The sequence below is a fragment of the Ornithodoros turicata genome, chromosome 3 (genome assembly GCF_037126465.1).
Source record: "Ornithodoros turicata isolate Travis chromosome 3, ASM3712646v1, whole genome shotgun sequence".
Classification (NCBI taxonomy): domain Eukaryota; kingdom Metazoa; phylum Arthropoda; class Arachnida; order Ixodida; family Argasidae; genus Ornithodoros; species Ornithodoros turicata.
In genome coordinates this window covers 106297669-106367963 of record NC_088203.1, presented here as the reverse complement: position 1 = coordinate 106367963, position 70295 = coordinate 106297669, and the positions used below count along the sequence as shown (strand labels likewise).

The 70295-nt window shown below is 44.5% G+C and overlaps 4 protein-coding genes across 7 annotated transcripts in view; 2 read left to right on the top strand and 2 right to left on the bottom strand.

Moving 5' to 3' along the window:
* The first annotated feature begins 1860 nt into the window (after positions 1–1860).
* Positions 1861–19766, top strand: LOC135389122 (guanine nucleotide-binding protein subunit beta-5-like). Its single transcript, XM_064619130.1, has 10 exons — positions 1861–2083; positions 5346–5482; positions 7131–7172; positions 7263–7339; positions 11091–11217; positions 11454–11597; positions 13760–13900; positions 14391–14487; positions 14547–14713; positions 16474–19766. The coding sequence occupies exons 1-10, from the start codon at positions 1960–1962 to the stop codon at positions 16483–16485; spliced, it is 1068 nt and encodes a 355-aa protein (XP_064475200.1). The 5' UTR covers positions 1861–1959; the 3' UTR covers positions 16486–19766.
* Positions 19767–22827: 3061 nt separating this feature from the next.
* Positions 22828–26572, bottom strand: LOC135389118 (uncharacterized protein C1orf131 homolog). Of its 2 annotated transcripts, none has more exons than XM_064619125.1 (6): positions 26241–26572; positions 25699–25973; positions 24352–24525; positions 24180–24266; positions 23856–23923; positions 22828–22939 (listed from the first exon to the last, which is right to left on the bottom strand). In XM_064619125.1, exons 2-6 carry the CDS (start codon positions 25873–25875, stop codon positions 22849–22851), a joined length of 597 nt encoding a protein of 198 aa, XP_064475195.1. In that variant the 5' UTR covers positions 25876–25973; positions 26241–26572; the 3' UTR covers positions 22828–22848. The 2 variants fall into 2 exon arrangements, with proteins under 2 accessions (XP_064475195.1, XP_064475194.1); XM_064619124.1 differs by lacking the exon at positions 26241–26572 and adding an exon at positions 26070–26176.
* LOC135389116 (tetratricopeptide repeat protein 37-like) lies at positions 26387–63140 on the top strand. 2 transcript variants are annotated; one of them, XM_064619121.1, is made up of 39 exons: positions 26387–26516; positions 30001–30107; positions 30452–30595; positions 30727–30821; positions 33022–33094; positions 34018–34146; positions 36241–36336; positions 36472–36583; positions 37353–37505; positions 38902–39003; positions 39641–39762; positions 39889–39972; positions 40038–40141; positions 40670–40781; positions 40841–40920; positions 41307–41406; positions 41478–41530; positions 41643–41750; positions 42761–42877; positions 42950–43050; positions 45303–45582; positions 46053–46252; positions 46310–46371; positions 46717–46773; positions 46823–46966; positions 47743–47878; positions 49401–49494; positions 49712–49789; positions 49872–49993; positions 50787–50907; positions 52792–52966; positions 53757–54015; positions 55886–56088; positions 56913–57068; positions 57216–57295; positions 59517–59580; positions 61743–61876; positions 62805–62915; positions 63006–63140. In XM_064619121.1, exons 2-38 carry the CDS (start codon positions 30018–30020, stop codon positions 62905–62907), a joined length of 4443 nt encoding a protein of 1480 aa, XP_064475191.1. In that variant the 5' UTR covers positions 26387–26516; positions 30001–30017; the 3' UTR covers positions 62908–62915; positions 63006–63140. The 2 variants fall into 2 exon arrangements, with proteins under 2 accessions (XP_064475191.1, XP_064475190.1); XM_064619120.1 differs by lacking the exon at positions 26387–26516 and adding an exon at positions 26625–26758.
* Positions 63141–63887: 747 nt separating this feature from the next.
* LOC135389117 (FERM domain-containing protein 5-like) overlaps positions 63888–70295 on the bottom strand; it is a 15145-nt gene continuing 8737 nt past the window's right edge. Inside the window, exons 9-15 of one of the 2 annotated variants that reach the window (XM_064619122.1) lie at positions 70194–70257; positions 70100–70114; positions 69518–69606; positions 69375–69452; positions 69122–69282; positions 68274–68556; positions 63888–66880 (exon numbers count right to left, since the gene is read on the bottom strand). In XM_064619122.1, the coding sequence (XP_064475192.1) occupies positions 66571–66880; positions 68274–68556; positions 69122–69282; positions 69375–69452; positions 69518–69606; positions 70100–70114; positions 70194–70257 (1000 nt within the window). In that variant the 3' untranslated portion in view covers positions 63888–66570. The remainder of the gene's footprint in view (positions 66881–68273; positions 68557–69121; positions 69283–69374; positions 69453–69517; positions 69607–70099; positions 70115–70193; positions 70258–70295) is intronic. The other variant, XM_064619123.1, reaches the window with a different exon arrangement.

The following is a 70295-nucleotide window of genomic DNA, read 5'->3' as shown; positions in this document are numbered from 1 at the left end:
TAAGAGCTTGCAGAGGACCTCTCATCCGATCACGTGACGTTGCATGACGTTTGCTCTGGGGTGCATGGTCACCGAAGATGACAGTCAACGGGAGGAGCAGTAGGGCATTGACAAGCTGGTGCGGAACTACAGAAGGACAGAAAAACGCATTTTGTGCAAAGAAAGGTCTATTTGCGGGGACTTCTGAACATGGGCGCCATTGAGGGGAGGGGGGGGGGCAAGTGGAGGCACTAATTGCCCCCCTTTCTTTTCGCGACTTTGCCAGAGCCCTGCGAACTGAGGCAAATCGATCCGCATCTTTAAAAGTGATAACTAAAAGTCTCGGTTCCTGGGCCGTGCAACTTGTGGTAATTCAACGAATAGCAACATCTCAGGCATCAACAGGTTGCGGGAGACGGACGCACTGATGGAACTCGGAGTTGTTGCGCAAGAGTGAGCTGTAGAACGACACCCTCCGCCAGGGGGACTGTGCAGTGGCGTTCGGGTCCGAGATCTTGCCCCTACCCGAAAAATTGCCTAGCAGCGCCCCTGCTTCTGAAGGAATCGGAAGGGGATAGCTACACGTGGCAATTGCGTAATCAGACCCTCTTTCCGCGCTTCGGACGTTTTTGAATTGTGCCTCGTTGTCTATGAAACTTGTGCTGTGCAATGAGAAAATTTCTGTATGTTGTCTTTGTCTCGAGTACCGTCTTTTCGTAGCCAGTAGGAGGCCGCTGCATGACCTGACCAGGCGATTGGTGGGAACGCCCTCATGATGTCTCGCATACGTCTCTATGCGCGCGAATTTCAAACCACGTGGATTCCAGTGTCCTGCGACGCCGATACTAAATTATACCGTACAACTTCGTGCAAAGTAATGCACAACCTGAACCTTTTATAAATTAGGAAATCCATTACCCTTTCCCACGAACCTGAACCGAATCCATTACCCTTTCCCTGTTTATAGCCGCTTCCTTATCAATTCTGTTGTAACTTAGTTAATTGTTCTTTGTTGTTTAAGAAATATTATAAGTGACCTTGACTGTAGATGCTCCACACGACCAATGTTACTGTGCTGGAACAAGTGTTTGTAAAAGGTGTGCGTGTAAACGGCGTGTAGCTGTTACCTTATCTATTCTGTTGTGACGCAAAAGTTAATTGTCTTTTTTTTTGTTTTTTTGTTTAAGAAATATTATCCATGTGTCCTTGACTGTACATGCTCCACATGACCATTGCTACTGTGCTAGAACAAGTGTTTGTAAACGGGACTGCATTACAGGGTCAACCTCGCAGTCCCCATTGCATCATATGTGTATTGTGCATTGCTAAAAATAAATAAACTGAAATAAACTGAACCTATACGATCTGATCCGTCAAGAGCGAAACTTTGGCATTCTAATTTCTCTCGTTGCGTTCATTTATTTATTTCCATCACACGATGGGAGGTTCAGCGAAAAGGCTACGGGCAGAAACCCCCGATACAAAGCAGTAGTGGCGCAGTTATCGTATGAAAAATATATAGTCAAACACTAATGAAATATTCTACGTTATACATTTGCACAATTGTGAACATGTATGTTACATTCGTAGACATGAATTACACGTACACGCACAAAGAACAGTTACAGACAGCGTGTATTACAGATTAATGAAGCTTGTTTAAGCAGAGTGTTGATTAATAATAGAAGCGTAAATGTCAGATTGATTTCTATATGATGTGCGTAAAGAGGACATTCTGCTACGTCTGCCTCATAAATCAGTTTTGTAGCCGCTTTTTTTCACCCTGTTTCTCTTATTTTTGCGCATCATCCCTTTCCGAATACCCATGCGTTTTGCGCACCTCAAATACGTTACTAACTCCAGTCGGCACATATCGATCAGCTCGAGCTCCGCGTCGTATGCTGCGCAAGCGCGCGCTAGGTGGCAAGACGGCGCAGACTCCGCGCCGTTCGTCGTCTGCGACTGCGAGCGACAACTAATATGGCGTCCGAGGCAGGCATGAAAGTGGATAACCCAGGAGAGTCCTTAGAATCGCTATCTAAGGAAATCGAACAGCTCAAAGCACGCCTCGAAGAAGAACGAAAAAAACTCAACGATGTAGCGCGTAAGTTGTTCCACGTACCTGTCGTCTGCTAGATCTGAAAGACGTTTCCCATTTGTGCTTTTAACGAGAGAGAATGAAAGAGAAAAAAAAGGTGCGTTGTGTCTGCAGCGAAAATGCTGCATCTCTTTCGTAGTCTGTTTATTTTATTTTATTTACAGCAAGAGGAAGCGCATGTTACAGCCGCTTTTACATGGACCCGACAGAAACGGGTCGAGTTGACTTATCTCACCTCCTCACATCAATCCTCCCTCGAAGATTGGTTGACACGGCCTGGTGGGAGAGGATCTGCTGCGATAAACCAACTCAACCCGTTTCTGTCGCGTTCATGTAACCGCATTTCTCAAAAAGAGCGCGAAGAAGTAGATACTCCTACGAACTGCGAGTACACAGTGCTGAATTAGCGAGCGGACAGAAAGTAGGAAAATAATGCTTTAAAAAATGTTGCTCTCTTCCTGTCTACCATTTCCTCGAGGAGACGGAAACAGCTTGGAAATTTATCTCCTCTTTCTCTATATTTCCACATTCTCGGAACGGTTTTTATCTGCTCTGATATTACACGCAATATGCGGACATCTCATAAGGAGCATTCTCTGAACATGCAACAAAAACCAAAGCCGGAGTTTTTCCAAGAGCAGTCTGCCTTGGCTGCTGTGCAGAAATGATGACCTTTAGGCGCCGAAAAAAGAAAATCGTCGCGGCATTTCACTATTTATTGATCTATCGCGCGCACGTGTTTGTGGTGAAATGGAATGCGTCGCCTCACGGTGAGGACTGAGGTCCTATACGGTGCCCAAAAAGTTTACAAGTGTTTTTAGGGCAGAGCGTTTATGGGCTGGATTTGGCCATATGGACTGAGCATTTTTTTTTACATAGTGAGAGGGCGAGAGTCCAGCTGAGACTGAAAATGTTGGTAGTGCGGGCAATGGAGAAGGTCTTTCAGATCACCGCAGTGAGTTTGGAAGTTTTACTAATGCGAACGAAGCGTACAAAGTTAAAAAGAAACAGTAGGTTCAAATGCTCCGACAATTACAACAGATATAACAAGAACCAGCAACACCAATTAAGAAATGCGCAATTTACGTAGAAATGGCGCAGTTTTAACAGCGTGACAAATAGTTTCAAAGCCCTAGCTGTTTTGCACATAAGGTCAGAATGTACGTTGTTATCAAATGGTGCTGTGATGAGTTGCGGCGGTGGTACGCTGCCACACGCTACTGACGTTTCTTGGTCTCGTGGTTCACTGTTTCTGTACTTGAGGATTTTTTTTTCTTCGAAATGAGCCAAATCGAGAAACCGAAACTAAGCTAAATTTGGCTGCAGCTCAAGGTACATTGAGGCAAGCTTTGTTTTCAAATGCTCTCCACCCGAAATGAGTAAATTTCTGTGTGAGACGCCAATCCAAAGAGCAAACGCGAGAGCTGTTTCTATCAAAACGAGCCGTATCCATTCATCCAATGCCAGAGTGCCTTGCACACCTCACGATCTCAACAGCATTGCAGCTTCCAACCGGGTGAACTCGTAGAATTTCTGTGGGTGAACTAGCTAGCCGCTATGGTTTCACATCAAATTGGTTGTCACATCTAACCTCCACGGTGTCTGTGCCTTATTGGCTGAATTGTACTTCGCTTATGAAAGTCATAAATGTGAGGATGTATTAACTGCTCCCTGAGGTATCCTCTGAGGACCTCCTCGCACACGGTCCTGGGACTGGTCACTACCGAATCAGTCGACAGGTCTTCACAAAATTAATGTGTTTCTTTCGGTAGCTCCGAACGCAAAATCTTTTTTCAGTAGCTGTAGTAATTCTGGTTCGGAGTGCTCCGTCGAGGATCTAACGAGGTCAAGCTGGAGAGCTGGGCTAGTTGGTTAGACACGGCGAAAAACGGTGACCGAGATATGCACGAACACCAGACAGGGTCTGGGCCTGTCTGGTGTTGTCTTTGTGTATCTCGCTCGCCGCGTTCTTCGCCAGATCTAACTGCCTCGCTCTCATTGGTCCGCTCTTACTTAGCACTCCGATAGGCCCTGCACACATGCCCTGCTGACGGTATTTGCCTGAGTCAGTTGGAACATCTATATATATACTTCTTTCCTGTTGATAGACCCTCGGCTGCACTTTGCCGCCTCATTGGTATAATTTTTCTTCTGGCGTTCTTCTTCTTGGAGCAGTGCACCTTCCCCGATGTCGACCATCGCGCATATAACAATCCCTTTGGCAGCCCTTGAGTAACAATGGCAGCTATCTCGGCGTCTTGCAAGGTATCACCCAAATTTCAGGGCTTCCACTCGATGCCTTGTGCTGAGCAGAAGTTTTTTTTAACATTGGATACGTCTGCGCTCCCGCTTATATTTTCTTCTCCAGGATTCTGTCCTTATTGGCGTCTTCCAGCTTTTTCCATGTGCCCCGTGCCGACGTTTGATTGATAACATGACTGATGGTCTGTGCGCTGGATAGAGGGTGTACCATATGGCGTCCACCGGTTCCCTTTCATGCTTCCGTTAACCGAAAACCGCCCGAAACCGATTTTTTGGGGGGAACCGGTGCATAACCGGAAATTGTGATCACCCACGAACCAAAACTGCAATCGGAATGGAAAACTGAAATTCCGGTTACCGGTCCCTAACAAACGGTTCATATGTAGAAGCATACTGACAAGCGCAAAGTAATAAGCCTGTAACTTCAATGTTAGGGGCACGCACGCTGATATCGACAGATTATCCTGTAGGCGATACGGGAATATTGTAGAAAAACCCGTGGAGGGAAATAACTAGACAGTGGTTACCGACAGACGTTATGATGCGCAAAACAGTGCTATCTGTGAAAGGGGGAAACACGTGCTAAATCTTGCGGGGCCGCTATACAATACAAGAGCGCTTAAAAGCACGCGCGCTACTGTGCAGGGGGTTCTGTGATTTCGAGTGGCGGTGAACGGCTCTATGCTAGCTTTGTAAGGTATGCAATAAACATTTGTCGTGTCTTCCCTTGCTGCTGGACGGACGGGTCGACACCGTGAGAACTTGGGTTCCCACAATTGGCGCCCAACGTGGGGCCCGAAACCCACGACGCCGAGGGGGCGGTTTCTTTGTCGGAGCGCATAGTGGGGGAGGGGGAGAGGGAAATCCAATATATAAACTGACGTTTGTTCCCCCCCCCCCCTTGGATCCGACACTGATCGAGAAGGGAAAAGTTGTGTATCATATGCTCATCATCCTATTTTTACCCAATGGCCATTTTTATACATCGTTGGCATCGTTCTTGCAGTATCAACGGTTGCGCAACGGCTAGAAGCGATAGCAAACCTCAACATCAAGCCTCGACGAGTGTTAAAAGGACACCAAGGAAAAGTGCTCTGTTCTGACTGGTCCTTAGACAAGAGGCATATTGTCAGCTCATCGCAGGTATTTATTCAATGGGCCTCGTTATTTCATCTCACAAATAGCGCTGCACGACATATTTCGTTACCGAATCTAGTGAAAGAAAGTCTTTTCTTAAAAGACTAGACTTTCTAAATGTGTCGTGCACAGCACAGTTGTACGTACTCATTTAAGGGTTAAAAAGAATATTTCTAGCAGCCAGGTAATCTAAAAAATACTTCCATATGAGCGAAGCTACGTATATATATGGCAAAACTGGCGAAATTTTTGACGACTCCAATGGTCCAACCTTTGCTCCGTCTTTAGTTCCAGCTATATCTTGTGAAGGTATATTACATATAATAACTAAGCAAGATAGAGTGCCACACGGACACGAAAAATGACATCAAGTGCTTAATCCCTTTTAATGTCATTCGTACGGAGAGATTTAATGACATTTGGCATAAAACCACTTTGTACCGTGCAGCGCAAGGTTATTTCGTAATTTGAGGTTACACGAGTATTCTTTGACGAGTACGCTGACGATATAGGTTCGATACAACAGATGCCATATTGTTTGTGTCGAATTTGGTGCCAGTTGGCAAATAGCATTTTACGTGACCACGTTATTTAGATAGCCGCATTACAGCTTAACCGCATGTAAATAAAGTTACTCGCGTTAAATTCTTTTAGTTGACTATATAGTGTGAGGGCGCGGCATCGTCATCATGGGGATTAATGTGATTACAAAGACTGACGTGTGGCACGACCTTTATGGACAATGCCGTTTGTTCTGCCCGTGTTGCACATACAGGTATAACTTGGTTGTTACCTGTTAAGAAACAAAATACGTGCGAAACTCTAAAAAACTTTAGTTTATCGCTTGTACTGTCTCAACAGCATCGTAACATTCGAAATTGATGGGTGACTACCTGAGTAACTTAATTACAGTTAGATACCTTGACAAAGGAAAGTAACTAGTAGCACCCGAGGCAAGTTGAACGGCTACATGCATTTACGATGCCAACTTACGACTAGGTTTTCAAACCACTCCTCACGTCAGCACCTATTTTCCATGAGTCGTTTCAATTCGTGAATTTTCTGACCGTTGACGCTTACGTGTCTGTGTGTCGTCCCTAATTGTGGACTGCCTCGGCCTATTCTCGTTGTTTACGTCGCTTGCGACTAGGTACTAGCAAGTCTTAGGAAGTTTCACGATAACGTTTCCGAAAGCATGCTAAGCAAATCGCATGATTCCTTTGCAGTGACTTATATCTGATTGACTGACAGCGATATGGATTACGATTTCCTGAAACTCCCTAATCACGCGACCATACACTGATAAGCTCATCCGAATGTTCCTTCCCAAGCAGCAAAATGTGCTGAAAGTCGAGTGCAATAGGGGTGGGCGGTATGTGTCTTATCAATGTTCTTCAGTGTCACGAGTGTGTTCAAGGCCTTCCACCTATACCCGTCCACCCCTATTGCACTCGACTTTCAGTACATTGTGCTGCTTGGGTTGATTCCCTCATTGATTCCACGGTATTGAAAAAAAAAACAAAAAAACTTTTCTACAGTGGCAAAAACTTTCATCTCTGACGCCACTCCCGTTGGAGGGCACGTGACTCACTAGCGGTGATGACATCAGAGTGTATGATCACGGTCTTCTCACTCATAATTTACTCTTTCCTAGGATGGGAAGATGATCATATGGGATGCCTTCACAACTAACAAGGCGAGTTGATAGCATCAAAGTATCAGTGAGTGGAATAAATCATAACGTGGCACGGCAGTTTTTCTCTAAGCAAGTATACCGCACATGCAGGAACATGCGGTAACCATGCCGACAACGTGGGTCATGGCATGTGCTTATGCGCCTTCCGGGAACATGGTGGCTTGCGGGTGAGATGTCTTTCTGCTAGGCTGCGTTCCAATACCCCGGTTAGTCGACTGCCTAGCGGTCTAACCGGAAGTGCCGCCATGTTAAGTCTCGTTCCAAATCTTGCCAAGTCCGCTATTCAGTCGGCTACCGCCTAGTGCGCATCGATGCAGTCTAGTTATACGCCTGACCATCTCACAGCCGGGATGGAGACGCGCGTTGACGGTACCAGCGTGCCCGCTGTTTCTGCTGGCTTTAAATGTAAAGTTGCACATAGTTGTATGTTTTTTTAAAACTGCGTAGAGAGTTGCAACACATGTTTAGTTGTGAAGGTGACAGTTTATGCACGGTGTCCTAGAATCTTGGCGCATTAGAGTCCTGTTGCGCTTGCGCCGTACGCATTTCTTGCGTGAGCAACGAGATGGCGCCACAGGCGCCTCGGCTAGGCAAGCCTGTTCCAATAGTGACAAGCAAAGGGGTCTACTCAGCTGCCTAGTGAGGCGGCTTCGCGAACGCGAGGTATTGGAACGCAGCCCTAATCTGCTCTGGATTGGATCGGATCGGATATGGGCTTGAATATAGACCTCTACCCGAGAAACGTCATCTTTACGTTGATAGACTGAAACCGAAACAAATCGGAAAGGGAGGGCTGGGTTTCATGAATGGGCACTTGGCTGCCTCCTATTGAAAGAAAAGTAGGACCGTAGGACGTGTCCCTTTCAGGGACCATCCCTCAAGGGGAATCCCCTCAAGACCGTGGGTTTCGGGCGCGACCTTGTTCGCCTCTAGCTTCGAGCGTAGTTCAGCTCTACCAAATTGGTGGCGCTGTCGAACATTATGACGTAATTTGTTTACAAACAGGGAGAGGTCTATTGCGGCTCTTCCCTTTGCAACGGGCGACATTCGCCACCTAGCCTAAAAAATAAAATAAGAGTCATCTACCCCGTCCCGACACACACACACAGCTCATGAGCCCGATTGCTCCTATTTCACCACTCGTGTAAACGGCCCTTAGTTTTCTGTACCGTTTCCACGTTGATAAAACCATGAAACCAAGTGCTTCCCATAGTGTTATACCTTCCCTTGCGGCTACTGAATGCTCTCACATTTTAATATTAGATGATCCGCAGTATCCTCTTCTTGTCCACATATAGCGGCTGCACGTTTTATCGACAATTTCTGCAAATTTTACACGGATTTCTACATGGATTACATCCTACACGGATTTTTGTTCGCAGCATCCCTGTCCTTGCCTCGAAAAGCAGCGCGCTTCCCCTCGAGTTGTCGGAAAATCTCTCCGGTCCTATTCCCGTAATCTGGCCAAAGAAGCGCCATCTAATCCCATTTTTTAGTCCAATAGTCTTTAGACAAAAACGGCAACTGGGCTACTGATAGGAACAGCAGATACAGCCGTCGCTTTTACAAATGATGTCGTGCTAACTGCACCATCATCAGCGGCATGGCCTAACGTCCGCTTGTTGCTGGTAGCCAAGGTCGTGCTCATGACTGACAGGTTGTGGGTTCGAACCCTACCACCGGCTGTGCTGTCTGATCTTTTCTCGTCACACTTCCCCTTGAAGTCGGCCTAGGACGCATACTGACCTACCTGTCTCCCACTCCTCCTTCTGTCCACGTCTGTACGCCACTCATAGCCACAGTTGCTTCGCGGCGCTAACGAGGAATAAAAAGAAAATTGCGCCATCAGAAGAAGACCTGCAGTATATACGGTAAATATATGCGTGGAAGAAGCCCAGAAAGTTCAACGCGTTAAAACCACTGTAGACTACATTTAACCATTCATTCGAGCAAAGGTCCAAACAAAACGCAATTTGCACTTCGAGATCACCCAATAGCCCGCGCCGAAGAATGTAAATATTTAGGAGTATCCCCTACCAACGAGCAGAATACGAACTTGAGCTAGTAAAAAAGTCAAATCACCTAAAACGACACATTTAAAATTTGGCGAGCCACTCCTACAATATATACGACGTGGAAAGACGTACTCTGGTAGTCGACTGCCGTACCTTCATGTACATGCGCACCTTAGTCTTTTCCCCAACTAAAATCAGGTGCCTGGATGACCACCAACGATTACTCTACAGATGGATCCTTGCGGGAAACTTCGCAACAGCGAACGTGGCTATCCAGGGTGAAACGAGGTGGTCAACATTTCCGGAACCCCGCGGACGCAGGATCCAAAACCCTCTACCTAGTACTACGACTGGTTCATCTCTCGGAAAAATCATTATCCCAAAGTGTGTTATATCATCTGAGATACTTGGGCTTCAAAACGGACTCGGTAAAATAAAATCAACCATTACGACAGAGTCTGAGGGAAGATGACAAGTACAAGTCGCTACCACATCTCTCCCGAATACAGAGGAGAAAGTGCGCTGCTCTTACAGGCACGAACGGGGCGTCTGCTAACAAATGTCAGAATGAGCGAACTGTTCGAAGACGTGGAGACGTCGACCCCACTTGCCAATTATGTAGTAAATATAGCAGAAACGCTGCTAGATAGATAGGCATAGGATAACCGAAAACGAAACCGATGAAACCTCAGAGTGGCTCGTTAGGGCCCAGCCCAGCCGAGAGCAGCGCCGCCTAACCGAATGGGTGCGAGACAAAATTTGGCAGAAAGATCGAGTAGTTTCGAAAGATCGTCCCCAAACCGAGGCTAAATTGTATTGCACATTGCACTTTATTTGGATGTCTGCCCTGCATCAAAAGACACTAAGGTGCACTCTACTTGAGGGCCGCCGGCGTCATCGGCGGCGGTGTGCTCACCACAGCCGCCCTTTTCGAGTGACGTCTACTCGTGGACCTCGCGATGGCGTCTGTTCCAATTACCTTCCTTGGTGAACTAATAGTGAACCAATAGAGAGCCAACAGCGGCCACGAAATCCAGCCGTGACAGAGTGGCGATGGTGGGTAAAGAGTCATTCAATAATACTGTCTGCCAACTGGGGATTGGCCAAGATGCCCAGCAAGATTAAACGAACTTGTAGAGGCTATCGGTGTAGGAGAGTTTCCGCAAGATGGAAAGCTGGCTGTCCGTATATAGAGTCGCCAATAAGGGGCTGCCTCGGTACGAGACAGGATGGCCTCTTTGAGTCGCTCGTACGGGTTTGTCCGGCAGCGGGGATCGCCTAATTGGAGTATCCATTTACACATATAAGATATCGGCAACCTCCGTCGTTGACTTGAGGAGAAGCTTGCGCTCCCGTAGCAGCAGGCGAAGGGACGTCCCGGCGGCTGGAACGTCCGGGACACCAAGTGTGGGAGCGTGCTCTGCCGTCACGTCAGGAGCGTGCTCTGCGTGGTCAGGTGCACGGCCAGTGAGCTAACCACCAGCGCCGCTTGGTTTTATTGACATGCACGTTCGATTAGCGTATGTATAGCGATGCGTCAGGCCGCTACACTATCAACCTCCAGACGTTCTCTGCCGTCAGAGCTCATGAATTGAATGTGAATAACTAATGGCTGGAGTTGTCCCGCATTCCTCTCTACCGTGAAGAACCCGGGTTACTGTGCCGAAGCGAAGTATACAAAGAGAGTTACCGAAAGCTTTTGAAGATGGCATGGAAAGCATCTCTTTCAAATCAGACGTGTATCGGGCAGGTGCTAATAAATGTATGTATTCCCAATTTCATCGAGTGCATGGTTTACCGGGTTGTAATTATAGCCAGAAACATACAGCTGAGCTCCCCCGATAAAAATAAGCGGCGGTAAAAAATACGGAAAGAAAACACGTGACACTGGGGTCTATTTCAGTGGTCTGGACAACAAAGTAACGGTATATCCGCTGAGCTTCGAAGAGGATGTATCAACGAAAAAGAAGGCGGTGGGAACGCACACCAGCTACATGTCCTGTTGCCTATTCCCAAATTCCGACCAACAGGTACCCTTTTTTACGGTGACGTCGTACTGTTGGAGACACGGTCGTCTGATATCGTCTGTCAGTAGTTCCGCACTTGAAACTGTTGTTCGACCATATGCAGCACGTGTTTACTACTCCAACGAAATAGTCTCGCATCACCTGGGGATTTGAAATGGGATAAACCACAGGGTGCTGATATGAGACAACCGTGTCCCCAACAGTAAGTTGATATATACGTGCTAACACTTCCTTCGTAGATCCTGACGGGCAGTGGAGACAGTACATGTGCCCTGTGGGACGTAGAGTGTTCGCAGTTGCTGCAAAGCTTCCACGGACACTCTGGAGACGTCATGGCCGTAGACCTGTCCCCCACCGAGATGGGAAACACTTTCGTCTCGGCTGTACGTATCGCACGACTCTCCCCAGGCCCCCTGCTCGACCCCGCGGCAGTTCGGTTCCCAAGAACTATCGAGGATGCGAGCATTTCCCCCAAGTTCTACTGAAACATCTACGCGGGGTCAGAATTTACGAACAACACGAAAACGGTACTACGGAGGGCGTTCTTTTCCTGCGGAGCGTAAGTTTATGGGACAGAATTGGCGTAGATGCAGGGGAGCTGGTGGATGAACTCCATGCTGAAGGTGCCTGAGCAGTGGGTGGAAGACAGAAGACACAACACGAAAGCACACCGCCAAGAGCTTCGTGGCACCCATTGTTCAGGCACAGTATGCAAAGGTTTATGGTACAGGATGAGGTATAATTGGTCCAAACTATGTGCCAAAAGTCATTCCTTTCTCCGCTTTTATTATCATGTTTTATCAAAGCGGCACATATTGCGCCGTTATTTCTTACATGTTTGCGATTCTTTAAAAAAATACTTTGCGGACAAAGAAGAAAGCTAGAAAAATTTCAGCATAGTTACGATAACCCATTCAGCAAAAAGGAGATTTTGATACATTAAAAATTATTTTTGGTCCATAGGTCGGACCTCATTCTGTGCCACAAACCTCGATCTGCCCAGCTGGAGCAGTCTGCCTTATTTCCCTCACTTTGGGGCCGTTTTCTTGGTCAGAGCGCGTAGTGGAGGAGGGGAGAGGAGGAAACCTAATTGGGGGCGATCCCCCCACCCCTATTTTTGCAATTTCCCAAATTATGGGACCCGAATTGCCGGGGGTCGAGAAAGACTATTTGGCGTAGAGTGGCCCAGCTCCGTTTACGAGGGAGGGCACTCCTTTTTATTAAATGGTGTCCCCCCAATGATGTACTATGTATACTGTCATGCCCTGGCCTACCAATCGGCTTGATGAGCCTCATTCGTGGCGATATCGTCCACGTCATCTGGCGCACGCCACAGCTTGTCACACCGGTGCCAAAACGGCTGCATGGAATGTGGCCACACCTGGGAAGTGATGTAGTGAGGCGACGCTTTTTGGATGGCATTTTTCTCTCGGTAAATACGCTCACCGGAGGCACACGTATTCGGATGTTGTTCTTGAATGGAGCGTGATAATTGGAAAATGTTGGGTGACCTGTTTAGTGCACCTCGAGTCTAGATGGCGCATGCCCACGCAAATGTTTTCAACGGAGGCTTCCCCCACAGTTACGTAACACTATTTTAGTCTCTGATTCTTGCACTCAAAAGCCTAACATTCCCTGAAGACAGTGCTCTTGGAGCCGTTCTTCGACGGAGAGGGGGGGCAGCTTCTGAGACTTTGCAATTTATGCCATATGTAACCAGTATGTTTTAACCATATGGTGGTTTTGCATACGTGTCGTTTTTTTTTTTTTTTTTGAATTATTATATTGTACCAAGTGGGCCTTTTAGGGTTGGGTGTGTGTGTGGACGTATGTAGTCTAGGTTTAGGTTTAGGTTTAGGTTTGCCTAATCCCTTTTGAGTCAGGGCAGGTGACGTGAGACACCACACAGTCACGCAACTCACCACATCCATACGGTGGCGCTAGTGTTGCAACCCTTCGTGTGCACCTTCGTAGTTGCACTCATCGTCGTCATCCCTCCACTTCATAAGTGCTAACTCGCTCTTGTACAAAAAAAAAACAAAAAAAAAAACATTTACTCTTATTTCACGTAATTGGCGCCGCGCCAAATTTCCAACGGCGATTCCCACTCCACTGGGTAGTAGTCTTGTGTCATCAAAGAGAACCTCGCGACATAGCGCGGTGAAAGCCAAGTATTGCGCAGAGCGTACGCCTTTTTGTGACAATTATCGTAGCTGCCTAAGTGTCCCAAAAAGGCGTACGCCTCCCGTTTGTGACCAATCAGGAGGCAGAACTATGTCATACGGGGTGCTGTTCGGTTAAGAGTTCGAGGAGATTTGTAATGTGCTATTATTTGATTTTATTTTCAAGCAGTGTAAAAAAAATCGGGATGTAAGTGATTCCTGTGAAGATTGCTAATGTGGGAGCCTCGGGGCACAACTCCCGGTCTGCCCCCATTAATCCAGCACTGTCCTGGGCATGACAGTACTTACATCATCGTGCATGACCATTGAATGAAGCTCAACTTCTCCCATTAGATTGCTTACCTGTGGTCGGTCGTTTACAGGGATGCGACCGGCAAGCATTGATCTGGGACATGCGATCTGGCCAGTGCGTTCAGTCCTTCGAAGGTCACGAGTCTGACATCAACACAGTCAAGTTCTACCCCAGCGGAGACGCCATCGCCACGGGTTCCGACGATGCGACGGTTAATAACACATTTATACCCGACCAGTTCTACAATATATGCGAGATGTCAAAACGTAGACTTTAGTGGTGTATCTTGATGACCTTGTGTGGTCAGACATAGCGAGAAGATGACAAAAGGTCAGCCCTCGGCATTTTAGAGGGGCGCCCCTCCATAAACTTTTGGCTGAAAAACAACCAGCATTCTTGCAGAAAAACAATGATCGTAGCTGTCCTTGAGAGCCCGTAACTCCAGGGGGGCGGGGTGGTGGTGCTGCAGTAGATGGAGTCACCGTCACAAAGTTTTCAGGACGTTTTGCAAAGTGATATTTTGCTCCGGATAGAATGCTTGGTGAATGGGCTTCCTAATCCAATTTCGCTGGTTCTTAAACACGTGGGTACATGTGTACGCGTAGATGGGGAAGTTGAGCCTGGCCGTTTTGGTGCTGAGAGTGTCCGTTGAATTTTGATGCTTTTTTGGGAATCTTATTGGTGCCATTGTGTATTTGCAGTGTCGTTTGTACGACCTACGCGCGGATCGTGAAGTAGCGGTATACTCCAAGCAAAGCATTATATTTGGAATCAATTCTGTAGACTTTTCCGTGAGCGGTGAGTACAAGTGGTTTATGCTGCTTGTTGTATGGCGTGATACGGTGTGCGTCTTGTAGGGCGGCTATTGTTTGCGGGTTACAACGATTACACTGTGAACGTGTGGGATGCCCTCAAGTGTGTTCGCCTGAGCATCCTCTATGGACACGAAAACCGCGTCACTTGTCTCAAGGTCTCTCCTGATGGCACTGCGTTATCCACAGGCAGCTGGGACTTCACGCTCAGGGTAATCTTTTCACCCTATTATTCCTGCCATCCACATTATTTATTCATCTTGCAGTGGTGAGTTCAAGACATGTTTCGTGTTGTGAATGTGATTGAGCAAAAAGCGGGGCATTAACTCGGAAAACTTGGTTCAAACCTACATGATGGTGGCGCCTTTTCGAAGCCCTCTACAGGGGTGATATCAGGGAATAGTGCATTTGCTAATTTACCGAGCACGGCTTGAGTTTCCACCACCTTGAGAGCTATGTTTGTTATGGGCGCAATCAGGGGCGGCGCAATGTCCTGAATTCAGGGGGCCCATACCCCTACCGCTACTATCAATTCATGCCCGGGTCCCCAACATTCGAGGCAGCTCATGGCACACATGAGACAGAGTTGTGTAAAACATCCTGGACCCCGTGAACACTTTCAGGTCATGTCGTCGTGAGTTCTACCGCATGAATCGACAATTCCTCGACTATGCTGGCAATTTGAGCGATTTACGAAAAGGGTTTATGACATTTTATTCGCGTGCGGCACCTAAGATAACACTTTCGCGCCTCACCTCCGTGGGAATTTTGCCCCCTTCGCAAATTCAGGGGGTCAACAGTAACCGACAAGATGGCGTATATGCAGGCCAGATGGTGAATAACTCCATAATGTGAAGGCCTCAGTCTGGGCACACAGAGGGACGACACGAACACAATTTCCGCTGTCGTTACCACATCCAATTTCGGTAATATGCCGTTTCTGTTTCCGTCGCCTGGTTGGCCGATCCGCATGGAGCGTTCTTCCGACGATTTCGCGGAGAGAGCGGGCCGGTGTCTGTCGACCCCAGATATTCGCGCGCGTTTTCTGAGGAGTGGAAAGAGCGATGCCCTCCGTGCGACAAAGGGTACAGCTAGCACAATATCCACTGAACACATTGAACGCGTCGCAGACACTGTAGAAAACAGCATATTTGCACACGCTTGTGGTCGACGCATATAGTAACAGCGGTGCACGTCACTCGTTTTGTACGTGTCCCATGCTTCCGGAGTGGTAGTCTCGCGGGAGTTTCCTCGCCGCGCGTGAAAGGCCACGGCGTGCACGCGACGTTTTGACCAAGCCTGGTTCCCACTTGCGGGAGACGCATGCGCCGCCGCCGTCCGCATAGGGCAAAGGGGATAGCGGCGGTTCTCGCACCTCACCCATGTTCCCCGCGTTTTCGTTATGAAACGTGAACGCGCGGGACATCGCCCAATGTCTGCAGGCTATGTGCCTGGACCACATTGCGCCGCCGCAACGCTGGGCTACCCGCCGCCCGCGATCACTCGTGCGCAGCGCGACTGGCTCCGCGGAAGAGCCCTCGGAGCGAGGCCAAGAACGGCCTTCACGCCGCCGCGGAAGCTCGCATGGGGTAACTTCGCCAATAATGCTGGCGGTTACCGTGGTACAGGGAGCATCCCAATGAAGGCTACTGAGGAATGCTCGCATGTTTTCTGTGGTGGGTAGCCCTCTTGTACTACCCAAATCCCAGAGCAAGAGGGTTAGCACGCCCCTCCCTCTCCTGTGCCACCATCATCTCTCCCCTCCCCTCTTCGCCCTCCCCCGGGTGCACCGAGCCGCCACTTCAGAGCAGGCTGACCGCACCTTCCCCCTACAATCCCCCGCAGAAGCTCGCGCGGCAAACTTCTCTCACTCTCGCTCCTGCCTCCATACCTTAGGTTACGTGATAGTGTTATGCGTAGCTATGGCGCAGTGCACAACTTACGCCCTTAGCATTTTCTTTATTATTTACAGGTTTGGGCCTGAAGAATGAATAAACAGCTGACTTAATTGGAATATTTTTAAGCTTTCAAAACTACAAAATGGAGCAGCGCCGTGGGATTACTACACACTGTGACCACGAGCAATCCAGTGTCTACCAGCTCGTAACTTTTCTGTTTTCGGGAGGGTTTACGAATCTTTCCCCTCGTTAGCCACCTTGGGCGTCCACGAGTCCCTGCGTAGCAAGGAACATCAAGACGCTCGACAAGTGGGAGCTACTCTGCCCACTAGCGGCATTCATGTTACGACATGATACTTCTTGTTTTGTTTTGTTGCCATACTTGCGACAATTCAAGTTGTGGTTTCTTAACCTCTCCTACACGGGATATCCTGGATTCAAACGGGCAAAACTTGTCGGCTGGTATTGCCGGTCCATGCATCGCACGGAGGGATGCAGAAACTTTTCTGTGGGAGGTAAACGATAAGCAGATGCATCATCTTAGTAGTGCCCTTCTGTCTGAAAAACAGAACCACCATGCTGGTGCTTGGAAGTTTTGTTCTGCATCTTTCTGTCTTTGTAGGAGAGCATCTTTTCGAATGTGGTGACCCAACAACCAACAGACAGAAATCGTGACACACTGGTCAGCTGGGCTTCCAGTTTTCACATTTTTTGTTTAGTTGTATCAAAATTGTTGAAGAACCGCTGGAAACGCACCTGAAAATTGGCAGTTTCCAACGACTTTTAGAGGAATTACAGAAGGAACTCTGTGATAGGACGTGACACGACTGCTGTTTCTAGGACTGCAAGATAGACATTTAGACAGAGGCGTAACGAGGGGTGTAACGAGGGCGTCACCAATCGGGCATCTTTTCCGAGGCTCCAAAAGCGATTCTGGTACTGTTAGTTTTATGACCACACGCAAAATTCCTTCCAGTACTCTCTAGCCATTCTTCGGGAGTTCCGGACATAATGGACCCAAACCAGGAAATTCTGCACCATTAACTGGGTATATGTGTGTGCTTACATAGCACATATGGAGGGTGCTCATTCAAGAAACTGGCCTTCCACTTCGGACAGTGTGCTGCAATGTGGCCTATTTAGACTAACATAATTTCAAACAGCCCGTACCAGTCTTCATGAGCTTACAGAATTTTCTTAATTAATAAAAATGGGTAGGAGGTTAAAATTAGAAAGGAACAGTGTTCCCTTGTCTCTTTATGAGTTATATTGGTACCTGCTGTATTAAAACTTTTATTACTGCTCAGTCTATTTGTCGTTTCCCACAAGTACAGGGATATGTTGCCGACCCATCTTCATTAGTTAATGAAATCAATTTCGGGTGAAAGATAGCGTTGGCTGTTGAAAGGCCATTAGATCCGAGTTAGCCAATTCCTGAAGAGGTTTTTGCAGCACAGTTTTGGAACAAGAAATACAACCTGGATTTATAAACAAATTTGGCCCATATCACAAAAAATACGCTGTTATAAGAAAAAGAAAGTGAAATCTCTATGACTGCATGTTAAACATGGTGCATATGCATCAAGTGGAATTGTAAAGTTACCACAAGCAAATGGAATGTACAAAGAAAAGCAAATCTTCAAACAATAAACTGTATCGTGCAAAATTTGAAAATTTTGTTTGGACTTGTCTGAAAATTGGGTACGGCAGGAAACAGCAGAACAAAACATTGGATTTGCGGACATTCTGGCACTGCCTATTAGCCTAAAGAAACGATGCCCAACACACATTCCTAATGTCCAAGTTTATCGTTCTTTAGTTGTTTTGTGCACGAAGGGCTCCCCATAACTTTCATCACCGCTATGCCGTGACTGGTCACTTATGTTATTGCACCAATCATAGCGTACCTTACTTGCAACCATAGTTCGGCACCTTTCTCGAGATTCATTCAGCATCAGCGTCATGGTGGGCCAGCCCATCACATCAGTGTGGTAGCCCATTGACTCGATTGACAATCATTTGACTTGAACTCCAAAATCTATCACTGCATGAGGCCCACCATGTGGAAGAGTAACGCATTCGATCAAATATACATATATGTACGTAAATGTATGTAAAAAAGGTGTTTGAATGCCAAATTATGCCATTTTTGGTGTCTGCTTTTCTCTGTACGCATTTTGTTCACTGGTGCTGAATGTTTTTTTTATCATTCAAAGTCCTTCTTTCAAAGTAAGCCACAATCATGTTATTCTTACTGTCAACGGAGGTGCGTGTAAACCCACGCAAGATTCTCTAAATTCTAAAAAAACATGTAAAACCCATAGAAGTTTTCAATTTGAGGTCAAATGGTAGATTATGATGTCAATGTACAAGAATGGGTTATGGCAAACAGCAGGGATTTTCATCTCCGAGGAGTGTGTTAGAATTGCATAGGTGGGGGAAGTGTGAGACCTGAAAGTCCCCAGGAAACAGCACCCCTGCTGGTCGTGGTTTGTGTGGCTTTCCTTTCAGTGGACGAGGTGGGGGTGAGCGTTGTCGTGTTAGGGGTGGGTAAAATGTAAGTGCATGCGTTAAGGGAGGGCTGCTGCTCACACGCTAGGGTCTCCAGCGTTACTTTTGTCTCAGTTGCTTAACAGCAATCTCTTCCAAGGAGCGTAGCAGCCCATGTATTGGGATGGTTGCATAGGACCACCTTTTGTCATGTGCTAGTTTTCACTGGGGAGACGTATGCCACAGGTGGCTTACCTTCCTCGTCGATTATTTGCCAAATGACTTTTCTCGGGCAAATGTTTCAAGTTGAGTGATGGGTTTCAAAGCTGAAAACCTACCATTTGACTTGAGCATCACAGAGTCACGTCATAGCTCATCATTCAACTTCAACGACACGTCACATCACAACCCATGATGCGGTGATGAATGATCCCCATGATGGCCATCACGAGTGAATTTGTTGACCCGCGGTTGCGACACAAGTTATTAGCTGTACCCATGGACAGCTCAAAACACGGAACAGTGTTTCTAAGAAAGGTCCGCGACGGGTCGTACCTGCTGTCCTCAACAGCTGATCACGATTTGCGAAAAAAAAGTTATCTTTCTATGTGTCTTGGCAAGTTGATATTGAAAATAAATGTCCCGGCTTTCAGACTTAAATGTTGCAAGAGAGAAATTTGTTCCGCCGAGGGACAGATGGCATCATCATTTTTATGTGGTTGAATGATACGAGAGTGCTATATGAAAAGAATGAATTGGGAAAGACACAAAGAAATGATAGGCACTTTCTTAGGAACTGCATTGATGCAACAAAGAAATGTGTTCTTGTACATAAATTACGGTTGATGTTTTAGAAAAATAAAAGTGTAGCACTGTACTTGCAGTAGCACATTTCTGCATCACTGTGCTGTAGGTTTTCTGAGTAACCTTTTGTTTGCCGGTTGCCAGTCTTCGACATGGCTGCACTTGCTGCACTAGTTTTGGAAAGTTCTAGTGCCAGTTTAAGTGCACCTTCAGGACTAGCACTTCCAGAACCAATGAGTACGATGCAGAGGCATCTCCATTGTTGTGCTTTTCATGCTGGCGCTACTGGTTTCTGTTTTCAAATGCTTGTCTCTCCTTTAATACGCTGCTGTAAAAGTTTTGTATATGACTGTGATATCCTTCTCTACGACACCATTACTGTAGCTCCTATCCAGCAAATGCAGGCTGGCCAATCAGGGTGTCTACCAACCTGGAAAACTTGGAAAACAGGCAATTATCGGGGAATTTTGATGCGACTGGAAAAGTCGGGGGATTGCCAGGGAAATTGCCAAAAATGCAGCTGAAGTCAGGGAAAATTGCAGACAAGTGCCATCATGATGCGCAGTGATTCGCGAGTACTGATGATTGGTTGAGTGGCCACGCCACAGCAACATTGCTACGAGTAGCAGTTCATCAATACGAGAAGCTCAGAGGCAGAAACGTAGGGCACTCTTAATAATTTCTCAATAAATGATCCGTTTTATGAGGGAACTGTATCAAAACATAGCAGGAGGCACCCAGTTCCCTTTTGTTTTGATCAGGGAATTCACTTGAAATAGTCAGTGAAAACCTGGAAAAGTCAGGGAATTTGAAGGCCACAGTTTAGTAGACACCCTGGCCATGGCTCGTCCGGAACTAGGCACGCAGCTTCACAAAATGAATATGAAAGTGCTGCACTACTTGAACTGGTACAGACACATTGGAGGGACTTCTAAAATAGCCTGTGCAGTTTATAGTAGTCAACTATCAGTGGAAACCATTTTTAGATGAGACAGCTGCTCACCCATCCACCGTCTTGACACTTGTCAATGTACCATGTGCAAAATGTGAGAGCACGAAAGGACTAGAAGAGCGTGTCGGTTATAGATTTGCATGGTAGACGACACAGGGCCCTGTATTTCCTTTCGCGTTCGTCTATCGTGCGAGAGCACGAAATTGGCTGTGACGAGGACCTGGCTTTTCTGGATTAAATTTCTTCCAGAAATTTGGGGGTGAAAACAGAGTGTTATTTCTTTTAATCTACTAGTATTTATGCTCTGCAGTGCTTTTGAGGAACAAATTAAAGGTGCGCAGCTGTCATCTCCTATTTTGTGTACCTCAGACTCGAGGAAATGTGGCCAAAATGACCTTTTAAAAGCGCTAAAATCAGAGACAGGGACCATGATTTCAGTGTGGCACCAACAGGTATAAAGGGCTGTAAAAAGAAGCTTCTAGTCAACACCTGCAACACATGTGTGGAGGAATGCATCTTGTACATGGGCTCTGTTCCGCAACTTACACAGATGTACAACAATAATACTTGGATCTGCTGTTAACCGTACAGGTGCATAGTATCTGTTGCAGAAGGTATGGCTGGCTACAGTGTTCTGCACAGTTCCGATATGTTCTAAAATCAAAATGTAATTTGAGGAATAATCGTACTCAATTCAGAACAAACTCGGTTCAGTGGGTATAAATACAGTGAGAATCAGGTTCTACGCGAAAAAGCCTGACCATACGCATAATGATGAGACACACGTATTACACAGTCTATGATGCACCCCAATTTTCACGACACGATGTTCACAGACACACAGATGGCGACCTCCCTGCAACATCCCTGCGACATATCACAGAGGACAACATGCCTAGACCTACGTTCACTTACACCTTAATAAACGTAACAAAATTTCTTCAAGTAATAAAACAGAGAATGAGAAAAAAAATCATGGTCGACTCATTGGTGGATCCGACGGAAACGCGTTAGCATTAAAACTTGAAAGCCCTTTGGTAACTCTCATTCACACGACCCTAGCACTACTTTAAAGCTAACGCATTAAAAATATTCAACAAAATGCTTTGTTGGGCTAGTTGGTAATTCATTGTAGACAGGAAACACACAGCGCGAAAACAACAACCACGGGAGGAAACATAAGACACACACGGGCGCTAACTCCAACTAAACTTTACTGCACTGAAGGGTGCGCAGCTACAGGAAAGACACAGGAAAGAGCTAAAAGGGAAAAAAAACCCAGGTAGATAAGACCAAGCAAAACAACTTAAAAATTCTACTATCTAGTTCTTCGCCTGTTCAAGTAACCGCCTCTCACCCGAGGCAAGCGAGATAGATGTATCGCTGATACAGAGAGAACCTTTCTTTCCGATAAAGAAGGCCTCCAAAAGTTCACGGGCAAACTTATCTCTGCTCCTGCCCAGAATCCTAATTGATTTAAAATCGGGGGTACATTTGCATTTGTTACAGTGGGTGGGTAGGTGCAATTTGTCCGTACTTTTTAACGATCTATCGTGCTCCCTAGCTCTATCATTGATGCATCTACCTGTCTGTCCGATGTACACTCTACCACAGGAGAGGGGAATTTCGTACACGACACTTACGCGACATTCCACGTAAGGGGTTTTTTTTTCCCTTTTAGCTCTTTCCTGTGTCTTTCCTGTAGCTGCGCACCCTTCAGTGCAGTAAAGTTTAGTTGGAGTTAGCGCCCGTGTGTGTCTTATGTTTCCTCCCGTGGTTGTTGTTTTCGCGCTGTGTGTTTCCTGTCTACAATTAAAAATATGCCTGCCTTTCACACCTCGACCGACCACATCTATAAGAGAGCCACATCGTTGGATGCTTTGTTTGGGACATTAACAGCTCTGCATGGCAAAAGGGAGCAGAGACATCCAAACAGTTTTGTGTCATAGAGAAATGCTGCGACAAGCACATTTACTTTGCATAATCTGTCCCAGGATGCCTTCCGTCGTGTCACATATTATGCGGTACAGGCCAGGGATTGGAACCGGCATTTTTTTTTGTTCATGGGCAGTAATTTTGTAATTAAGAGAAAGGTGTGAGATAACCGTCTCAGGTGAGTCAAAGAAAGGTCGGTCAGTAGTACAATTATTTCACCTCTGAACCGATTCCCGAACCAGTAACCTTATGGATTTTTAACGATTCTTTATTTTTTCCTTAAACTTGACTTCTTTACTTTTGCAATGAGTTGCTTGCTGACATACTTCATGCCGTCGTGCAGTTCCTTACCCGTAGAGCTGGTCAAGAAATGAGAAAATGCAATAAGTATGGTGCAGGGAAAACTTTTCCATGCACAGTATATCTAGGGCCTGACTTTTTCGGGTTTTATTTTTGGCCAAATTCGGGGGGTAAATATCGAGTGATATTTTTCATTTGAAAATTCGGGTGTATTCGGGTTAAATCCCGTTACAGCATATTCTGTCGTCAGGAATTTGGGTGATTTTTTTTTGTTTAATAAAAATTTGTCTTAACATGGAACTAATGTTTAGCAATGTTATCAAACTTTATTTTAATGCATGCTTATGAGTGTGCCACGCGACCCGGATGTTTTCGGGTAGATTCGGGTTAAACCCGAATTTTACAGATTTCGTTCGGGGGGGTAAATATCGGGCGGATACGAGTTTAACCCTAAAAAGTCAGGCCCTAAGTATATCTTGCTGCATGTAAGGTGATTCGCTCTTTCCCAGGTGAAAAAACAAGACACAATCCCAAGTGGATATAGTGGAACCACTTGGACAAGTTCGATTCGCGTGCACTAGATCATCCTTTGCTGCCAACGTGGCTATGCCTCAGATATCGCCGACATTAGCGATATCACCCAGCTTGCATCTCGCATAAACAACACAAATGGCTTTTTCGATGACTGCCACATTTCAAATGTTCATGTTCAAGGGAATCTTGAAGGAAGCTTCTGTTATTTTTGTCTGCTGTGTGTTTCAGCCTCAGAACTGCAGTCACTTTCCATCACTTTCTAGTGTTTTTTAAATTTTTGTTTCGTTTTTTAAGTGGACTATTTCCAAGTGGTTCGACAAAGTAGGAACTGTTTCATAAGCCACTTGCAAAAATTTATACCCGGGTTATCAAATCACAGAGATAATCTAAAAGTAGCCAGTCAGCACGGTATCTCAAAACGCAAGAAAATAAATATCTTACCCTTTCTTTGAAATAGAACCTTTCTTTTTTGCAACCTTCTTCTTTGGCTTGAGGCCCATCTTTGCTTGCTGCAGAATAGTATGGTAGAACATTATACGCATAAGGTGCCAAAATTTCTCTCACAGTGACTCAAACTCTGCGGAAAGGTTGACAGTGTGATAAGGTTTACGAGAGAGCTAAGCATGGCTCTTCCCAACACACCCTGAAACATCGGGCCAAAATAACTCCAAAATAGGCAAAAACTGTCCCCAAGACCCTCACCCTTAGGTGAAAATCCCGTGCAAACACTTGGAACTAATGTTTCCATTAAGGATCCTGACATACCAGTATCTTCTGCTCCCTAGCGAGTTCCCTCTCTTTCTTCTGTAGTGCAATAAACTCCTTGTAATTTATGTACTTCTTCTTTGGAGGCTTCAAACGGGACAGAGTGAATATTTAGTGTCATCCTTTGAGAATGTGGCAAAGTAAAAATGCGCCTTGAAATTAATTCACTTACCTTCGCACCTAAGTGCACAGCAAGTGCTATTTTTGCCTCTTCTTGTTTGGGACGCTCCAGTCCTTTTATGCCAAACTTCATCACGTCAAATTTTGCTTTTGTAAAGCCCATCTGCTGGCCCTCACTTCCCATGGCTTCTTCATTGTCTTCACCTCTTACTGCTATTTGTTTTCTCTGAAAGTGATAATTTATCTCTCTGTCAACTCTGTAGTATATCACCAAATTCTCTGTCTTTCTACTGCTATTTTACAATTTTCAATTACAACATGTGTTTTTCTTGTACCTCGGTGAGTGCCAGAACTGATCTGAACATGATAGTGATATTTAGAATGCAGGTAAATATGCACTAAAAACTGCCGAAATATGCAAGCGACTATGCGCCGAAAATACTCTAAATGTGCATTAAAAATCCTGGAGATGCACAATGTTCTTCATTGTTCTTGGTACAAAAGCAATGCACGAAATGTCTACTTTTTAAAAAGTGAGTATTTTATTAGGGACAACGCGGTAAAATAAAGCTGCCTTCGTTCCGAAAATCAGGAGCGTCCGGCAACTGCCGTGTGGCCGATGCCAAGAAGCGTGCCAAAATATGTAAATAGCGCGTCACCATCTTGTCAATATTACCTAAACGTCACCATAGTGTTGCCTCTATGTGGAATGTCACAGTTGTCATGTTGCAGCAATGTTGCAGGAACATTTTTAATAACATTGTCAGAATGTGGCCTGGAACGGACATTAGTGCACAATGAAAGGAGCAATGGGAAGAAGCCATTAGCCACATTTCTGCAACGTTTCAAGACAGCATTGCGACAACGTTCTGGCAACATGGTGTGCCCCCAGGGAGGCGTACCCTGTCAGGTGTACCCAGGGATGTGTCTCTTGTGAAATAAAAATGCAGCATAGCGTGTTAGAACTCCACCAATCCGTCGTTTTTTTTTTTTTTTTTGTCTTTTTTTAATGTCCCCCACCACCACCCATGCCTAGAGGCAGGGCCGGCGATGGGGGGAGTGAGGCGACCGCCCTAGGCCCCGCGCAGGCCTAGCGGGGCTTGTGAAACAGGCCCCGCGATGTGCCTTTGCCTCAGGCCCTGCACACCCCTAGTACCGGCCCTGCCTAGAGGCTTCCCTGGATCCGTCCACCGTATTGCCGTTGGGTCGCACGCAAATCATGTGCGGTCACAGCGGACGGACCACCCTTCGCCTGCTGCAATGCTGTCGGATTTCATACGCGGTTGGCAGTGCGCCAAAGAGTACAGTGTCCTTTTTTTTTGGGGCGAAGCTTTTGAGCTCGGCTGATTCCCCCGTCACCGGCAGAGCTTCTTAATTCAATCCCAACTCATTGCCATACCTTTGCACTCCTTTTCCTCTCTTGAAACACAACTACAACTGGTCCTTTTGTATCGGTTTGTGGTTGTCCTGAAAGTGCTTCTGCTGTCTGCTTCATCTCCGATTCTTGTATGCCCAGCTCCTCCTTTATCTTCTCCAATTCCCGCAGTTTTCTAGGGATGTTTTTAGTTTCGCCCATCTCTGTTAATGACTTGTGCCGTACATCGCTTTCGCCTTCACGACCCTTTGATTTCCGTTTGCTCACAGCATGATCGTCCACGTCCAGCCAACTGTCACCTGAAATTAGAAAGCACAGCCAAAGTCACGAACGCTGTACAACATGTCTTTGTTTTGGGTCTCTGAGGCATGATCTCCCAGTGACTGTGCAAGTACCATAAGCTTGGAGGGCTTTTAAAATCTTCGCTTTGCTCATTTTGTAAACACAAACACGTGAAGGCTGGATTTGCTTGTGACTATGGATTAGGCTAAACATGAATAGTTTCTCTTTCTCTGTGCTGTAATTTTGCAAAATTGCTTTTATCTTATTGTTGGATAAGGACGTACGCTTGTGAGTGGCAGGTTCTGGTTCAGGTACGCCTAATCCCTTTTAAATCAGGGCAGATATCTTGCACGTCTTGCACGGGGTCGGAGAGGCGCAAGAGGGCGCAAACTAGATGACCAATGTAAAATACGAAGCCGAAAAGCCGAAACCGGTCGAAACGAAGTCAACAGCGAAGAACGAACAAAGTCGAGAGTTGAGAGGTTGAGACCGAATAAGAAGATACACAATTAGTGGGGTCTGATGGTCCATGGTCTGAAATAGCGACTACGATCCAAAAGGTAAATTTTCTCTGACAAGCTAGGTGACGCGCCGCTACGCCTCTGGCCTCTCTACCACTCACTACCCTGTACCTGTACCTGCAAAGGCAAAGGTGGCAAAGCGCAAAGCCACTAGCCGACTAGCTATCCATCTACATCCATCAGCACGTTTCCAAACGAAATGGACAAAATGCTGAAGTGATATCTATTACAAGTCGTGTTCATGTCAGTAATGAAGAAGTCAAACTGCGAGCTATAAACAGGTGCTTTCCTTTTGGCTGTGCTTATGCAGGTTCATATTGACGAGCTGCTGGTGCCGCAGGCAGGGCAAGGCAGTATTGTCAAATTAACTTCGTCTAGCCTGCCCTGCGTGTCGCGCATGATGGGGATAATTTCGCCGAATATTCCTGCGGTTATCGTTGTTCTGGGAATATCCCAATGAGGGCTGATCAGGGACTACCAAAATCCCAGTGCAAGGGGATCACACACTTTTTCATTTCTGTACCAGCATCATCCTTCCCTTACCCCTTTCTCGTAACCTATCCTACCCTTCCTTGCCATTTTAAACTCCTGTCACTGCAACACTTTCACGTTGTTCTCTGTGAGGACCGCTGGCACAAACAAAAAAGCACACAGACAACTCAAAGAAGACAAATGAAGAAAATGAACACAAAAATAAACGGTGAATGTTACGGGAAGTACGGTGTGGTGCATAAATATAGGGGGGGGGGGTTGAGAATGGTGGCATAGGGCATGACGTCAAACGAACGCGTTTCGCCGCCATGGTGGTGGTCACTTTTTCTGCACAGCTGATGAGGTTATTTAATGTTTGCTCAGAAACTAAGCATAGAACGGAGTTTTGAAATTTGGTCGCATCAATTCTTTTATCCCAAAGGCACTTCGTGATTTTCGTTCTCACATTTTCTTTTACGAAAACTATAGTTGCCACATTGAAAAATCGTGCAGTTTGTCACCCTTCAATGCTGCTACCACGAAAAGTGACCAGAGGAGCTTACGCGCATGCCACGGCACAACGTGACGTAGGTGAATACACTGTAGTGTCCCAGTCCACCATTTACATTTTCAAAAGTTTTCTTTTGGATCCAGCATTGACGAATACCACAGAAAAGGTACTTTCCTTTTTTTAAAAGCTTACGTCTCATAATTTTTTGGCATGCTTTTGTACTTTGACCTGGTGCAAAAATATACGGACACTTAAAATGGTGTAAGTGCGGGCCAGCTGGTGGGAAAATTTCATAGTAAGCAAGCCTGATCGTGAGGGACACTTGAAGTTTTATATAAATGTGTTTTGTCACACACACACACACACAAAAAAAGGGAGATTGCATCACTTAATACCTCGTAGGGCCCTCATGGCAGCAGTAACATCGAGGAATTGCCGTTCAACACTTTCAATTTGGTTGTATGTGGCGCCTGTGTCGACAGACTCCTATACATCTCAAAAATCCACCCAAGTGCACTTGCGCGAAATCAATGAGCTTCTGAGCATTCTTCATGGTTTCCCACTTCCCATTTCCGCTTTGAGCTGGTTGGCAGATATGGTACTGCTGGACACGCATCATCCTAACCTCGTCTCATCACGCGTGGACAGCTAGCTTCAATGCAGTTGACAGAACAATGCAGATTCGCCAAAGCCCCGCTGCATGAAGAGCGCACTGGCTTCACCCTGCTTGTTCTCAGTCAGACAGTGTCTGGAGAATAAACGAGGTTCATTCCTTTGGCTCGGCGTCGGACTGCTCATTCTGTCCAGGGGAGTGCTCAGATTAAACACTGTCTCTGGGGCATTTTTGCGTACGAACACCGATGATCCATGTGCGAGACCACGAGCTAAATTCAGCAGGCACGTGCGCGAGACTTACGCGTAAATCTCGCACGTGCCTGCTGTCATCAGGGCCGGCGAGAGGGGGCAGCTGGGGATGGAGCCTCGGTACCCGGGCCTCTTCTGGTCTGCTCTGGTCTGGTACCGTTGGGGATGGTAGGAGGAATAGAAATTAGGACTAAAAGCCCCAGGCACCAGTTCCCGTGGCATAGTGGTTAGGGTGATCGCTTTCCACTCAGAGACTGGGAGGTGACACGGGTTCGAATCGTGTCACCGGCTGTACTGCCTGAGGTTTTCCTTGGTTTTCCAAAGACTCCAGACGAATGTTGGCACAGTTCCCCTTGAAGTCGGCCCAGGACGCATACTAACCCCCCCCTGTCCCCCACTCCTTCCTGCTGTCCTCTCTCCATGTCTGAACGCCATTCATAGCCACAGTTGCTTCGGGGCGCAAACACGAAAAAAAAAAGCCCCAAGATATATACAGTCAACCCTCGATTTATGAACACCCTCGGTTCCCGGAAAAATCGTCCATAAATCGAGGCATTTATAAATCGAAACTTCCATTAAGTCAGTACTATCGAGCTGATGAAACAGTATTTGCGAGTTGGGATTGTGTTTATAATGCAATATATTGTGTAATTTTGCCTTCTGCTGCAAACTTGGTGGTCCCTAATGCGTCCCTAGAAAACCCGTTTGTTGTTCAGATTTCGAGGTGTTCAAAACTGAGGGCGCAATACCTGGAAAAAGATTTGTCCATTCCGGCATCATTTATAAGACCACGGAATAATCCCTTTGAAGATTTCTGTTGACCTAGGAACGATTCGTTCATAAATTGAGGGCAAAAACGCTGGGCAACTCCTAGTTGCTTCCCAGAAATTCCATTCATTATTCGGATATCGAGGTTCATAAAACGAGGTAAAAATGCATGTAAAAAGTTTGGTTCCTCGTGTTCCTGTTCATAAAATGAGGGAATTCATAAATCAAAGATTCGTAAATCGAGGGTTGACTGTATATCCGTATGAGAAATATGATAGCAGTGCCCAATCCTGGGGTGCAAGAAAGCTTTAAATGTTGCGGCTCAGGAAAACTTCTTCCTTTCCGGCTGCCGGTCTGCGATTTGGTGTCGGTTACCCAATAGTGAAGAGCATGCCTTCTTTTTTTCTTTCTTTCTTTCTTTTTTCAGTTCCGTTTCACACCACCCTCACCACGTCTTGACTGGTCGTTCTCGCTAGAAGACAATTAGCGCTAGCCAGTAAAAAGTGGTGACTCACTTTATGTCGCCACACACCAGAAGTAGCATGGGCGAGATCGCCACTGCAGAGCACGTTCTTGTGAACTAATTTTCTGGGGATATTCGCACTTCCCGAAGGAAATAGTTTGCGTGATGGTTCCTGAAGGTACAATGTTCGTACCACGTGATAAAGAAATATGTTCAGAGTGCCTTCGATACCCTCTTAAATGCAATGCCTTGTATCGAGCATATACACACTTAATTGATGATGTGCCCCTATGAATATGAAACTTTAATTGCGGGGCATTAACGAATGTAAATCAGCATTATAGATTCTTGTGCTTGTTGGTATTGCATAAGGAGACTCGAGACTACAGTTTGAATGCTTCACTTTCTCTCAACATACATAAATCCTAGTTTGGAATCATTCACAGCGCAAGTGGCCTTCAGGATGGACTCGAAAGAACTTAAAAAAGCACTGAAAGATGCACGAGATGCTCTTCGTGATAAGGACTATAAGGCTGCTTTGAAGCATTGTAAGGTACGTATGGAACTTCATTACTATAGAAACGAGGGGTGTTTGACTTGTTGGTAATTATTCACGAACGTCACGAACTTCTTTGTGTGCGAACACAATGAAGACAAGGAGTGTCTATGTGTTTCTCTCCTTGTTTTTGTAGCGTTTGCACGTTTTTCTCACTCATTAATCGCTAATCTTACGCACGAAGGCACAGGGGCGGATCCAGACCCTCGGTTTGGCGGGGGGGGGGGGTTTCTTTGTCGGAGCGCGTAGTGGGGGAGGGGGGAGAGGGGGCGATTCCCCCCTTGGATCCGCCACTGCGAAGGTGCTCGCAGTAATATGCTGGACACATTTTTTATATGCAGGCTGCTTTGAAAGCGGACAAGAACTGTTACACAGCTTGGGTATTTGTTGGAGCTGCTGCTCAAGAAATCGACGAGCTGGAACAAGCTGTTGCAGCTTTTAGAAAAGCTATTGACATTCAGCCTGATCAGCTACTTGCTTGGCAAGTAAGGCCTGTACTGGCATAGTTTCGTTGCCATATTTTGAACGCTTAACATTATTTATGTCACGCTCAAATTCAGCTCGGAAATTGCGCATCTGCTGGCTCATCGTAGATTGTATGTTTCTTGACACCCAGGGACTATGTGCTCTGTACGAAAAGCGTCCAGAGGTTGGGGACTTGAAGAATGATCGTCACGAGGTTTACTTGAAGCTGGTTGAACTTACTACAAGGTGAGAGTATTATTATCGCGTGTCGTCTTATTCCCCCGTCACACGGGTGTTTCAAGGGCCATTGAGTGCACTGTCGATTGACTCAACTGTTTATTGTGTCGCTGGAGAAGCAGGGGTCTGTTGGGACCACGACCTACTAGATTATAACGACCATGTCGTGTGTACCCCTTCCCAGCGCCGCATTTTTGGAAGGTAGCGGTGGCGCTACTCATCGTCCCAGTTATTGCTTCCTCAACATCTACAATACTTTGTACTTCAGCTCACCTTCTTCTTCTTCTGTACAAGCGGTGGATATTCCACGGAAGATGTTTCATTCTGAGGTTCATCACCATCATCATTCTACGCGTTTTCATAGAAGCTATTGCTGTCGTCTGCTACGGTAGTCGTACGTACGCTCCTGCGCGTTCAGAATTCAAATTTCCATCATCCAATCGCGATGCAAGTCTTGTGTGCCGTTGAGTAACGCCCCCTAGCGGATTGTGCAGACGGACTCCTCATAGGGGTTGCCGATTATGACATCGTCGTTATAATCTAGTAGTTTGTTGTTGGGACCCCTGAAGACATTTGAGTCGCGAGACTATATAATCTCGTGTGCAGTCTACCTACGCCGTTCTTTTGTAAACAGACATCCACCATACTATACAGTGAACCCTCATTAGTATGACCCCCGATAATATGACATACTCGCTTTATGACCATTTTTCTTGGGAACCGTTTCGCTGCCACGACAATCCAGTTATCCGACAATGACCAAAATTAGCACTTTTTCGGCCGCCAAAGCGTCGAAGCGCTTAAAAAAGTAGTGACCACGAGACCAGATCACGCTGTGCTGCTGCTGTCGTGCTCGTAAGGATGGTTAGAATGAAGAACTGAAGACGCGGCTCTGCATCCGTCTTAAAGAGAGCCATTTAGAGCCATCGTCCATTTAGAAAGCTTCGTTACTGACGACTGCTCCAAGCAGGCATTGGTAATGTTTTTTTTTTTTTTTTTTTCAGATAACAAATCATCGTAATTAAGTAGGTGTTTGTTCTACGTAGCGGCCTTTCCGGTCAGCGAAGGGATGCGTTTCCGTGGGAACGGTGGTAGTCATATTAACGAGGGTTCACTCTATATTTGTTTTGTTATACGAATTAGCTGTGCAGCAAAATTTCATTCCATTTATCTTTTTCCACAGTGCAATGCCATTGTGAGATACACGTACCTTTATGTACTCTTTACTTGTACAGGGTGTTTTAGTAACCACGTAAAGACGTGCTTTTCACCCCCAATGTGCGAAGAGGTGTCAGCATTAACTCCATCATCTTCACACAGCGAGGTGCTAAGTTTTCACGGTTATGTTGCCACACATACATAAATAACTGTTCTCACACTTGCTTTCTTCAAAGAGCGACAACACACCTTTATGATCACTAAAATATGCCTGGAAGGTGAGGGAAATCGAGGCTTACCTTTGCATTCTTTTCTCCTGTGGGTCTTCTCGTCTTCTCCTATTCATGGCAGGTGCAGCCTTTCATTGTGCTTCACTTTCTGCGCGACACCACTCAAGTGCACTTTGCGTGGCTGCCACATTGTTAGGAGTATGGTGCAATGGCGACAAGAGCGCAGTCTCTGCTTTATTTCCCTCTTCCTGCTCTGCAATTGACTACTGTGCCGGCCAGTGGCGGTGCTGCAGGTGGGGTGATGTCGTGTGTGTGGTGTCATTGGTGGCACCCACTGTACCACGTGATTTTGTGACAGAATGATGCGGTGACGTCATTTGTTCGCGTCACGAATAAACAAATTTATCTTGTTAGGGAAGTTTCTGCCACATACTACGAGCATTTTTTTGCACTTTCTGCTTCTAGACAAAAGAGCAACCATATTGACTCGACAAAATTTGGAGTACAACGAAAGAAATTAAATTTCTTTCAATTAAAATTTGATAAAATACTCGTAGTATGTGGCAAAAGCTCGATACAGATAAGTGCTGTTTCTTGCGTATTTTCCCGTGCTGTACTGTTTTTTATTTGCCATTACAATTTTTTGCATTTGTTGAAACACCCTGTTTAGTCTTACAATGTTGAACCTGTAATGTTTGGCCATGTGGCAAGTTTAGCAGCAAACATCGAAGGCCATTGAATTGACTGCCACTTCAGAATGCCCGTGTGGCACACGTATTGCACTATCCAATCCAATCTGATACAATCATCCTCTATTGCAGTGATCCAGCAAAACAAGCGGAATTTGTAGATAAGCTTACGGACAACTATAAAAATGCGGGAGATGCTGAAATGGTAAGTGAAACTAGAAAGCTGTGGGGAATTGTAAGTGCTCCCTGACTCCGACTCCTTAAATGTCTCGCGAATGGGATATGGAGCGCTCTTGGAGGTGTTTTAGTGAAATGGGTGCCTCCCCATGGTACGATTCTGACTACACCCACATTGCGGCGTTTGTGAGCAATGATAGGAATTGAATGGGTCACTGTGACATTCCATCCACTTTGGTGTTTCGTTTAACTGCTGCGTCATCCCCTCCTTTCGTCTGTCGGGTACTTCACAAATGAGGAATAAATTCTCGTCCACCATTAAGCCCCTGCATGTAATTCGTGAAGTTCATGTCACAGTGGTTGAATCTCGTTGGATCGCCATATTAATTTCACGAGACGGATTTGGGTTCCCTTTCACGCTTAGTGAGTTGTTGGCCCATAAAATGTATCAGCCTTTTATCTCAGTGGACTGCGCTCTGATTGGCTGACCACGATACAGAGTCTATACTGATACAGAGTCGGAATCGGAGGGTGCTTACAATTCTCTGAAAATTCCTATAACGAAAAAGAAGAAAATCAAAGGAAAAGCTCCTTATCAACTTTTCTTTTCATGTCAAGTAATTCCTTTCTTCAAAGAATTTGTAGCAGTTTTTTGGCTACGGTAAAGGCGCTAGGGTGCAGGCGAGCTGGTACATCGTAAAACGACAAAAAGCCTCGTGAGGAGAAGCGAAGAGGAACACGCACAACACGTTCTCAAGAAGAGAACGTTTGGGATAGAGTTTGAGAACATGTTGTGTGTTCCTTTTTGCTCCTTGTCTCAGGTTTTTCGTCGTTTATTCGGCTACTTTGAGTTCGTTCTAACACCTGTTCTGATGAGAAGGGTTTGACGTGCTGTTGTCCTGTTTCTTGCCTTTTCGGTACTCTTTGTTGTATTTTTCTCTCCTTTTACAGTACGTTGCAGCTCTGAAACAGTGTTCGGAGTACTTGAAGATGTCTCCAGAAGTATTGAAAGTGTGGCACTCATTACTTGACTTTATTACGCAAAAGAAGCCCGACCTTTCAGAATCAGCGATCGACTTGGTGAGACATCCCTTGTGCAAGTTTCTGTTCAAAGTAGTGTTACCGCTCTTATAGTGCAAGCGAGTGGCATTTAGCATCACTGGAAACCCTGTATACAAGCGACCATGCAAAACGTTCTCGGCAGGCAGCCAAGCACGCCTGCTGATAGCAGGCAGACCAGCTATGCTTATTGTCCTTGCGTAAAAGTGCACCATACAGCCAACTCTCAACTTTTGAAACCTCAAGTTATGAATTCCCTCGCTTTATAGACGTTACCTCATGGTACGAGACATCACTCTCATATTTTTCCCTCATTTTATGAACCCTCAGTTTTCGAACACTGAATGCATTTTGGAGAATGAACCGACAAAGCTTTTACCTCATTCTTTACATTGATTTATGGAAGGATTACTCTTCTAGCCAGAGGTCAAAACATCATACGTCCGTGCTGGGCGTTGGCAAGGCACCTTACTACAAACGCCGTAGAATGCTGTTTTTATTACGGGGAACAGGACTGAGGGTGATAGCATGACACGGATGCGACAGATGAACAGAAGGCACTCACTACCAACTGAGGTTCATTATGAAAGCACAAAAGCTTTATCCGTGTCAACCGCCTCACCTCTCTACCCTCGCTCTTCTAAGATGCCAGGGGTCCAGCATTTGTATTCTCTTTCCGGTAGTGTTACCGACTCAGAACTAACACAAAAGTTCCCCGTACGTCTGATGAAGGTGGATTCTATTTTTTCCCTACGTATGTATTTTTTCGCTAGATCGAAAAATCACCTCGGAATCTTCAAACCAGGCGACACAGCCACATTTTTGCACATGCTCTTGGATTATGACAGGCACGCGTCCCTCTAAAGACCCCCGGTGTTCTTTTAGTCAAATGTTAAGGCTGCGGCCTGTCTGCCCTATGTACACTCTGCCGCAGGAAAACCCAAACTTGTAGATGACTCCTACGGAGCACTGACAGTGCCGTTTTGTGGTTCACACCACAACCCACCTGCGGTGACTCTCTGTTCACCTTTACGACTAATCCCTCCCAACTTCTTCAGTCTGTGAGACAGCTGGTGTACATACAGTATGACTGTCAGTCTACCAAGATTGCTTCTACTTGATTTCTTTTGTGTGGAACTGATTCTGTCACCTAAAAGGCTCCGTGCGATGCTGGTTACGAAGTCTTCCAAATACTCAGCACGATGTTGCGCTTCTTAAGGGGGAGACGGAAAGCGTAAATTGCAGTTTCTTTTGCTCATAAATTACTAACAATGCAATCGTGGAATTCCACTTCTTTTTTTTGTGTGTGTGTGTCGGTGTCAAAGTAATGGCATTTTTTATTTTGCGAAGAGAAATTTTTGCGGTTCGCTGCCCCTTTAAGTAATGAAAACGTGTCAGTTGTGGAAATTAGAAAGTTGTAGACCAAAGCCCTGAGTTCTCCAATCCACAAAAATGGTAACTGCCTTACATGATGCACTATGAGAGATGGGAAAATGCAAAATCTCTGTGAGTCCTGTCAAGCTTTGTCTTAGATATGTATGGCCGCTTTATGTCCCCCCCCTCTGCTGTGATCCCTTCCTCTCAATGCACTGGCTAGCTGTTCCACAATGCATGGCGTGCTCCCGCTCTGTACTGCTTAGAAAAGTGTCATTATTGTACTACGTCTTGTTTCTGCGTTAGCCCATCCTACTTCACAGACAGGCAGTTCTGAGAACAACAACAAAGATAAAGTTTACAAGTTTAACTTTAACAGACAAGACGAAGACAAGTTAAACTTTGATTTTGTTAAAAAGTCGGGGCACATCATGCTTTGTAGAATGACAACCAGTGTATTGATCGAGTTTGGTGTGGTCTCTATCTTTGTGGATTGGACACTTTCATGCTTTTGTCTACAGCTTGTTAGTTCAAACCGCTGTTGCCAGCTGTTAAAATTATAATAGACTTGAGTAGGCCATATCACAAAATATGCAGTGCAGTTTTTGAAGGAAAATTGCTACGTGGATTTATGAAAATTTTGGCCCACATCTCGTGGCGCATCCTGTAGTGTCAGACGTGATATGACGAGATTACGCTGCTTCACACGATATTCCTGTTGCTTGTGTACCCTGATCGCAGGTGATACATGCCTATCGTGAAGTAGTGTTTTCTGCGAGCCAAGAAGTTTCCAATCGTGAGGACCTGTGCAGGGCTTATCTCGAATTTCTATCAAAAGTAGGTTTTGTTTTATTGTTATCACACGCAACATTTAATAGTGGATTTAAAATATCACACTTCAGAATGATACTTACATAATTTAGCTGCCTGGTTATTCTAATTTTTAATTGTCAGCGGTATTCTTCTTTTCAGTGCAACCAGAAAGAGCTGGCAAAGCAAGAAGCAGACAAGTTTGGCAGTGCCTTCCCCAATTCTACGCTTCCTCTGGAAATGCTGTGCAGGACGTACATAGATGAAAACATTGGTATTCCTATCACCCCTTATGTGAATTTTGTTAACATTTTTCATTATCATCCATGTCCTTTAGATAGTATTACATAGCCTCAGAACCACGTGCAGGCCCAAACAACTTTATTTTTAGCATTTTGAATGCTTGGCAAGGTAACCTTTGTATTCCTTAGAAAAAAAAGCTCCAGCTGCTGTAGTTTCTCCTGAAGTCAGTCAAAGTTGATAATTATGTCAATTCAAAGCTACTGTAGCCTTTCTGCAAAACTTGTGCACACGATATACCTAGGAACCATAGCACATGACTGACAAAAAATGCACGTAGTCCATTTAAAGGAAATTAAAAAACGGCAATTGGATGGCTCTAGACCCTGCATAATTCGTGAAGCAGTTTATTAGGAGAACAATATAGCTTTGCTACACGCTGTTTTATTACAGCACAATGCAGTCAACAAAGTGCTCTGAATGTCCAAAGTGGTCACCAACTGTTATGACCTAATTTGACGTCATCATTTGCCATTAAAAATTTGACAGCTCTGGACAGGGCCTGCCTGTGGTGATACATGGCTTTAGCTGTGCCAGTTGATGTTGTGCCATAAAATTTACTGAATTTTTTTTTTTTTGTATTTTGTGTCATTGGTGCGATGTCGTGCTGTTTCTTTTCAAATCTATGTGCATGCAGCGTGACTACTTACCAAGATTCTAAAAAACGTTGACAGTATCCCCCCAAATTCAAATTTTAGATCTCTTGTGACAGCCATTCACATATTAAAACCAATCAACTTCAGTTTTAAGCGATCCAAATCCATCGACGGAAATCTCCAATGCCGTATCCGGCATTCTGGAGAAAGAGCCCAAGTCGGAGGTGGTCTGGCTTTGCAAGGGAATGCAACTATACGCATGCGGTAACTACACTGCAGCTGTGGAAGCACTGAGTAAAGGTAGGTCTCACATTTGTTTATGGAAGATCTGGTGGCAGCGAGGGCGCAACAAACGTGTTGTTCCCGAAAATAATGTCTTAATGATATGACCCGTTCGTTCTTGAAGATAATTGTTTACAGGTATTCTTATGGAACATATTGACTGCATACAGTATTTTTCTACTGTTACAGATGATGGGGGGGGCACTGTACATGCATAGAGCCTTGTGCGTTAAACCCATTAAAACCCATCACTTCCAGTAAAATCCAGGAATGCAACGAATCCAATTGAATGCAATGGACATTCAGCCACTTGTACAGGCGTGGATGAGCACTTCACACTTGGCACAGCCACTTGCCATCTTGTGTGTTCTCCTTTGTTTACTGTTCAACCCTGTTCTGTTCAACGAAGAAGACCCATTTTTGCCCCTCCATTTGCAACATTGTCGCTTCGTGTAAAACCCCGAAAACCGAACTCAACCAATCAAATGCAGTCTCAGCCACTCATACAGGCATGGATGAAGTGACCTCTAAGTACTTTGCGTGTAGAGCTGCTTCTCGTTGTCTTGTGTTCATCCGAAGTGCTTGTTTTTCCATACCACTCCAAAATCTTTCTTTTCACACGATGTCATCTATTTTTACCCTGATATAAAACCAGATTTTTACCTCCTACTTTGGAAAACATGAAACCCAAAAACATGAGGGTCTACATTTTTGTACGCATTTGTATTAAAGGGACTATGAAACGATCTTTTTCTTCGTTTCGTTCGAAAGAAGACATTTTTCTGAGTCTAGAACCAAAATTTTACTTTCGTCGCGCGAGTGGATTCCTCGGGAGCGAATTTAAACGGAGCGGCGAAGGGAGGACAGCTAGCGCCGCGCCGTGGCGAGCTGCCGAGCGGAGACACAACGGGCAACTTGACGCGACCACGGCCGGCTCAGCAACACGTCATCGTGACGCGTTGCCGAGCCGAGGAATCCCGCCAGGAGCATGCGCCGTAGGATCCCGCGTATGCGTTCATTGGGAGTGGAAATATCCACGGCAGCAGCTTTCGCGTGATCGGCAGATTTCGGCAGTGGTGGCAGCCACAGCACGAGCTCGCGGCATTACTTGCCATTGTGCAACACCGGTGACGTAACGGGGAACCGAAGTGCGGTCCGTACAGTTACACCATCGGCAGGGAAATATGCGCGGGAGAGGAGGAACGCGGAAGAGACATTTCCAGCGCGCGCTCCTCGCAGAGTGCAGCGATTTCGTCCGGAAAAATTTGTGGCATATTAGTTTCTCTGCGGGAAGAACAGTTTCCATCGAAAAAAAGTATGGGGGTTCGGGAAATTTCATAGTCCCTTTAAGGAAGTGAATGAATACATATACGAGTGAAAGGAGCTAAAACCAATGAAACTTGTTTCACGACAGCATCTGCCATGAATAGCGAATCCCAGGGGTCCTGGTTGATGCTCGCAAAGTGTGCCCTAAAATTGCACAGATATGGAAAAGCCGAAGAGTGGTCCTCCAAAGGTGATTTGGGTTCACTTCCTATACTAAGTAGCCTCACAAATGGGCATAGTTGAAGCTTAACAAATGTTGACTTTAGCAGTGATGGCCACTAACTACTTCTACAGTAGTTTAACTAGTAGTAGTTCAACTACTTTTCAGGGCAGGTAGTTAAAACTATTTCTTTAACTACTGCAATATATTTTAACTACGTCTACAACTACTCAACGTTGTCCTTCAACACGAATCCCATTCTATAGTGTTCTCGGACACCTAAATATGAATCGCAAGCAGTGATCAAAGTGAAGATTTAGTACACATGCACGGCAGAATTGCTCTGCACCTCCGTTCTCATCAAACACGTAACTCAGGGTAAAAGTTGGAGGCACAATCGTGCCGTAAAGCTAGCGGCATGATCGGAAGTAGTTGGCGTCTGTAGTAAACTAACTACTGTAGTTAACTACTAGAAATAGTAGTTTAACTAGTAGTTGCTACTACATTTCTGCAAGTAGCCGATAACTACTTTTTAACTACAATCAGGTAGTTTAGCTAGTAGTTTAACTACATGTAGTTAACTACTGGTCATCACTGGACTGTAGTGCTTCCCCGTGCTAGAGTAAGTTACGTGTAAGTTGATATTACATTACAAAGTGTCTTTCAGGCCTCTCCTCATCAGAGCAATGTGCTCAAGAAAACCCTGTGAGGAGACAGTTGTTGCTTTGCTTAGCCGAAGCATTTCGGGGACAGTTCAACTTCGTAGAGGCCCTTAAAGTGATAGAAAAGGTCCAGCATTTTCTGTTGCTTTGCATCGCTTGCTACATGGAAGCGCATGTTGGATTGTCTTTTGCATTTTGAATGGATTGCTTGTCTGCTGGTGTTTTCTTTTTTAACAGACTCTGTTAAATGCAGCTGAAGGAGGACAGAGAGGACTCTGTGTTGCTGTGCAGTTGTAGAATTTATTTGGATTATGGAAAACTGGACATGGCTACAGAGGTTGTATAACGTGTCCTCTTTGCAATTGAACATGTTGCTTGAAGCCTGCTTGTGCTCTTCCCCAGGTGATACAAAAGTTGAGGGCAATGGCCATTGATTCCTTACAACTCCTGGAATGTGAAGGGTCACTGTTGCTGCAACAGGGAGACTTTGCAGCGGCTGAGGAAATGTATGTTTACATTTTAACTTTATCTTTAGTAGCTCTTTTACTCTGTTTGCATCACTGCAGTAACGATTGTTACAGTGATATCTAAAATATACAGGATATCCCAGCTAAATGTGATCACATTTCTTAAATATATATCTACCACTTTTTCTGAGATGAAATCAATTGCAGTATAGCATATGCTGAAGGACTGTCACTCCCTAGGAGGGCATTAGCAGACTCCTAAGGCAATGTCTTCATTAACTTTCAATAATTAACTTTTTAATTATAAAAGCTACAAAGTTGTTCCAGTGAGAACATCCGATCTCTTCAGTCACCAGATACAAAAGCCGTTTTCAGAACAAGAATTCGATAGATCGTTCGCTGTATACCCTGTGTTTGACAATTGTCTTGGGGGTTGTGAGCACGTCGAGCTGCGTCTGCGTCTCTTTTTCACAGCCTCTATCAGTTATCTGTGCAAAACAATAAACAAATAGAAAAAAGAAAAAATTATGACACAAACGTGCGTTGTTATGTGTTTGTTAATTACAGACTGAGGAATGCTGTAGACAAGAATCCATCATCTGCCAGCACACTGCATTTGTTGGCCGTGGCACAGTTGAAACTTGGAGCCACGGAGCAGGCTGTCAAAAATCTCTGCAAGGTTAAGCCTTACATTACTTGACAAAGAAAATAAATGGGTAACATTAACATTATTTTCAGGCTGCCCAGCTAGACCCAAATGATCACCGCAACTATTTGCTCTTAGGCAGGAACTATTACTTCAACCTGAAAGACAACCAGTATGTAAACATTTTACTCTTGCGTTAGTCTCTCAGCTGAAATAGTTTTATAAAATAAATTCATTTAGGTCTATTATGAACTATGACAAAAGCAAAGAATTGCAATAAGCTTTCACAATGCATGTCTCAGCTTTTGTTTCTGTCCTTGTCTCTCGTCGCTCGACAACTCAGTGTATCTCACTCGTATGTAAGATCAATAATTGAGTATTGTCTTTGTTACTAGACACTTTAAGTCTGTATTTGCACTACAATAGCTCGAAAGGTGATCATCTTCGTGTTTTTTTTGTGTGATACAGCATTTGTCATACTCTCCAGTTTGCATTATGTCATTTGCTCTCTTATCTACAAGGGCAGTACTTGCTCATAAAAGTGCCCGTATGTTGCAGGAAGGCCCTTAGATGCTTCCAAAAGGCGTTTAAGCTGAACATGTTAAGCGAAGAATCTGGTTCTCTTCTCAGTGACGTTCTGCGTGACTTGGGTGAAAATGTGAGTTGCTTTGCAGTTCGATGAAAGCCTATGGCTGACCCCTGATCTATTTTACTGCTGGAACATTTCAGGATCAGAACGTAATGTTCCTCAAAGCTATTACAAGCCAGATGCCCATTCAGAAGTAAGTTGTCACACTGAGGCAGAAAAACTTACATGGTGTCACTTTTTTGTGATTAGAATGCGGTTAAGATGTTTGCTCTTATTGTTATACTACAGTTAATGTCCCTTTGTAGGGCTAAATGGGCCTGGCTTCGATTAGGACTGATTCAGATGCAACAGGATGCTCTGAATGATGCCGTTCAGTCCCTCCAGAACGCACTTCGGGCTGATCCCAAAAATAAGTTAGTTTTACCCACTTTCTACATATTTTACTTGCTTCCTATATACTACTTACATACTGTACACTACTTACTTCCTACATAGTTTGTGGGTTTATGCAGAGCCCCGCTAATAGCAAAATTTTCATATCGACTACGAATATCTCGTAGACACTGCGAATCGAATTTGGACTGTTTATTTCAGTTTCAAATCAAATTTGAATACTATTCCCAAAAAGCCCAATTCGAATATTTCAAATATACGATCTCGCTGTGGAAAATTTCATAACTTTGTGCCCATGAGGAGAACTGCTGTTCCTAATGCGTGAGGTGTATGGATGGTAGGAAAGCCTACAACTCTGGGTCACTTTATTTGCAAAGTACTTCACGATCGCCTTATGCCGTTTATGCTTGAAACATGCTCCTGGAAGTATGCTGCAGGAGGTAGGGACAGATATATTTGAAAATAGATGTTTCTAATCTACTACGAGAGAAAGTGTGACCGTAGAACTCTTCGATGTGCTCATGCAAGGACCATACGCGAATTTTGTCGCTCGAGCTATTTTGTTTTTTTCCATTGGAGCCCCTGGCATAATTTTTCCATTCATGCTGCATTCTCAGGACCTTAGAATGCACCTGGATTAAATGAAAAATACATTGATCAAATTTATGAAAGTTAGTTAACACAGAAAGTTTTGCAAGTTGTTACATAGATACTGTGTACACCGTGGTGTCATGGTACACTATGGTTGGTTTACGTAGGTCTACGTAGACTGTGTAGCCACAGTGCTTTGTATTTCCTCGTTCCCCTCCCATTTCCCTCCCTTTCCCTTTTGTTTTCCTTCAGTTCACAGAATAAACTTCAGTTGTTAGTCAGAGCTTGTGTTGTCTGGTTCCTCTTTTGCCCTCATTGTTGTACTGTATTGCGTTCATGATGAAAGTTACTTCCTGTAGCTGATAAGCTGTGACTGGTCTTTGTGCTGTGTGGTACTGATTCCTTTATGGTAACCTAACAGTAATGTGATAACATTTAGGCACTACTGGGAATGTCTGGGAGAAGTGTACCTGAGAAGGAAAAGCCTCGCCGCTGCCCTAATGAGCTTCAAAAAGTGCCTCGAATTAGACCCGCAAGATTTTTTCTCCTTGTACCAGTAAGTTGACGTGCAGGTTCTTGTCCACCGTGGCTTCTACAGCCCATTTATGTTGCCATACTTTTTAACTAGAATTGCCAATATCAAGAAAGAACAAGAAGAATATAAAGAGGCAACGATTGATTACAGAAAAGCTCTGGATGTTAATCCAGATTATGTTCCGGCACTAAAAGGTAAGTGGAGCAAAGTAGGTGAAGCTCGAATTGTGCATATTATTCCTTCGAGTGCCCGCTTTCTCCTCAAATTGAGCATGCTGAAAAAGTTTCCACCCAAACTGGCATAACTAGAACATGCATTTGCAGTCAACTCCTATCTGTTTGGCCATTCACAGCGAGGGATGCAGATGACCCAAACTGTTTACTTCGGAAGACATAAGAAACTGTCCATCGTCATTTGTGTAAAATTACTGTTGGCATTATGCTTCTGTAAACTCATACGAACTACGGAAAAACATTTTTCTCCTGCTCAAAGTGCCAGTACGATACTCAGTGCACTTTGTGCATCTTCAAGAGTCACCACTTCAAGAGTCTCCACTTCAAGAGTCACTTCAAGAGTCAAGAGTCACAGGTTCTCTACTGCTGGATATCTGAAATCCTTATGTATAAGCTCTCTTCTTCTGCTTCTTCCATACTGCAACTTTGTTTGCCATGCTCGTTGCTATTCTTCGACACTGGCTGACAAGGGGACGTGCGTAACTGAAAACATTGTCAAAAGCTACAGAATAACCTTTCCTAGCAGCATCAAATGACTGAACTGGCAAAAGTGTCGCCCCCACGAGGGAGAATGTAGTTCATGCACACCCTTTGACTCAACAGCAGCAAACTTTGTGCTGTAGTCTCCTTGCAAAAAAACCCCACCAGCGGGATCCATTCCATTTGTCCGTCCAGATAAATGAAAGCGGGTATTCTCCTCAGCAGTTCCTGGAAATTCTTGTCTGAATCCGGAAACTGAAGCCCGGATAAATGAAGGCAAATTGCACGACGCGAAATCTGTCTCCATGGTTTTCGTCAGGATGGTGTGGGGTCCGGATAAGTGATGCCCAGATAAATGGGGGTCGACTGAATTTCTTTGATTTTCACCCCAGAATTTTGGAACGAAAACATTTCAAAAGCTCAAGGTTCTAAAAGTAAGACATCATAGGTGGTACCGATTAAGTATTATGGTGTTGATAATGACAGTGCATTTCGTAACAGTCCTTTCCATAGGAAGGTGATTCAAAGCAGAGTCAGGTAGGGTGGTTCGGTCGACCTCTCAGATATTTTTCGTTCCAACATATATTGAAGTACATTGTCGAAAGAAATAGCTGAAAATATCTTATATTTGTTTTCTTAAAGAATAATCTTCAAGACTTACCATTTTAAGCACTGCGCTTCCTCCCAATTTTCAGGCTTCGTATCTTGGTAGCCATTAATGCAATGCAGTTTATTTTTTTCTACACTTATTATTGCCTGTGTGTTGCAGTACTGTTTGCTGTATCTTCGAGGTTCTAAGTTTTGCGGGTGTCTAGATAAAAAAATGCAAAGTCGCCTCATTTGCAAAAAAAAATCACACTTTTTCGGCGCGTAACTCCTCTTCTGTATATACCAGAGGGTTAACATGGGTGATATAGTTCTGTTCGTTTTTAAATGCTCTTTCCATTCATATAAATGAAATTGTTGGAAAGTCTCGGACGTACTTACTAACGCACGTTTAGTGAGGGGTGGTAAGGCAGAATTGTGCAAATTCGGTTGCGTATTTTTCATATTCGCTGACTCGTGGTGTGGTTCATATTCCTCACACATGTTGTTCATGATAAGCTCGCATTGCGTAGGGAAAAAAATTTCAAAATTTCACTTCAGAAATGTCTGAAGTTCATTTTTTGGGCTTTACTCTCACACCTGCCGAACTCTCTCCTGCAGAACTATGTAAGAATTTCAGTGTATCTGGGACACTTTCGTGGGTTAAACCCGTCCAATAGCGTCTGCAGTGCCTGACACGACTGGTACCGTTGGCACTTACACAACTGGACGTGCCGCGACAAAAGAAAATTTTACGGCAAACACCCGGAGATAATTTGTCAGAGTTGAGTCTAATTTACTTTGCAGACAGAAAAGTTATGAAAAGCTGGAAATGCTTGCAGGTTAGGACGTAACATTTCTTTGCTCGTTTTATCTTGCCCGTGGAATCTCACGGATTTGTATATCTCACTTCGCGGAAGTGATAATTTTCCGCGGCAGAAAGCCAGGGGCTTTAAACGTACACGAGCAATAATTTGCACTATGGCTGCCCAACACTACAAGTTTCAGAACCGAATGATAATTGAAAAGGTATCTGCTACAGGACCTCTACACCAGTGCACTACCAGCACACAGCCACACGTTGAAAAGAAGGATGAGAGAAATCACTGAACCTGTCCACACGTGTGCATCTTGTTTGTGCTTTGCAGGTTGCGCTGAAGCCCATTTGCTTCTGGCACGCCAGTATCTGACCCAGAGCTTGTATGGCCTGGCCCTGGACAGCTGTCAGGCAGCCTTAGACTCCTTGGGTCAGGCTGTACCATTTGCGAGGAATCTTGTCTGCCTGTGGAAATTACTAGCAGACATCTGTCTTCTTCCTGCCGTGATGGGAATATCTGATTATCGTCTTCATATCCCGGGAAGCCTCCTGGACGAAAATGTCTGGGAAGACCATCCTGATCGTGATGTGCTTCTTGTACTGGCTGAACGGTGCGTGCTGTGCACATGCTAATTTTAGTCTCTATATGTGTGGTGGTGCAGTTGTGTAATAGCTGCACCCCAACGTTAACGAAAGAACTCGTAAAAGTGTACTCCAACATCATCATAAAAATGTATATTTTTTTAATATTCCCTCTGGTTTAAACGTGTCAGTTAATTTAGGAAGCTTCATCTGCTTTTTTGAACAAGGGCTTGAGATTGTTCTGCTTCCGTCAGGTGTTTAGAGCGATGATGTCTGCGGATGTTCATGAAGGGTTAAAATGCTCTTTTTCTTTGGAACACTTAAGTTGCGCTATTTTTAAGGACAAAAAAAAAGGAAAGAAAACTTGCATTTTTCTGCACGTAATGTCCACATCCCTTATTTTCACCCCAAACCTCGGAGAAAAATCTGCGGCCATTGCATGTGAAGCATTTTTTGAATTGGTGAGTTTATTGTCACGGTACTAATGCCTACCATCCAGGTTCATCATGAAGGCACTGACCTTGCGGCCTAAGATTGCTGGTCTCTGGCAGGACCTTGGCCTGTCCTACTACCTGCAGGGAGTAAATGGGAAAGACGATGCATTTCACAAGGCTCTGGTCAGTGTGCAAAAGGCAGTCAGCCTTAACCCTAGGGATCCCGCAGGGTGGAATATGCTCGGTGTAGTGGCTCAAGCTAAAGGTGAATTGTCTGTCTTCACGTAATTGTAACATAGTTGAACCATCTTTTTGCTCCTAGGTGTGAAACGTGATGCCCTTGCTCAACATTGCTTCATCAAATCTGTACAGCTAGAAAGCAGTGTAAGTGGTTAATGCAAAAAATCTGTACCGCTAAAAAGCAGTGTAAGTGGCTAATGCAAAATACCTGTACAGCGAGAAAGCGGTGTAAGTGGCTAATGCAAAAAAACTGTACAGCTAAAAAGCAGTGTAAGTGGCTAATGCAAAAAAATGGTGTGTTAGTTTAGGCAGAACGTGCTTGCCAGGAAAGCTTGCTGTAGGTTGTACAGTATTTATTATAGATGTCACACCTCGTTTAATGTGGTGTACTGTTGGGAAATTAAAAAAAAAAAATCCTCCCCTGACTGTCTACACACCGAGCGGATAGCGAGTGGTAATCTAGATTGCGCGTTTAATTTTTATTCCCAGAATCCAGTGGCATGGGCCAACCTGGGTGCACTCTATCTCGTCAACAATAACGTAAAGGTAAGCAGTTGATGAAGTGCAGCGTTGCTGGAATTAAAATGAATGTCAGCTGGCCCACAGCGCGTTCAGCATGGCCCAGTCGCAGGACCCGTCCCACGTGAGGGCTTGGGTGGGCCAAGCGCTTGTGGCCGAGAAAGTTGGCCACCATGACACGATGGACCTGTTTCGTCACTGCACACTTCTCGGAAACCACGTGAGTAGTATGTGACCGCCCTAGTGTTTGCATATTGTGTGGAAAATATGAGGATGGTGCTGTAGGTAACCTTTTTTTGGCATCCGTATCCGACCTGCATCCGCGCACACGTTATCCGCATCCAGTCCGCATCCACAGCATACACAACAGTTTACATCTGCAAAATCCGCACGTTTCGAAGAACGCGTAAAGACCGCCGGAAGCATATGTTGGTATAATTTCGGATGCCTCCATGCTGTCACGGAAGGACTCACGATGACAAGCGAAGATAAACCTTTCATCAAACGCGATATGGAAAGACTTCTGGAATGTGTGGAACGCTACCTCGGCGGTGCTCGCGCGGTTGGAGACGCCAGAATGCCTCCTCTCCCGTCCTGGCCGTGCAGGGTCAAAGGTGAACCCGAGCATGCGCTCGCTGTCGCCGCGCAATACAAATAAATTGCTGCTGGAAAAATTACAGCACGCAGTATACCCGTATCCGATCCGCTACTGATCCGCTGCCTTTGTATCCACATCCAATCCGCATCCGATCCGCACACTGCAGAAAGTTCTAAATTTTAATCTGAATCCACGAGTATCTTGCGGATATCTGCTTCCATCCGTGGATGGTGCAGGGCTCTAGTGTGATCCTCTGTGTGTGCCTGCGCTCCATGATTCGAATGCCACCAAAAATGAACAGTACATGGGGCTGCCATTTGTATGTCTTACATGACAGCGAGGCCCTTTCCCCTTGGCCAACTGTGTAATGTCTCTTTAATGCTATGTTCCATGGTCAGCCTGAAGCTGCTACTGGCTATGCCCGTTGGGTGTGCAGAACGACTGAAGTGAGGGACCTTGGTGAACCATCCCATTTCAGCATCCCACGAGCATCTGTTCTGGCTAACGCCTGTGACGCTCTCATTCGGGCCAGAGGTACCGTAGACGGTCGTATGACCAAGATGATGATGTGAGATAGCAGCTACCCGCAGCTACTAAGTAATCTTACCTTTGAAGGAACTAATGGAAATAATTAATTTTTAGGTCACATTACCGCCAGCATATTTTACAATACGAATACCTATAACTAAATATTGCATCGTCGACTCGAAAAGCTACATATGTTTCTCTACAGAAAAGTCCTCCGCAATATATAAGGCCTCTTCCCATCATACTCTCACAGAAACACTAGATGTCACACAAATGCCTTTGCGCGATTGTTGTCAGATGAAAATACACCCGTTTCTCCTGCATAAGACAATGCATCTTTCCTACTTTGGAAGTATCGTAAAATATAGTGACATTATGGACGCAGTGACAAAGTTTTATGACCTTGACATTGCTTGAGAGTACGGTAGTACACTAAACTTGGCTGTGTTATCTCGGAAAATGATCTGCAAGACCCATTGCCTTTGCAGTAGACTCTCGTTAATTGAAAACCCCAAGATTTTGAAACCGCAGATTTTTTTAATGCTTGCTCTACTAAACACATCTATCGCAGTATCATCAACATCCTCACCTGAAGTTGAGGACGACATTTCAGTACTTCCAGCACTCAAAGCTGGTTGTAGGGGAAGATGCGCATATTGAAAGATTAGCTCTTGCACCGGAGAGGAGCGTTCGATTCAGTTCAGTTCAGTTCAGAGGAAAATGTGTACGGTCCGATGTATTGGACACCAAGATACATTGGTTCTATGCACCGTTTTTCCAGTGAATGCTGTCTAGCCGGGGTAGCAAGTTGAAAACTGTTTACCGCCCAAGCCAGAGAAAGCCAGAGAGAAGGAAAGCACATGGGCTGTATGCTTCCTCTCTGGTATTGCTTCTATCCTTGCTGGCTTGTACTGGCTCCAAATGTGCTGTGTGTGAGGCTAGCTGGAAAACGGTGTATAGGGCCATAGGACATTTGACGGTGCCAACAGTTTTGGCCGAAAAATTTGTTAAGTCCGGATTATCGGTCGCAACCGTATTTCCCCCACTAAGGCATTATGTGTGGCACATTTCACGCTCATAATTATAATATTATTATATTCATAATTTTATGACATTGTAACATTATTATATTCATAATTCACATTCAGAAAGTGTGCCTAAGCAAACGGTGTATGTGTATGGGCAACCCAAATGGCTAAAGTTGTAAAAGTTTTAAAGACATATTTTGGCGCTTGCGTGTTCGGCACATGGTTCACAGTGTCCCAAACAGGTGTCGAAAACAGGAGCCACTTTGCACTTTGTGGGCTTCATTTCACCATTGCCACCCTCAACGAGCGTGGCATATTCCAATTAAAGAGCTTATCATTATATTGAAAATATAGTGGGCCAAACAAAAATTTGAACTATGTTTGAATTAGCGGAAAGTACGAAATATTGGGGTTTGAAATAATGTGAGTCTGCTGGTAGTGTTAGCTTAGATGCCACATTTGCATGCTCTGATCTTATGTCACTTGTGTTACAACTCCAGGATGCAGGGAACGAGCACCACATCTGCTCAATATGCTAGGCATACTTTTTGAGAAGCAGGGCCTACTGGGTGGAGCAGAAGAGGCTTACAAGAGGTAAGAGTCCTTGTTTTGGCTGTTTCTCTGTATGTGTTACACAAAGCTGGTTGAGGCTCGATATAGTCTCGGATGATTCAAGGAAGACAAAGGCTGTTCGTTGTAACTCCGTCAATGGTGAACAGCACAGTTCTAGCACAGTTTGATGTTGTTACGCTGTACTTTAATGTTGTCGCTGTTCTGTTGTTGTAGCGTTGTTGTTTCTCCCATAATGTAGTGCATTGGGCCAGCTGTTGTCTGCGGGCAGCAATGAAAACACAGTCTGCGTTAGAATCAACCTCTCCAGAGTTCTGTGGTAAGGATAACCCATTTCAGCATTTCCATTTCATGCAACACTTTGCGTATATATTCTCAGTTTTGTTGCACTTTCTTTGCAGCAAGTCTGGAAAACCCCAAGAAGCAATGCACCTTCTTTCTGGCACAGAAAGGTCTAAAGAGGTGTTGTGCGCACTGGGACAAATCTACACAAAGCTTGGTCAACACGAAGATGCTTATCAAGGTATTTTCACGAGTACCGCTGAATAGTAGTACTGAATTGAGATACTTCACTGTTGTAAATCTGGGACGCCATTCAGTGTTAGGTTAGTCAACCGTACAACCATTAATGAAATGTGCAAAGCTTTGCTTTATTTTATAGTTTGTGCAGTAGCTTTTATTTTCTCTTTTGCTGAGCTTTTGTGAGCGAACGTAAAAGATAAAATGGTTTCCAGGAAATAATAAATTTAGGTTACGCTGAAAATGAAAAGTTTTAAAAATATGTGCCAGCTGTATAGCATTAAATAAATTATATTTATTGCTTCTCATATCCTTTCTCTCAATTTCTTATGTGTTTCATTGATCATATGAAGATCCAATCTCGGTGAGTCTACCAAAACAAAGATGTTTTTGTAGTCTGTAACAAGAGAAAGCTAAGTGAGCTGGTGAGGCATAATTCAACATCAAAGGGAGTGCACACCGAATACGGGGAAGTAATTGAAAGTCACGTGTTCTGTGCGCGCACACTTTGATGTTGAAGAATGCTTTTGCACAGACACTTCGAGAAACTACTGCAATGACCCTGTGCGACAGAAGTGGGTGCAATTTGTTCTGTGTCTGCAAACAAGAGTGAGACTGATAAAATTGCTGCGTCATCCATGACATGACTTACAGCTGTATTGATGTTTGTGAATGTAAGAAAGAACTTTATGTCAGCAGTCCTATTATGCCACCATTATTGCAAACCTGCTTGCAGAAGACTCTCAATAATAATTATGTGCCATAACTATGTCTTTGTAAAACATTCCGTTTGGTAGCATATGATGAAGCATTGCTGCAGTGTTCTGAGGGAGAGAAAGCGGACATAGTCTTGGCCATTGCTTCGGTGACTCGACACTTGCGTGGCATTGATGATGCAAAGGAGGTTCTTATGGAAAGGTAAGGAACCGCAAGATTTAAATTATCACTACTTTTCATTAAATTGAATTCTAGAATTGAATTTAAGATTAGATTAAAGGGACAGCTTGACAGATTTTGAGATTGGAGTTGTATTATGTGTAAATGCATCACAGTCGCTGACCGATTTTTTGGACATGCTCGATTATTCGGACTCGTTCGCGGAACGGCCGCGGGTCCCATAGAGGTGACGTATAACAACGTCCAAAATTTCGGACGCCGTGCAGCTCCGTCGCTCGATATTCCGGACTCTGTTTGCCCAACCCGCGAATTTCTCTCATGGGGTGACGGAAAACATTGGTATCATCTGAAATTCGTATCAAAAGAAATCAACCAACTAAAATATTGAGGCAAAAAATAGGCAGTGATGATTATTGATTTTCCATTCCTCTGAGTAGAAGGTGTCTGTCGTAGCGCTTTTGAGTCTTCGTTTTTGGCCAACGGCCCGCACGTGCTGTCCGCCCGCGAGTCGCGCGACAGCGCTGTAAAGCGAGCTTCACCTAAAGCACGCATGCGTTAGGTGAAGCCGACTTGCGGACTTGATGACGGCGGTGCCTCTGTCAGTGTACTTACAGTGACGAAATGTCGCTTCTGGAAATAGAAGCTGACGTTATCAGGCAGAGCTGGAAGCGCGTTAGGAAAGCATCGACAAATTTTTCCAGCCAACTAGGGCTTAGTGAAGTTTATTGTGAAGCGAAATTCGTGTTTTTGGACTGCTCGATTATTCGGACTCTTGCGCGATCCCCGCCGAGTCCGAAAAATCGGACGGCGACTTAGTTACATGTAGATGCAATTTCATCAAGGAGAGCTTCGCAGTTTTCGAGATAAGAAAAAGAAATGGCATGTTCGATTTCCGTTTTGCGATGATGTAAGCATGGGTTATCATACTTTGATGGACGGATATGCGACCAGGATGATTGAGGAGGACTGCCTTGAGATACAATAAAACATGATCAGTAAGATTTATGTGTGAGCAGTTGATTGAGCACCTGGCAGTAAAAAAAACGAAAGCTGATGGCAGTGACAATGTAAGCACTGACTATAAAAATACAATTGTAAATAAGTGGTCGTGAGTTTAATTGAAGTATCTTGTGTAGCGACTCTGAGCATCGTAAGAAAACTGGATATCATTTTCTCAGCCTGGGTTTGTGTCTGGATTGTTGCTTTACGAACTTGCAGGGATAGGAACATGCAGGGTTACTCATGCATGTCATAAAATGCGACAATAAAAAGCCTGCCACACATAACTTTATTTGAGTCCATGAGCATTTGATGATAACAGGTAAATTGCCACGTACGAAAGTGTGCTCCACGTTTCAACATACTTTCGTGCTTCTACTAGAATGCCAGATATTGTCTGCACTAATGCAAGCATAGTATGGGATTTGCCTCAGCCTGGCTTGTGTTGTGAATATGTGCCTTGCTGTGCAAGTGTCTCTACCAGTGCCCTTCAAACATGATTTCAGCTTGTGTATCTCCGCCACATGCATGATTCAATATGCTCGCATGCTCCCTCACGTGTGTCAAGTTTGATGCTGCCTGCTTACAAATTCGAATTAAGGTACTTTCTTTCCTGCAGAAACACTTTGGTACTCTCCAGTCCATTGGAAACGGTTCAGTTATGCGGAAAATTTGAATTAACTTGGAATTGAGAGTTCGGTTAACGAAGATCTATTGCACTTTGAAATTACGTCGGAATTCTGTATCATTCAACAAATATCCTTGTATCAAAGATGTAATGGGAGCATAAAATGTTTGACCAAATAGAATAATACATGAGGGCTGTATGTAACTCGCTACAAAATACTTCACTATTCTTGTAATGAATGTACAGTTGGCTCACTCTTATTAGCGCCTTTTTATCAGAATGTCTAGTGCAGGATTATCAACAAAAGGTCTCGTCATGGCAACGTGCTACGGTCTTCTGACGCTAGATGACGAGGTGGCAAATGAGGCACTACGAGGGCTTGAGGCTCGGACAGCAAACTCCACCGTTAAGGAAAAGGCATCTTTCTTGGCTGCCTGCAAATTACACTTGAAGGTTGAACATCATCTTTTTTTCCTTCTTCTTCGAGCTCAGTACACTCCTATCTTTTTCTTCTGAACTCGGGTCACCCTCAGCTTGGTAGGGATAAAACGATGAAAGATGGAAGTCACTGAAAAGCAGTGATGGCTGCTAACTACTTCTACAGTAGTTTAACTATAACTTCTAACTACTTTGTGATGGAGTAGTTTAACTAGTAGTTCAACTACTTTTTAGCAACTACTTCTTTAACTACTGCAATGTATTTTAACTACATCTATAACTACTTAACGTTGTCCATCAACACCAATCCCACTCTATAGTGTTCTTGCACACCTAAATATGAATCGCAAGCTGTGATAAAAGCGAAGATTTAGTACACATGCACGGAAAAATTGCTCTGCGCCTCCGTTCTCATCAAACAAGTAGCTCGAAGTAAAAGTCGCAAGCACAATCGTGCCGTAATGCTTACGGCAAAATCGGAAGTAGTTGGTGCCTGCAGTAACATAACTACTATAGTTAGCTACTCGAAAAGTAGTTTAACTAGTAGTTGCCACCACATTTCTGCATGTAGTTGATAACTGCTTTTTAACTACTATGAGGTAGTTTAACTAGTAGTTTAACTACATGTAGTTGACTACTAGCCGTCACTGCTGAAAAGGTTAGTCTAAACTTCCATCTTTCATCGTTAATTTCTTAGGCAATTTGAGGCCTTCTATGTATTTGTCCTGTGTTGTTCCAGCCTCAGAACATTAATTGTCTCATGTTGGTAGGGATAATTTAGTTGCTCGTCTCTTTACTTCACCAGGGCAATTTCAAAGCAGCACGAAACAGTCTTTGCCGTTCTTTGCTTCATGACCCAACAAGTGGTGTGCTCTGGTGCCAGCTGGCACAGCTTCTCCTGGACGAACAGTCAGTGGCATTGGCAGGTCGATGCGCACAAACAGCTCTGGTGTTGGGTGACTGCCTTGACCGTGTGTTTTCTCTTTTGGTACTGGGAGCACTGACGCAGCACCAGGTCCATCAAGCTCGCAGTGCAGCTCAGAAGTTGGTTTTCATCTATCCCGGTAAGGGTGAGGGTGGGGCTGAGACACCCTTTCATTTGGGAAGAGATTTTTCCACATGACATATTCGTACATGAGTAGAGGATGAAGTTTTTGGAAAATATCATTTTCTAAATTTGGGGGTAAAAATCGGGTAAATAAACGTGTGCTCTAAATTCACGCGAATTCGGGAGGGAAAACTTCCAGTATGCTAAATTTGTGGAGAAATCGTGCTCAGTTACTCAGACTGACTGTAGTTGTTTGGTACAAGTGCTGATGTAACAGCATTTGCTGCCAAACAAGTTAGTGTGCATTCCTAGAAACATCTCAGTGAGGGCAATTTGGCGGGTAAAAATGTGGTTTCACCCCAAAGGGGAAACCTTCAATTCGGGGTGTAAATTCGGGGAAGGATCGGGTTAAACTCTAAAACTTCAGGCTCTACATAGGGTGTACCACGTAAGACTGACCAGAATTTTTATAAAAAAGCTATGAGAGCAGCATAGATGTTGGTTTTGCAGTTGAGTTATACGGTCAGACAGACATCCTCTCAAAGAAAGTGTGCAACCACAAGATGACTAATTACCTGAAATTCATTACTTACATTGTTAATTAGGGAACTTCGGGCAAAATCGAGATGTTCCAACCACAGTGGCGTCACTCATGATTGCAGTTGTCTCGTGACATAACGCCCCAAATTATTATTATTTCCGCCACGTGTGACGCATTATTTTTTTTTTGCTTAATTTTCTGCATACAGTATACCCCCGATAACTTGAAGTGATTTAAAAGGGGGGGGGAAGAAATTAGAGGTAAGGGGTGTTTCGAGATACGCAAAAGATGCGAGTTTTCAATGTAGGGATCCCACATTGAAAAATTATAGATTTCAGTAAACTCACTTTTGCAACGGAACCGCAATTACACAAAATGACCACCGAAAAATAAGAGAAATAAAGTCAAAAATCACAAAGCCGAAAATTACTTGGTGTCAAAAAACTTCGTGTTGGATGCTTAGTGTTGAAAACCTTAGTTCCAGTGTCAACGTTCTGAACTGCTTGGGTGTGCCACCTTTGTAACGATTCATGCTCTCCCGTGGTTAGAAGGTTCCGAAGAACTAGTAGTGAAACGTAATGGCACTTGACATTCGCTTACATGGCATCGTGAGGATAAACAAAAACAGACAAACGAAATGATGAACACGTGCCGTTCTTCGAGACAACTGTCTTCCAGGCCATCCTTGCGACCGCCATCTATGCAACAACGCAACAATATACCGGCCATCCCCCTCTCCTCGTAGAATGAGAAGGTGTGGTAGCCCAACTCTACGCTGCTGTACAACTGATAGAACGGTAGAATATAACTTGAGCTTGTTCAGCTTCGAACGCAGGACGGTTTAATACGCGTCGGCACAGGGCTGCAGTGCATCGATTACTGACAGTTTCGAAATTTTTGCTGACGAGCTTTCGAGATATCCGAACTTTGTCTCGAAAACCTTTCGAGATAAGTGGTGACAAATGCGTGACAATTAAGTACGGGAGATAATTCCGCAACGAAAAGAAACCTTGGACTTGAGTCTTGACTGATAGTACAGTAGTGACTGATAGTGTATTTCGATACGTACAAGTTTGAGTTAACGAGGTTCTACTACTGTATTTGCATAAAAGCGAATGTATGTTTGGGTGCTCACCCTGCCATGTACTACGCTGCGCTCTCTAGATGCTTCGAAGCTACAGAGTGGTAGATTTTTATCTGGGTCCACCACCATCTTTGCAGATGGAAACGGAAATACATAATAATAACAACAGTAATAATAAAAAAACTGAGCAGGAGACCACGCTAAAAAGTGACCTTGAGTGTCCGCCAAAGTGAAAACTTTCCGACCGCAAAATGCTTGCAGATCGTCTTCACAGCTGGATCCTGTTGGGCACTGTGTTGTGTGTATCACCCAAAGACTCTCGCTGTGACAAGGCACTCCAGCTTGACCGTTTCCTAACTCGTGGTGACGTTGACTCCAGTTGGAAGCTTTGGTCATCCTTGCTACAAATTCATTATGCAGTCGTTCAGCAACAATGGAAAAATGCCAAAGAGCTCATTGATCTGGTTAGTGTGATTCCCTTTTCACTCATGTCCTCATCAGTCCTTCACAAGAAACTACCACCTAGTGTGCCCGTTTGATTAATTTCATTAGGGACAGTGTGAAATGTCATGGACCTAAGATCTGAAGCCTACACGCAGCAAAGTACAACAGTTCAAATATGTATCAGGCATTACTGTTCGTTCCAATCCTGTCTCCTTTGAACCACATTTTCAAAACAGTTCTTATCTAATGAGTTAGCTCCACAATTTAAAGGCACCGGACTAAAGTAGTATAGAGTCAGCATGGTTTTCAACAAAAGAAGAAACAAGAACAAAGTTTATCTTGTTTGTTGCGGAAGACATACAGGTGCATGTGTTAAGTTGAAGTAAGTTTTCAACTTTGCCATCAACCAGAAGTTGTCTCTCATTAACTAGTTGGACAATGAGATTATTAAAAAGTAAAGCTAACTGAGTTTTGCTTTTTCAACGGCCCATTTTTTGGTTACTGTTTGTCACATCTGACCTGATACTTGGATGTCAAAGATATCCCCTTTGCATGGGTATAAAAACGTGATGTGGACCACACCATGATAGATCTGATACTATCACTTATCACACACTTAGCCTGACATTGTAGTTGCCCATGCGGATAATGAAAACACTCAGGCAACTGGCAGACACAACACAAATGCTTTGTTATCGCTACATAACTATCAGTATCTTTGGTAGTAATGAAGATTCACTGTGATCACCACTGTGGATCGATTTTATGGCCCCAAGGAATTGTGTAGATACGCCTGTAAGTAGTTCCTGTCATGAGTGTTTTTGCTTTCCTCTGCTTCCCATAGGTTCTATGGGGATATTGTGGAAGTCCCGAAACCGCAAAGGATCTCGAAGTGCTGGGAGCTGCTTGTGAAGGACTGGCATTTTCCAATAAACCTGATGCATTACAAAAGGCTGCCAAAGTTGCTGAAAGTAACGGTGTAGGCGCTACTGGATGGCTAGTAAGTATTGAGATGATCTAGTCCTTCCGCGGTAGATTTGCATCAATTCAAACTCCCAGGGCCACAGACTCTCGTTTGGATTTTCTCTGGTTCATCCCTGTATGCCGTGCACCGTGATACCAGCAATATATCTCAATCTTCTTACAGGCCATTACCAAGCTGCAGCAGCGCTGCGGAAAGTTCATTGGTGCCCTCGACAGTGCCAGTCGTGCTTCAGACATCAATAGGTATGTGCTACATATGTGTAGGGAGGGACTTTTTCGGGTTAAACCAGATTTCTTCCCGAATTCCATTCATTGTGAAATCCTCAATTGACGTCGCCATGGTCGATGATGGTCGCCACGTGTGACACATGTAAGAATGGGTTAGTTACATTCCCACAAATACACCCATATGTCTCAGCACTGTAATGTAGATAAATGTGAGTACTGTAAATATCATCTAGTACATTACACGTTACTATTGTCAATGTTACTTGTTTATGCAGCTTTGGCTTAACAAATTTTATGAAGCACACTTCATCTTTGTGTGTTGTGTAACATTGAAATTGACCAAGAAGATGTTGTCATGTGTAATAAATATATCCATGTGCAGTTGCGTTGTGCTTAATAGACAAGAGGAGAAACAAAAACACCGGATAACACCCGAAGGCACGATCGCCCAATTTCCCCCCGAATTACCGATTTAAAAGTAGTGCCTGATTTTTACCCCCGAAGTCTGAGAAAGCAATTTAACCCGAAAAAGTCACTCCCTACATATGTGGTGTCCCGCATAATGGCCGACAAAATTTTAAAAATATGATTCGAATTAACCACCTACCATATTTACAATGTTCACAGTGTCTGTCCTTGTTGTTTCTCTGTCGTCATCTGTTATGTACGAACGAGCTCCTTTTGTAGCTTATTTATGCCTACCATATTTTCTGGTGTACGAGGAGTTTCCTAAAAATTACTTGTAGGGTCGTGCCTCGTTAATATGGACAACTCGAATTGAACCTCTGTATGCAATAAAGGGATAAGTCGACCTATTCCCTTTTTACTATTTTTGTTGCAATGACATCTACGTACCAGTATGCACCTGCCAATGAAAATTTAGGACCCCATTGCGATTTGTTGGCCCGCTAGAGCATGGTAAAAAACGGGAAATGCATGTGTGTCAATGGGACGGACAATCGGATCAGGCCCCTTTTCTCAGTTTGGGATTTTTCGACTTATCCCCTTATTGCATGCAGAGGTTCAATTATGGACGATTTTTCTGAGGACCAAACTTTTCCAATGCATTTTCATCTTGTGGAAACCCGCTTTTCGGACAGTGGACGGTTCAGCAAGGTACAAACCATATGTAGAGCCAGAAGTTTTCGGGAAATATTTTTTTTGAAATTCGGGGGGTAAAAATCGGGTAAATCGGGTGTGCACTAAATTCGTGAGAATTCGGGTGGAAAAACTTCCAGTATGCTAAATTCGGGGAGAAATCTGGCTCAGTTACTCAAACTAAGTGTAGTGGTTTTGTTCAAATGGTGATGTAACTGCATCTGCTACAAAACAATTAAGTTAGTGCCTTCCTACAGAGGTCTCAGTGCGGGCAGTTTGCCGGGTAAAAATCGGGGTTTCACCCCAAAGAGGCAACCTTCAATTCGGGGTGCAAATTCGGGGAAGAATCAGGTAAAACCCTAAAACTTTAGGCTCTAACCATATGTAGCCCATGTATTTTTGGCTCGTTATTACGTACAGTATCGGTATGGAGCGCAAGCCTCTCCTCACAGGAGAACCTTCGAAAGTAGGACATTCTGTTGCATAGGGAGCTATGCCCCCTCTTTCATAACTCTCCACAAGAACTATAAGAGGAAAGGGGGTTATTTGTGGACATGAAGAGCCTGGAAAATCCTGTATGACGTCGTGACTGTTCCGAACACGACCACGGGCGATTGGCCGTACAGGTGTCAGGGCAAGTTGTCAGGCTCTGGTGTCGACGACTTCAGCAATGCCGAGCCAACGGTCACGTCTGCTGTGGCGCTCAAGTGGGACTACAGATGGCGCTTAAATTCTTTGAGTACTATGAGCAGCAGACTCTATGTGTTGCCGACGTTTTGCCAATGTGCAACGAAGTATACCTTCGAGCAGGCACTAATTTGGGAATTTTTTCAATATATGTTCAGCATTGTTTTCGTTATTTCCTCGGTATTCGATAATATGGACGATTCGCTTTATTGACAATTTTGGTCGGGGACGAAAGTGTCCATATTAATAAGGCACGACTGTATTTGAGAAATGTCCCACGTGTACAGTGCACCACTGGGATAGAAATACGCCGGTGCTAGTTATGCACATAAAATGTAAACCCTGCATCACTAGTTTTTTCAAGTTCCTGTCTCACAAGGGGCAAGTGTGTGCCATGTTTGTCTTCCACTGGGCCTTACATGTGAAAGCTGTCTTTTCTTATCTGTCGCAGCACTGAGAACCGAGTGATCACCATGAACTTGCGAAAAGCTTATCTGACTTTGCAACTATTGAAAGTAAGTTTATTTCATAACGTTATTTATTTTCATCTATGTGTGGGTGCAAGCAAAAAAGTGACTTGCTGTCAGGAGCAACCATGCAAAATATTTTTGTTGGATGCTGTCCAATCACTGCGCAGTTCAGCGCAGAAAAATGTTGAAAACAAAGAAATGGGCAGTATTTCCTGCTATGACCTCATTAAAAGATGGCCATTTTCCTTATTCCATTGGCCATTGAAAGTTTGTATGTTATCGAATGATATGCTTATGTGAAATGACTACACACGTATATGCCAGTTGGTTTGAACTAACAATGTTGTCTTGCAAATAACCAGCAGCATGGCCGAGTGGGTTGAAGCGTCCGCTTATTTATGGTTGCCAAGGTCATGATGGAGACTGGGAGCTGGTGGGTTCGAATCCTACCACCGGCTTTGCTGTTTCAGGTTTTCCCCGGGTTTTCCGGCAGACTTTCCAGGCGAATGTCGGCACAGTTCCCCTTGAAGTTGACCCAGGACACACATTAACCTCCCCCTCCAAGAATAGACGTCTAGATACATCCGTGTTCCCATGTAGCACGTTTATAATTATGTAAACTGCCGAGTTACCGTGGATTTACCACTGAAATACGTACTATTTCCCCTGAATGCTCCTAAACCTACAAGTGTGGTTTATTATCCAAAGGAGACGCCGGTCTTTTTTGAGCACACCGGGCCACTGGCCCGGGGCACCGGGAAACTGGTCCACTGTCCCCCACTCCTTCCATGCTGTCCTCTCTCCATCTGTCTACGTCTGTACACCACTCATAACCACAGTTGCTTCACAACACTGACGCAGGATTAAAAAAAACAATAGTCCAGACAATTCGCCTCTTTAACTACCTGTAGAGGTGCTCGTGTCATCCTGAAGATGGTGGAGAAAAGAAGGAACGCCGATGAATCAACATGCTTCTTCACGCCTTCTTCCACGAGACACGTTTAAAGACTTGTACAAATATCGTAACTCTCGTGTCGTTTCCCACTTTCTTCGTCGTTTTCGTTCACGACGCTCCCATGACAGTATCCTTTTTCTCTTTGCCTTCTCGGCATTGAACCCTCTCCTTCGCAGTATTTTAGCGCCGCAGATAGGGTTGCCACCTTTCGTAGTGAAAAATACCGGCCGAGGGAGAGGAGGTGGAATAGAGGGAAAGGAGGAAAGACTCGTAGGAGAGTGGGTGAGGGGTGGACGAGCACAGGGAGAGAGAGAAAGAGCGCGCGTGCTCGCTCAAGATAATACGAGGAAACATGTTCCTGTGTGTGGCTGGATCATTGATGTTAGAAATTGCTATAAACAGCCATGAACGCTGATAATAACAATGAATAATAATAATAATGAATAACTAAGAAAACGAGTGGTGGCTGCGGAGTTGGGTCTGTGCTCCAGGTTTCTTGAAGTTGTAGTGGAATGTTGAATTGAAAACCCTGCCAAAGCCCCCATGAAAGACCTTGAGCCACAAATACCGGCAAAAGGCTGCCGGTATCACCTTCCCACCAGCAACCGGCAGAGCGAGCAAATAACCGGCCGTGCCGGTATAATACCGGCCTGGTGGCAACCCTAACTGCAGAACTAGGCAGTGCTTGTTGCTGTTTGAGTTCCGTGAGCCGGGAAACTCCATCGCGTAGGAAGGGAAGTTTCGGCATCGTTTGGGGTCACCGCAAAACATATCGTCAGGACAACTGTTACTATCACTCATTGGGTGCTTTTACTGGGATCTGCTAGGTGGCGAGCAGCCAGCTGGAGCAACAAATAGAAACCTCTCTGCGATGAGTGAACCAGTGGCATGGCTGAGTGGATAAAAGCATCCGTTCGTTAATTGTCAGTGTGTTCAAGGTCGTGCCGAAGACTGGGAGGTCGTGGGTTCAAATCCTACTACTGGCTAGTGCTGCCTGAGGCTTTCCCCGAGTTTTCTGGCAGATCTTCCCAGACAGATGTGGGCACAGTTCCGTGGACGTTGGCCCAAGGACGCGTACTAACTCCCTCACTGCTTCCTGCTGTCCTTTCTGTACCGTCACCCATAGCGACAGTTGCTTCGTGGCACTAATGCAGAATTTAAAAGAAATGTTATGAGTGGTGAGGTTAGAACCTCAGCCTGTGTCCATGTGCGTACCTGCACGCTTTGAAGATGTTGTTCTTTCTTTTCTAAGATTGATGCCACACAGAGGGAACAACATCTGGCCGCAGTATTGAAGTACCTAAGCGCTGCTCTGAAGCTGAATCCTCGCTGCAAGGCAGGACACTTGCTTCTAGCCATTTGGGCTTTGGAGAGCAAAAATACACGGTATTGTATATCCTCTCCTTACTCATTAGAGGGCTTTGCAAGATGTACCTTGCCAGAGTCATTCATAAACGTTGACACACAAGCAGGATTTGTTTTCTGCTGAACGAGAGCTCAGCAACTTGATGATACGTAAGAACCTGAAGTTTTAGGGTTTAACCCGATTCTTCCCCGAATTGAAGGTTGCCTCTTTAGGGTGAAACCCGATTTTTACCCGGCAAATTGCCTAACTAACTTGTTTGGCAGCAAATGCAGTTACATCACCGTTTGTACCGAACCAGTACAGCCAACCTGTACCAACCTCTGTCGTCGTTTCTTGTCCCCCCGTCTCGAGGGACGGGGGGGGGTTAAGTTATGGATCTATACCTCACTTACGCTTGCTACCTCTCTATCCTCTCAGTACAGTTAGTTTGAGTAACTGAGCCTGATTTCACCCCGAATTTAGCATACTGGAAGTTTTTTCACCCGAATTTGCGTGAATTTAGAGCGCATGTTTATTTACCCGATTTTTACCCCTCGAATTTAGAAAAAAAAATATTTCTCGAAAACTTCAGGCTCTAAATTGGTGAAATTCATATAACTATCAAGCAGCACATGACTGAGTACAAGTTTCGGATAGTGAACGTGTAGCGATGCAGTTGGGGATTGGCGTACCTCAAAAGCCCTGCGTGACACTTTGTAGCTATTGTACTGCACACGTTACTGTGGTGCACGTCACTGCTACCACAGCGTATGTTGTTCCATAGTGTTAATTGTGTGAGAAAGAATTTGAACTTAATACACAAGGAGCAAAATCTGGTTTGCATCTTTGTTGTTGTTGACCTGGCTTTAAAATGAATAATGCAGCAACCACGAGTTGTAACTTTAGTTCCTCGAGAGAGATTACCAGCTCTGTCAAATATGGCTTCAAATATTCTTTTTTGCTACAAAGATTAATGAAGAAGAGCTTAGAGAGGGTTCTTAGACTTGGACATGGGGACTCCTGGCTTGAGAAAACAGCTGCACAACTACTTGCCCCAGTGGAAGTCGTTTGAAATTGGAGGTAAGCACATAGTATGTATGTTTTTGTTTCTTTTTGCTGCGCATCACTGGCCAGTATTTGTGAATCAGTGTCTGATGTTCATATTTCAAGGAACTTGATAACAACTTCCGAGAAGAAAGTGTAGAAGGACATGGCAGCCTGCGCAAGCAATGTTTTTTCAACTTAAATGAAATGAGAATCCATATAGTGGAGTACCGGAAATAAAATTGTTTTATAAGAGCAAGATTGCTAGAGGAAATACCTTTCACTTCAGTAAGATCGAGTTATGTTTATGTAGTACAGTAGACTCCTGTTGACTCAATTTGGATTACTGTAAAAGTGGCTTTCTTTGTGCAGAACGATTTTTCACGTTTTTCGCGAGGGCCAAAAATTTGTGAATTTAAGTACCCGCGAAGTAGATACACTGACGTCACCGAGGTATACGAGTTTGCGTTTTTCGAGAATATAAGTTCCCGCGTCAACAATGGCTTCCACCAAAACGCGAAAACATGTTCCACGCAAAATCAACGACTTTTACAGTAATTTGATGACGTCCAAAGATACTGGTGAACACCATTCATTTCTATGGATAAAAACAAAATGAAACATTATGTCAGGGGCATTCACAGAAATGAATTGCTATTATATCTGGAAATGGCCAAAATAGCCAGCACGAGCCAGGGTGAGGAGGAAACCCCCAATCTTTCCCCTTTTTCAAGTTAGCATTGCAAAGCAACCATGTCCATGAACCAGGTTGGAACCCTCCCAGTGTTCAACGTAGCAGCTCATCCGCTTGGCAGGTGCCATTCAATTGTCAGGGCTCAACGCTTTCGGAACAACAGGAAGTCGAGGACTACTTTGGCAATGAAGTGACCTTGAGATGCATAGTTTTTCCATTTGGATTTTGTGTCATTTGACCCAGTTTAGTGGTTCCCCCACGTTACAATAAATACAACTCCACTCTGTCGCATAACGAAAGACTGAGATAGCATGGAGCATGAAACAGGTTATTTTAATGATCCGTGAACAGTCTGAAAAATATGATATTTTCGAGTCACAGTACAACATTTGAACGTCACCCATGTTACACCTGAAAGAGCCTTACACATACATTTTGAGCTTCTTTCTCACTTTTTTCCAGCTTCAAATATGAAACCACAAAGGGTTTTTTTTACACTAGCAGTGTTATGGAACAGCTGCTCAGGATATGCACCTCTTGCCAGCAGAATGCAATCGTGGAAGTTACAAGGATGAAATACAGACTTTCAAAGCAGAAAATAAATATTGGTTCAAATTATATTTGCACAATATAAAATGTGTTGACTGTACCAGAGTTGTCGAGTATTCAAAATGAGCTGCCAGTTTATTGCGATGGCTTTACGTTGTGCAGGTGAAAAGTTGGAAAGGAAGCCTAAACACTACTGTTTAAAAGTTATTTTTAAAAGTTAGTAGTTCTAAGCATTACTTAATAGTAACAGTAGGAGCTAATGGGTACTAGTAAGAGCAATGTTTAATTTGCCCAAAGATGCACATTCAGACAGTTGTTTTCCTGGACAGTTTTGAGTGGACCTGTTTTTAGAAGTATTGTGTGGTCCAACGCTGCATAATTCCTGACACAGATACACTTTGTGTCATATGAACAGAAAACAAATTTTGTAGTGTGTGACATATTGTTGCTTTTTAGATCATACTGTTTATAATTAGTATCTTGCTTGCACAGGAATTTTCAAAACCAGTGCCCAAAATTTTTCAGCCTGGTCAACCAGCGTATCAATCTACAAGATGTTTGTCGTGGTCTGCAGCAGTGAAATTGAATTAGAAGCATCTAGATGGCCAAGGGAAGTCAATTTGATTCTGTGAAAACACCTCACACCTAAAGGATATTGTTGCATTTTTGAGCATGAATTATGACATTGGGGACTCACTTGCCTTAATTTGTATAACTAGTTGAACTGAGGCTCAAACAACTAGACATCATGCAGTCTATCAATATGGTCTTTCTGAATTCTTTGCTCAACGAATAAAAACAAAAAACTACTGTCCAGGTAACTGAGATGTCTAGGTTATCCTCAGCTGTCCTATGTCAGTAAAACTTTTTTTTTTGCTTGTTCATGATTTTGAGTGCAAGTGACACTCTTGTAATATCACCGAGGCCATGATGATAGAAGAAAAAAAATCTAGCATATATACACAGACCAGACAGCTTTTCTAATGAAAGATGACCTTCACCTGCGAGGTTGAAGCGGACGGCAATGTTTTCAAGTTTCACACTGCCCTAGTCTTCTAACCCTATGGAGAAAATATGCTTCAACATGTGCAATCCACCCTGCGGATTTCGTAAGGCTTGCACTCAGAAATTTCAGCCTCAGCTGTTACCGGTTTGTAAGCAATTCCTTATGTACACAATTAAATATTGTTGCATAGCACATTTTCTTTGTTGTTAAACAATCTTCCTAGTAAACAACTATCATGGAATGTTTAAAAACATGTTGCATAACAGAAGGACAAAACAGACAAACTATACACAGAATTTCTGGAACCTAACATCAAAGAAAGAAACCTACGTCGCATAATAAACTAAAATGTTACGCTTCATATTCACTTTAATACTAACAGCATATGTGCAGAGAAAGGCCAGTAATTATTTATACAACTAGCATATACACGCTTTTGCAACAAAAGGTACAGAAACATATAAAAAATTTTTGGGGTAAATAAAATTTGAACACAGTCTAAAACATGTACTTGACCGTAAACACTTTACTGCTGCCATCCAGTGATTAAAAACGGCAGTACTGCTGCCCCCTTTAAAAAAAAAACATTGTGCCGCTCCATGCTAATAAAAGTAATAAGAAACACTGTTATGCGCACAGAGGAGTGAAACTACCTTCAAAATGTACATGCAGAAAATCAGCATCATACAAACAGGAGCTGAAACATTTTGGCTGGCTACATGCATCATCACGAAACAAAGTTGTTTACGGTTATCAATGTGGAAAAACTGTAAAACGTGTGCATTGTACCAAAAATAAACTGTCATCTCTCTTTCCACAAAATGTTAAAAGAAACATCAATGCTTCACATTTTCAATTGTGCCGGGGAATATTATGAGACGCCGAGAGAGACCCGGATGAAGTCTCCTTAACTACTTACATAAAAAATATATAATGTGTAAATTTCCAGCTTCACGCATTTAATTTGTGGCAAAGGCAGGCATTTTCTGTTCTATTTGCTTTACTCTCTTGCTTTTACTCTTGCTTTGTGTCTCTGCATACATGCAATGCAGATAGACTGTGCATGCACATGAGCACATAGTAAAACAGCGTGGCTGTTTCACTACCTGCGGCCAATGCTATAAAACTGAGGAAGTATCAGCTTTTGCAAAAGGTTCACAGCAGGCTGTTGAAGCAATATATGCAGCCAGGTTTTGGCAGTTTTCGTTTCTCATTTGTTGCAAAATTGTAGTGGACGCTAAACTTTCTGACGGAAACTTGGCACAAAAATCTGCCAAACCTCAAAGTTTACGACCAGTACAGAGACGTCTTGTATTTTCCCGACACAATTAAAACACCCTCTACTAAGAAAAGAAAAAGGTTTCATCAGCTCTACACCAGTCACAGCATGTGTAAACAAAAGCGCAGATAAGGGGAAAAATGGTTGCGATGTCTTCTCATTCTCACCGCGGAAGGAAAGCGCTGAACCACGCTGACGCGGCGTCTTTGGCAGGCTCGTAGTACTCTCGCCTGAGTAGCACCATTTCGGGCATTTTTCGCACTCTCGCCAAAATGGGCCAGTCCCATTCCATGACTGCCACCAGGAGGCAGGTGAGGATAAAGAGCAGACACATCCATGCCATTAGTCCAACACGGAGCGGGGACAGGGGAGCGTTGGACTTTCGTCGTCTTAGTTCAGCCTGTTGTGGTTCGTCACTGTGTTCTGCTGCTTCACTGTCCATGTCTTCAGGTGGCACTGGTTCAGAGGGTGACCTGAGAAGGTTCATTTTTTTTTCTTTTCAAAGCATCTCACGTAGATGGCAGACAGACTAAACCAGTAGGCACTAAGGAGGGATAGTCAATAGTTCCTAACCTGAGGCTTTTCTCTCTACTCACTCTCAATGAAGTTGAGGTCAGTGATAGGCAAAGCATCCAAAATTGTACTTAAAGCAAAGTACCTAGCATCAGTGGTACTTGAAGTACAGTGTGAAGTATACTGGGAATTGTAGTTTAAAGTAGTACTTGTCAAGTTGCAACTGAGTTAGGGCAGTAATCCAGGCAAGTTTGTAAGTCTCGAAGAAGGAAAACCTGCAATGTATGTGTAAGTGCAAAAGATGGGACTAAGGAAGACTGTGCATTCCCTCTTCCTTAGTCCAAAGCTTTTTTTCTTTTTGTACTTCAAGTACTGCCAGTCACTGGTTCTGGTGGCACACTGAGTCATACAGCTCATGCACTGTCAGTGTTTCAGGTTTTATCAAATTTTATCAAATGGGAATCGGACATGCAGTTGAAATTGGATTCTATTTAAAAGTTGCGCGAAATGACAGAAAAATATGTAAGAAATTTGACCCAGGACACAGAGGCAACCTAAGTACGGGGTTTCTTATGCTATTACACTGCATTGCCTCACGCTGTGTTCTGTTCTTCTCCACTGCAAGTGGAGACAGCAGTTCAGTCTTCACAAATCCTGTGCGGATGTCGGTGTCCTGTGATTCCAGTTCCTCATAAGCCTGGATCATCCAGCAGCGTGTATGGGTTTAAGCATGCTGCCACGCAGATTGGCCTTTGTAAGAGTTGCCGTATCACTATCGAGTGCCAATCATACCTGCTCGATGCGGACGAAAGAGTGACGGGAGACAGGGCAGTTTCGCAATGACCTAGATACCAGCTGACTAAGGACCCCCTAATCGCAGCCTTCTCAGTCATTTGGGCTCAAAAGGAAAACAAATGCAACGGGTTATTACCCAGTTGCGATACCTTTTGTTAACTTCTTCCTGGAGATCCAGGGTCGACGCACCTCGGTATCGCAAATTTAAAGTTCAGCGAATAATTGCCTGATCCTGGCTCCTCACAAATTATTGAGCTTGCAAATTTGACCACTTATGCAGCGTGTTAGAGGTAGCTGGTAACTTGAAACTTGTTACTTGTCCAAAATAGCTTATTAACTTATGTGTAACGTCATTTGTAACCTAGTTACATTTTTAACGGTAACTTAACTGGTAACGAGCTCCTTTTCTCGATTAACGTCCCCATCTTCGATTATTGGTTCCGTGGTTCCCGTGCCTTAGGGGTCACTCCATGGTTGGGAGCTTTAGTTTGACACGTGGTGAGAACGTGAAGGCAATGCCAGACTGCCCTTCCATTTAAGGCCTGTTTTAGTCGTTACCTGTCCACTTTTGGTGTTTCGTGCAGCGTGTTGTCGGTCGTTGTCAGGTGCGTTGGAGTAGAGTCCGGTCGGAGTTCGAGGGTGCACGGAGGAGTGCAGACGTCGTCTTCCCCAGAGTCAGTAAGGTCCAGCTGGGCAGCTGAAGAATGCTCCTCGGGTGATCTAAATCCGTCCCCACAGTCCATGGGGGGCCTCGGCTGGGTGGCAGAGGGGCTCGTATGGTTTGCTTGTGGGGTCAGTGTGGCCTGTGTGGCCAGGCTGGGCCTTTGGCTCGAGGTAAAAACTAGAAGAGACGCAGACACATTCAAATATGGTTTTCTGTACTTTTCATTATCCTCCCATATGCTCCGTGTAATAGTAGCAATTTTTGTGATTGTACCCTTTTTTTTTTCCAAATTGAAGTCCCACAAAATATTTGTAATGATCGCAGAAAAATATGGGCATTTGAATATTTGCAAGCGAATGGGTCTCATCAGTTCAAGGCAACCCTGTGAGGGCAATTCATCGCAGAGCTTATTTGTGCACATCTGGCTATAAACTCCGATTCCATCATCCTATACTTGACTGTAGGCTTCAACGTAAAAGGTTGGTGCCACAGGGGCATATCAAAGCCATCGACAATTCCTTGCAAAGCCACGGGCGAGTCCCATGGTACAACTGCGGAGAACGTGAACAGCAAGATCAAGGTTCCCCAGAATACTCCCCAGACCTGAGACCCACCTGACAAATTATTGAAGCCACAAAATTAATATGATAAATCAATTTGAGATCTTAACCTCCTTTGCACCTGCTCAATTGTGCTCCACAAGGCGTGAGACATGTTCTTTTTGTGATGCTCATGTCCTTACCTGGAGGTGTTGCATGTACAGAGGGCGACGTAGGTGGGCTTCGTGGCTGCGCAGGTGTCTTGTACCTGAAGGAAGGTGGCCGGGTGAAGCTGCGCTCAAACTGTGGAGGGTCACGGCGAATGTTCCGCAGGTCGTCCATTACTTCTTTCTCGACGCGACCGCTTTATGACATAAGGTAAAGTTGTAACAACGTTCTGTCTACGGAAGCGGCAGCATTTCGTTGCTGCTTGACGATGGCCCTTTTGAAACGCACCTGTATCTAAACCGTGACCCTCGAGAGAAGAGACCACCACCCGTGGTCACTGAAGGAACTTCGCTCGATGATGGGATTCTGTGTTTGAGTTCCAAGAGAAAGTCGCCATGAGTTGTCAACAGGCATGAACGAACGAGACTTACGTAAAGAAATATCTCTGTTCAATGGCACATCGCCACAGGTGGTGGCAGGCTACAGGGGTTGGGCACTTGAACCCCATCAAGTGTTTCTTCTGTAAAAATAAAATAAAAAATATAAGGATGCATCTGGGATGTGTAGGGAAATTCGACAAAGTATGTCAGACACCATAGTTCCTGCACTGCAGTTGCGCTCAATCTCCTACTTGTCATACCAGTTTTTGATCACTGCTCACAATTATTTGCGCATAACCTTATATAGCCCAAATATAATCGCTCCATGTGAACCTTGCTTTATTTTGAACACCCTTATCTCGGGTTACTTTTCGAGTAATATTCCCATTTCAATGCAAGGAAGAGCAGTTGACTAAGGTATGCAGGCGGAGTAGTTGATTGGTGACGATTCATGCTGAGCGAAACATGCAACAAGCAGGACAATGGCTTTTTCTTGTAGTATGCTAGCAGCTGTTCTTATAGACTTCTCCAGTCTTTTTCCTGCTTGTGGCTTGTTTCATTCAGTACAAGAAATAGCGGGAGCACAAATAGCCTCCACAGGACTCAACAAGGACAAGAGACAGCCATATCTACCTTTGCCTTGGCATCCTGTAAGTGTGAAAAACGGAAAACAAGGACAGAAGACATGAGTACACATATACCAGCCTATAAAACACATAAAACGTACCTCGCTGAACATAAGATGAATTATGAACATTTTCCCTTCATAGTTGATTTTCTGAATGTCAGGCCTGTCAAAACAACAAATGACAACATTGACTTCACCACC

Excerpts from the sequence above, each read along its gene's own strand:
- LOC135389116 (XM_064619121.1), top strand. The coding sequence starts at position 30,018 with ATGGACTCGAAAGAACTTAAAAAAGCACTGAAAGATGCACGAGATGCT. Across the intron at positions 39,004-39,640 it reads CGAAGAGTGGTCCTCCAAAG|GCCTCTCCTCATCAGAGCAA; the intron begins GTGATTTGGGTT and ends AGTGTCTTTCAG. Across the intron at positions 41,531-41,642 it reads AGCCAGATGCCCATTCAGAA|GGCTAAATGGGCCTGGCTTC; the intron begins GTAAGTTGTCAC and ends GTCCCTTTGTAG.
- LOC135389118 (XM_064619124.1), bottom strand. The coding sequence starts at position 26,169 with ATGTTTAGCCTAATCCATAGTCACAAGCAAATCCAGCCTTCACGTGTT. Across the intron at positions 25,974-26,069 it reads AAAAGCCCTCCAAGCTTATG|GTGACAGTTGGCTGGACGTG; the intron begins GTACTTGCACAG and ends TTCTAATTTCAG. Across the intron at positions 24,526-25,698 it reads AGAGGAAAAGGAGTGCAAAG|AGAAAACAAATAGCAGTAAG; the intron begins GTATGGCAATGA and ends TATCACTTTCAG.
- LOC135389122 (XM_064619130.1), top strand. The coding sequence starts at position 1,960 with ATGGCGTCCGAGGCAGGCATGAAAGTGGATAACCCAGGAGAGTCCTTA. Across the intron at positions 7,340-11,090 it reads GGGAACATGGTGGCTTGCGG|TGGTCTGGACAACAAAGTAA; the intron begins GTGAGATGTCTT and ends GGTCTATTTCAG. Across the intron at positions 14,488-14,546 it reads TGTAGACTTTTCCGTGAGCG|GGCGGCTATTGTTTGCGGGT; the intron begins GTGAGTACAAGT and ends TGCGTCTTGTAG.